The sequence below is a fragment of the Oryx dammah genome, unplaced genomic scaffold (assembly GCF_014754425.2).
Source record: "Oryx dammah isolate SB20612 unplaced genomic scaffold, SCBI_Odam_1.1 HiC_scaffold_7, whole genome shotgun sequence".
NCBI lineage: Eukaryota > Metazoa > Chordata > Mammalia > Artiodactyla > Bovidae > Oryx > Oryx dammah.
The window spans coordinates 8,642,980-8,715,068 of NW_024070191.1; positions in this window are offsets into that span (position 1 = coordinate 8,642,980).

Here is a 72,089-nt window from a genome sequence, read left to right on the forward strand (position 1 = left end):
TGCACTCAATATGCCAGCAAATTTGGACAACTCAGCAGTGGCCACAGGACTGGAAAAGGTCAGTTTTCATTCCAATCCCAAAGAAAGGCAATGCCAAAGAATGCTCAAACTGCTGCACAATTACACTCATCTCACAGGCTAGTAAAGTCATGCTTAAAATTCTCCAAGTCAGGCTTCAGCAATATGTGAACCATGAACTTCCAGATGATCAAGCTGGTTTTAGAAAAAGCAGAGGAACCAGAGATCAAGTTGCCAACATCTGCTGGATCATGGGAAAAGCAAGTGAGTTCCAGAAAAACATCTATTTCTGCTTTATTGACTATGCCAAAGCCTTTGACTGTGTGGATCACAATAAACAGTGGAAAATTCTGAAAGAGATGGGAATACCAGACCACCTGACCTGCCTCTTGAGAAACTTATATGCAGGTCAGGAAGCAACAGTTAGAACTGGACATGGAACAACAGACTGGTTCCAAAGAGGAAAAGGAGTCTGTCAAGGCTGTATATTGTCACCCTGCTTATTTAACTTCTATGCAGAGTACATCATGAGAAACACTGGGCTGGAAGATGCACAAGCTGGAATCAAGATTGCTGGAGAAATATCAATAACATCAGACATGCAGATGACACCACCCTATGGCAGGAAGTGAAGAACTAAAGAGCCTCTTGATGAAAGTGAAAGAGGAGAATGAAAAAGTTGGGTTAAAACTCAATATCCAGAAAACTAAGATCATGGCATCCAGTCCCATCACTTCATGAGAAATAAATGAGGAAACAATGGAAACAGTGACAGACTATTTTTGGGGAATTCAAAAATCACTGCAGATGGTGACTGCAGCCATGAAATTAAAAGACACTTACTCGTTGAAAAGAAAGTTATGACCAACCTAGACAGCATATTAAAAAGCAGAGACATTACTTTGTCAACGAAGGTCCATCTAGTCAGTTCAGTTCAGTTCAGTTGCTCAGTCGTGTACGACTCTTTGCGACCCCATGAATCGCAGCACGCCAGGCCTCCCTATCACCAACTCCTGGAGTTCACTAAGACTCACGTCCATCAGGTCCATGATGCCATCCAGCCATTTCATCCTGGGTCATCCCCTTCTCCTCCTGCCCCCAATCCCTCCAGCATCAGAGTCTTTTCCAATGAGTCAACTCTTTGCATGAGGTGCCCAAAGTACTGGAGCTTCAGCTTTAGCATCATTCCTTCCAAAGAAATCCCAGGGTTGATCTCCTTCAGAATGGACTGGTTGGATCTCCCTGCAGTCCAAGGGACCCTCAAGAGTCTTCTCCAACACCACAGTTCAAAAGTATCAATTCTTTGGTGCTCAAAGATATGGTTTTTCCAGTGGTTACATATGGATGTGAGAGTTGGACTATAAAGAAAGCTGAGTGCCAAAGAATCGATGCTTTTGAGCTGTGCTGTTGGAGAAGACTCTTGAGAGTCCCTTGGACTGCAAGGAGATCCAACCAGTCCATTCTGAAGGAGATCAGTCCTGGGTGTTCACTGGAAGGACTGATGTTGAAGCTGAAGCTCCAATACTGTGGCCACCTGATGCAAAGAACTGACTCATTTGAAAAGACTCTGATGCTAGGAAAGTTGGAGGGCAGGAGGAGAAGGGGACAACAGAGCATGAGATTGTTAGATGGCATCATTAACTCAATGGACATGAGTTTGTGTACACTCTGGGAGCTAGTAATGGACAGGGAGGCCTGGCGTGCTGCAGTTCATGGGATCACAGAGCTGGACATGACTGAGTGACTGAACTGAACTCACAATTCACAGGGAAGATGAGAAATGGAAATGAATTAATCAGGGTTATCATTTTCCAAGCAGGAAAAATAGACGTTCTTTTTTTAGATCCAAAAAGCAGTTATAGGAAAGCTGCCTTAGAGTAAATATATTAATGTAGGCAGCAAGAAGGGCAGAAACGAAAGTATGATCCCAGGTCAGAAAAGACAGGTCACGGTTTTTTTTTTTTTTTTTTAATTTAAATTTATTTATTTTAATTGGAGGCTAATTACTTTACAATATTGTATTGGTTCTGCCACATATCAATGGGGAGGGAGGTGGGAGGGGGGTTCAGGACGGGGAACACATGTACACGTGTGTCGGATTCATGTTGACGTGCGGCAGGTCATGTTCTGTAGTGGAGAAATGTGGATGCACTTTAAGTATAAAGAGGACTGAAACGCATGGAAATAAAATGTTCTTTAGAAGGATGCTAAATGATATTTGGGGGATTACAGACTTTTATTGAGCTCTTCTATCACGTTAAATTTGGGAGTTGATTGACAGCTACTCTTAATTAAAATGATGCTGTTTGGTGAAACAGATAAACCCCCCAAAACTCAGTGAATTGGCATAAGAAGTCTTTTTCTCATTCAGGTAAGATCTTATCCAGTGTGTGTTCACATTTGCGGGTGTCTGCCCACTCAGCAACTTAAGCTGACAGGGAGCTGCCATTTTCACGTTGTTTCCAAGGTGATTCTGGGTGTTAGGGCCACTCAAGTTACCAGGAAAAAATGGATAGATGACTACATGGAAATTTTTTATTATTTTGTGTGCATGCGTGGGGGAAGGCCGTTTACTTAAAAGTGGAACACAGCACATACTTATACTTACCAGAATTCAGTCACAAGGACATTAAAATAAAAATGAAAAATAGCCTGTAGTTGTGTGTCTAAAAAATAAGGACATGAAAACTTGCACCCACATGCTGTCATACCCTGCCTTTCTGTTCACCAAGCAGATATCTATCTTTTTTTTTTTTTTGGTCCTAACCCAGATCCCACTCATCCCCTCTCCCAAACTCCAATTAGCCCCTGACTCAGACCTACTTGCTCTTTGAGCTAAGGAGATCTTTAAATTCAAAAGACAATTTATCTAAAAACAAATATATACTAATAAAAAAGTGTGTGAAACCACCATTACAATGCTATTTCATAAAAGAAACAAACAGGAGAGACAGCTCTCAGAGGCACAGCTTGCGGCCCCACACCTGGGATAATACAAAGCCTTGAGTAGAACATGGATCTGATTTCTGCAGCAAACCTCAGAACAGTGATCTCCTGTCCTGGCTTCACCAGGTGGATGGATTTTACTTATTCATCCACTTCAGAGCCTCCCTGATAGCTCAGTTGGTAATGAATCCACCTGCAATGCAGGAGACCCTGATTTTATTCCTGGGTTGGGAAGACCCTCTGGAGAAGGGATAGGCTACCCACTCCAGTACGCTTGTGGATACTTCCCTGTGGCTTCCCCTGTGGCTCAGCTAATAGAGACTCCACCTGCAATGTGGTAGACCTGGTTTCGATCCCTGGGTTGGGAAGATCCCTTAGAGAAGGAAAGGCTACCCACTCCAGTTTTCTGACCTGGAGAAGTTCATGGACTGTATAGTCTATAGTGTCACAAAGAATTGGACACAACTGAGTGACTTTCACTTCACTCACAACAAAGGTGAAACTGAGAAGGATGCCTACTTGGAGGCTATCATTTTTTTAAATTTATTTTTAATTGGAGGATAATTGCTTTACAATGTTGTGTTGGCTCTGCCATGCATCAACAAGAATCAATCATAGGTATACCCATGCCCCCCCCCCCACACCCTTGAACCTCCTTCCCACCTCCCACACCATCCCACCTCTCTAGGTGGTCACAGAGCCCCGGGGTTGAGCTCCTTGCCTCATACAGCAAATTCCCACTGTCTGCTTTGTACATGGTGACACATATGTTTCAATACTACTCTCTTAATTTGTCCCACCTTCTTCTTCCCTCACTGTGTTCACAAGGCTTTTCTCTATGTCTGCCTCTCCATTGCTGCCCTGCAAATAGGTACATTCAGTTCAGTTCATTTCTCTCTTTCTGATTTATTTCACTCTGTATAATAGGCTCTAGGTTCATCCACCTTTTTAGAACTAACATCATTTTTGAAACTGAAAACAGAGAAACTGAAAACAAAAAAAAAAAGGAGATTGAAAACAAAAGTACATAGGGTAGATTATGGCTGTCATAGGTCTATAAGCCTTTCATTTAATAAAATGAGAATCTTGCATGAGGCATATTAGAAGGAAAGGAAAGAGTTTAGTGGTAAAAGTGAGAAATGGAGTCTAGACACTTCTAATGCATAGTCGTGAAGCCTGGAAAATAAGTTCAACTTGACTATGCAAATATTAGAGGAGGTATTTGGTTTGATTCAGGAAAGTGCTTTGGCCACCTCATGCAAAGAGTCGACTCATTGGAAAAGACTCTGATGCTGGGAGGGATTGGCAGCAGGAGGAAAAGCGGACAACAGAGGATGAGATGGCTGGATGGCATCACTGACTCGATGGACATGAGTCTGAGTGAAGTCTGGGAGTTGGTGATGGACAGGGAGGCCTGGTGTGCTGCGATTCATGGGGTTGCAAAGAGTCGGACACGACTGAGCAACTGAAGTGAACTGGACTGGACTGAACTGAAGAGCTTAAAGCCAAAGCACTCTTTTTGTGAGAAAAAGGAAAAATTCCTATCTCTTGAATTTCATAAGAATATTTAGGTTTTTCATTACTAGACTAATATCTATATTACCTATGGGCTTCCCTGTGGTTCAGTGGTAAAGAATCTGCCTGCAATGCAGGAGAATCAAGTTCGATCACTGGGTCAGGAGGTCCTCTGGAGAGGAAGATGGAAACCCACTCCAGTATTCTTGCCTGGGAAACTCCATGGACAGAGGAGCTAGTATACCACATTATTGGCAGCTTTTTAACACCATGTTATTTCTAATAGAGCCACTGAAGCTGACGCATTTAATATGATGGTTAATGTGTTGACCTGGTTATCACTGCAGAAGATGATGAGTTTCTTCATCAAATATCTCTAAAACTGAAACAGAGAAAAAATATTGATCTCAAATTTCTTACATTTTTTGGAGAAGTATTTGATACACAAAAATGGGAAAGTGTGTATACGCATAGTATGTTAGATCTCTATTATCTATGAAAGTTTTTCTACATGAGAGCATTTTGGTGGTGACCGTCATGGTGGTTGGTTTGGTGGTTTATTTTCCTGGGGCCAAGTCTTGGGCTGAGGTGCCTTTTACATTTTTGATATGTTGGCTGAAGTGAACATTTAACCTGATCCCTATAAGAAAATGTGTACTATTTTTGTTTGTTTGTTTGCTGGATAAATGTCACTATCACATGAATCCTAGTTCATCTTTGGAAATACAGTGTAGTTGATTTTAGAATTATAAACATTAAGACATCAAACAAGATACATGTATTTTGAGCAAGTCTCCATAACACAGAACTGTGTAACTTTGGGACTGGCTGCTCTTTGATAGGATTTATAGAACAAAAATAAGAGAAGTTCAAACAAATTAACCTGGAAGAAGAAAGAAAGGAGTCTGAAAGATTTTTCCATGAAAGAAGTAAAGACAAAAAATCAGTCTTCCTCAAGAACAGTCCCTACAGAGAGAGGATGTATTTAAGTGATGAAAATATCAAATGCAAAGAGGCCACAGAAGAAAACCTGGAGAGAAGTTGGCATATTATCTACTCCTTCTTACAAAGTAAATAAAAGGGAGGTCAGGTAAAATATGGAAGTAAGTTCATGCGGAATTGTGAAGATTTGACACTTCTAAGTGGACTGGGATTTATTAAGTCTACTTTCCCTTGACCAGATTTGGGACTTTGCCTGGAGTTATCAGGCAGCAGCACTTCCTTTACCAATCTGTGTATAATAATAGAAGAATTATATCACCTCTGGGTGATGCACTAAAAGGAATTTAGTGTGAACAATGAAAGGTTCAGGTTATTTTATTTCTAAAGGCATTCAGTCTTTTCTCTGCCTCTACAAAAAACAACAGAAATCCGCGACATTTGCAATGGAATCAATGGTTGTCTGAATTAGGCACTCTATACTAAACCCTTGCTAAAATTCTCTCAACATGTTCTAGAATGTTATAATTTTTTTAAATAAGAGAATGATGATCAATTTTGAATCATATTCTTGGGAAGTAATCTCTTAAAACATGATTTTTCAAGAGTTTAAAGATGAGTTTGTATAATTTATTATGTCATGTCTCTGCTCCCACAAACATTCTTGACTATTTTAGTTAATTTTATAGCAAATTTTATTCTTCTGATTATTAATAAAATAATTTCAATCAGAAGACTCTAGGGTAAAAGTTCTTTAAAGTTAAAATATTCTATAAATTAATATGTAAAGTTATATATTTTATCACCTTATTAGAATACTAATAAAACATATTTCCATTACATTGTAGTTCAGGAAACTTTTTTTTTACCATCCTTTGATATTTTCCTTTTTTATTGGGTAATTTTGTAGCATTTTAGAAATATAACCTCTTTAACCTTGAATACAGAAATGTACTTGTGAGAAGGGTTGATAATCACACCAATAAATTATTAGTTTATCATTACTAGCTACATTATTTAATTTTAATAATGTTTATGTTTCTTATAGCTGAGCTGCATCAAATTTATTGAATGCTTTTAGATACAGGCAATATATAAATCATGTATCTTTAATGAGATGAATTATAGGTATAGAAGTATCTTGTGATCCTTTTTTGAGTCCTTAGTACTGTGCTTAGGGTACAGAGTTATCACAAAGAATCAGTCAGAAAAAGAATACAAAGATCCAAAACAATCATTTATACTTCATCCATTTTCTCTTCCTAATAGATGGAAATTGCTTGTTTTGAACTATTGGCCTTAAGCTTCCTCTAATAATCTCAGAACCCAGAATGTCTGTAGAGGGTAGAGAGGTGAACAAGTAAGGTGGAGTGAAAAATAATGTGACATGCTCAGGCAATTTACTTCTTGAGACTGGGGGCAGAAAAGCAAGTACGATGCTTATGTACCACTCTCATTTATTCCACCAAATGGCTATCACTATCTACTGTGGTCATGGGATGATTCTTGCTGAAATCTTTGGGAATAGATAAGAAGTTCAAAGGACAATCAAAACTTATTTTCACATTTTATTCTTATACAGATTATCCCAACATAAAGGGCAACAGCTGCTGTTTCTCACTTTCTCTCATTATTCCTAACCTTTCTCTTATATTCAGTATGCTAAAAAATCTTTCTGCTCCTTTGGTCATTACTATTGAGTGGCTGGTTGATTATATATACTTTTACAAAAGTTAGAGCTTTACATATCATTTCATTACAATTCTATACTTCTGTAAACAGCTCAGTGGTGGTTTTATGACTTTTACCTTTTCAATTAACTGATGCTTAATGGTTTTCCCTGGTGGCTCAGACGGTAAAGTGTCTGCCTGCAATGCGGGAGACCCGGGTTCGATTCCTGGGACAGGAAGATCCCCTGGAGAAGGAAATGGCAATCCACTCCAGCACTCTTGCCTCGAAAATCCCGTGGACAGAGGAGCCTGATAGGCTACAGTCCATGGGGTCGCAAAGAGTCGGACACGACTGAGCAACTTCACTTTCACTTAATGGTTTTCTGATATTTATCTATAAATAAATACATACAGGGAATACATGAAGAATAAAATAAGTTCTTTAGGATCAAAGACTCCATTCTGATACTGCAAGTTTAACCAGTAAAATATGAGAGGAGATCCCTGAATTTTAGGGATTCTCTGAGAAAAGAGAATTCTAGGTGGCCAAACACACCAGGAAAATCAGAGGTTGCAACCAGCAAATTAGAATGAATCACTTGCATTGGGCCATTATGAGTGAAAGTGAAAGTGTTGGTAGCTCAGTTTTGTCTGACTTTTTGTACACCCATGGACTGTAGCCTGCCAGGCTCCTTTGTCCACAGAATTCTCCAGAAAAGAATACTGGAGTGGGTTGCCATTTCCTTCTCCAGGGGATCTTCTTGACCCAGGGATTGAACCTGGGTCTCCAAAGAGATAGAAAATCAGGGGCTGATGCCAGCCCAGAACCACTGTACTCAGAAGTACAATGAACCTCTGGTCCCTTCTAATGCCCACCACTGGCATGTACCCAGTTCTGTAAGTTCATTCTTCTGGAGGCTGTTTTGGTAGGCCCGTGTTCTTCTGCAGGACACTAATGACAAGAATATCAGGGAATTCTTAAAATGAAGTTTCTAAATTGACTATCATTAATTTATATAATTCGAGAAGACTGTTTAATTGAAAGCCCAAGTGTCTAGATTAAATTCTCTGCCATGAGGCAAAATCAAAGTTAAAAATTAAAGTCAGTTCTAGAAATACAGTTTTAAAATTACATATCTGAATGTGCTTGACCCAAGAAAATTTGCAATATTAAAGTTACTGCACATCAAATACTGTTCCAGTCAAGCTGGCTTCATTAGCAGAACAAATTTTATTTTTTATTTTTATTTTTTTACAAGGAAGAAATTAGAAGACACCATATCATTCAGGAACTGGAAATTAAGTATAGACAGTTCATATTAGGTCTTATTCTTGAGCTGTAAGAACCAAGTCTACTTTATCTTCTGAAAAGTTATGGAGTCGCTCATCACAGCATCTCCTCATGTATCTGATTCATTTTCCTCTATGAACAAATGAGCACCATCTGATTTCAACTCCAGTTGGTCACGTGTCCTTATGGCTTCTCCAAAAGGCACTCTAACTGAAAACTTTAAGACAATAAACACATACACTATCTGGCTTCCGATGTGTGACGGATCTAATCTGCCAATGTGCTCATTCCAAATGTTTTCTCACCATGGGTCAGTCATCCACCATGGTTGCCTCCGCTGTAATCAGTTGAGTTAATCCATTAGGCACACAAATGGTCTACACATGTACCCTTTCTGAGGGACTGTGAATGAGCACAGATTACTTTGGGGGGCATCACAGGGTAGTCACAATTATTATAGAAAGATAAAGTACATGAAAATACTCATTTCATCATTTTAAAAAACCTTTAAACAATTTTCAATAGTTCTTAAAATCCATTCAATATATACACTCATGATACATTTTGATTTCAGAATTGACTGCCTTCATGCTAAATTTGCTCTTTTAAAACAAATGAAAAATCACTTTCCTAAGTTTCATAAATAAAAGCTCATAATTAAGGGATGCATAAGACTGATTTTTAAACAAAATTTTAAAATGTGGTCATTGGGCTTCCAGAATTTAAGGATGAATCCTTTCCCTAACTCATTAAACTATCCACTAATCTTTATTTCAATACATACTGGAAGCTTTTATTCAGTAATTGTATACCAGAATTTGAAAATTGGTATTCATATCACATGGGAACAGTGTTGAACCTTAAATCACATTCTTTCTTCAGGTGACATCTTATAACATTGAATGATGGTATAATTTTCCTATCAGGGTTTCTTCAGTCTTAGGACTCTAAGTTTTTTCTCTTGGTTTAAATGACACAATTACAGCAAGGACAAATTTAGTGTTTTGCTCTTTTGGTAACATGTTCTCTAAATAAGAACATCTGTTTTACAGTCACTTCCTGTTTACAGGGTAAGCTATTGTAGTTAAATTTCAAAATGTCAAACTCAATCAAAAATACTGATCTGTTTCAGTGCACAAGCGAAATGGCTAATGTGTGTAAGAAGCCAATAAAATCTTGTGGCAAGAATACTCTGCTGGGAAAAGGGAGGATTGTATTCTATTCCCAGCTCTCTCATGAATCATTGGCCTTGTCTATGAAGGGGATAAAAAGGTATTCCAAGGACAAACAGGCTCATGCATGCAGGCAAGAACCTGCTATATGAACGGCAGGCTCTGATTGCTCTGAAGAAGTGTTTACATGCTCCCTGAAGGTCATACGTGGCTACACTCCTTTAAACACGGCTGTATTTCCTACTATGTCTTTGAGTGTTCATGACAGACAGGACATTAGCTAAATATGAAAAGGGATTGGCTCAGTAGAATAGAGCAGGTTCTAGTATATATATATAAGCTTCTTATACACATTAGAAGGCTAAGCACTGAATTGACGCTTTTGAACTGTGTTGCTGGAGAAGACTCTTGAGAGTTCCTTGGACTGAAAGATCAAACCAGTCAATCCTAAAGTCAATCAAACTAGTCAATTTGAATATTCATTGAAAGCACTGATGCTTAAGCTGAAGCTCCAATACTTTGGCCTCCTTATAGAAACAGCCAACTCTTTGGAAAATACACTGTTGTTGGAGAAAATTGAAGGCAAAAGAAGAAGGGGGCAACAGAGGATGAGATGGTTAGATAGCATCACTGACTCAATGAACATGAGTTTGAGAGAGTTCTCAATGAACTCTGGGAGATAGTGGAGGTCAGAGGAGCCTGGAGTGATGCAGTCCATGGAGTCACAAAGAGACAGGACTTAGCAACTGAACAACAATGTGTGTGTCTGAGTGTATCCATTCAACTTGAGGGAACCAAGTCCAGGTAGGCTAAGAAACATGCAGGGGGCATACAAAACAACAACAAAAACAACAGCAAAATTCTAATACCTATGGATTTTCTCTGACGATATAAAAAAGCCTCTTTTTCAGCAATAGGAACCTCCTAAAACTGAGAGGCTATGTATTTCCCCTTTTATTACTGTTCATAATTAATGATTCCAGAATCTCTTTGACAGTTATTATAGAGAAATTTAATCATCTGTGTTTTAACTACATGATAAAATGATTCTAGATGACCAAAAAGTGTTAGTTGGCTCATTCTGAACAAATTGCCCTGCCAGATGTGTAATCACAACCTCAATGTGTGTGTGTGTGTGTGTGTGTGTGTCACAGTCAGGAGCAGAGTGTGTGAGCCTGGCTTGACTAACAGCTGTGAATCACAAATGCATATATATTTTGAGTTAAATTTGAGTTAAATGATTACTTAGTATGGCAAAAATATTTTTATTTGTAAGGTTTTAAATAGGAGAGACTTAGAGTAGCAAAGTAAAACAGAAACAGGAATAAAAACAAAACAAAAACTAATATGTAAATAAACCCAGATAAATAAACCCAGAAAAGATGGAGCATTTTCCTCAAAAGAATTTAGGATATTGACATTGATAAATACTATTTTCCTGTCCATTAGGTTTTCCTCATTCCTAACCAGCTGCTATTGGGGATAATCAGTATATTTCAAGTTGATATAAAAGTTGATACAGAGAAAATTAAATCTAAATTCCAGGAAGGATCTGATATGGGATCCTTATTTCTGGTCCAGTCCCAAATCATACAATAACCTCTCATTTTTCAGGTAGCACCCAGACATTCTCCTATATTTACCTCTTCAGATGATTGTCCCTGCTAGATATAGCTTTCCTCTTGTTTTTCACAGAGATCACTCCAGAAAATGACCTTAAACTCACCATGATGATGGCTTTTTCTCATGTAACACCACTTGTGATAAAGTGGACAAAGAAAAGGATTTCACAATCACTAAAGTTAGTGCTTTCTTGTTTCAGAAATTCCTCTGTCTTGGGAGTTAAGGAAAATTGGTTTCCCTTAAAGGGCAAGTCCAGGATAAAGGAAGAATTCCTAATTCGATGAAAGACCCTTTGTGATTACGGGTTATTGCCATTGGATCTGCTTAGATATGGTGGTGCAGGGTTAGAAGTCATCTTTAGAGACCTGGAGAGGGAAAATGGGGGAGAAAAGTTTTACTCAAACCCTATATTTTACATGTTTAAAGGGGACCAAAATAGTCATTTATTTATGAGAGAAAATCTACAAGAAATCTGCATAATAATCCTGGTCTGTCTTGCTGTTGTAAGAAATGACAGTAATGAACAAACCTGCTGGCTGCTGGCAGAGGTGAGAATCCCTGTAACACAGGGGTGCAGCCTCCCCCGACAACAGACTCCATCACTGAATGCTGGTGGGACATTGCAGGCCCACACGACAGCCTCTCCCCAGCACCCTGCTATTGCCCCAACCATCTCCCATCTTCCTCCTTACAGAAACAACTGTCTCCAACTTGCCCACAGCAAGACAGAAAATAAGCAATGCTACTGACTTCCTTCATGTTCAGCGAATGGTGGTCACAGTAAGATGGGATGATGCCAGCTGAACTTCACCAGCTTTGCAGATCCTTACGCACAAGATGGGGCTTCCCTTGTGGCTCGGCTGGTAAAGAATCCGCCTGTAATGCAGGAGACCCGAGTTCAGTTCCTGGGTTGGAAAGATCCCCTGGAGAAGGGGAAGGCTACCCACTAAAGTATTCTGGCCTGGAGAATTCCCTGGACTGTATAGTCCATGGGGTTGCAAAGAGCCAGACATGACTGAACAACTTTCACTCCACTTCATGCACAAGATGAAGAGAGGGTACCAGGCTGCTCCTGTTACCAGTGTTCAGAGAAGGACGGTGTGTCTCAGATTCTACTGGGCATACAAACTACCTGGATGCCTTTTTTTTTTTTCTTTTGAAATTTCTATTTTGTATTGGGGTATAGCCAACCAACAATGTTGTGACAATTTCAGGTGAACAGTGAAGGGACTCAGCCACACATATGCACGTATCCATTCTCCTCCAAACTCTCCTCCCATCCAGACTGCCATATACCATTGAGCAGAGTTCCCGGTGCTCTCCAGTAGGTCCTTGTTGGTTATCCATTTTAAATACATTGATATTTCTGACCAACAATCATATTTTCCTATATTTATTTTTTTGGGTCTTCCAACAGACAGTTATGTCTCATTGTTTTTCTGCTAATTTGAATGAACTAAGTAGTATTTAGTCTAACTGAATAACATGGATAATATAAAAAAAAAAAACATGTATTAAATATTTTCCAAGTAGCATTCTGATAGACTATAACAATGAGAAAAGTGATAATAGAAGTTTTATTATTGTTCTTATATAATAGTATAAGAAATAGGATGCATGCCATCATATAGGGTTTGGGACTTAAAAATATCTTCACTGCATTACCTCTGTCATCTTACTTAACTGAAACTGGTATCCTACACTGTAAATATTACCACCTATCATCCCTGAAAACTTAAGCAACTCTGCTCACTTAAGAAACTAAAATATAAAAATAAAATAAAATTGATCCTTTCTATCTTTACTACCAGAATTTATTTAGATGTAATCACATGTGTTTATAGCATTTATATTTTGTACATGTCCATCCCAAACTCCCTAACTAACCCTTCTTGATAAAATGCGTACTAAAACTCAGGAGATCTGGGTGGAGCCTGAGAGTCTGCTTTTCTAAAAAACAAACAAACAAAACTCCCAGGCAACACCAGGACTACTGGTTCTGTTGAAATCAGTTCAGTTCAGTCACTCAGTCATGTCCGACTCTGCGACTCCATGAATCGCAGCATGTCAGGCCTCCCTGTCCATCACCAACTCCCGGAGTTCACTCAGACTCACGTCCATCGAGTCAGTGATGCCATCCAGCCATCTCATCCTCTGTCGTCCCCTTCTCCTCCTGCCCCCAGTCCCTCCCAGCATCAGAGTCTTTTCCAACGAGTCAACTCTTCGCATGAGGTGGCCAAAATACTGGAGTTTCAGCTTTAGCATCATTCCTTCCAAAGAAATCCCAGGGCTGATCTCCTTCAGAATGGACTGGTTGGATCTCCTTGCAGTCCAAGGGACTCTTAAGAGTCTTCTCCACCAACACAGTTCAAAAGCATCAATTCTTTGGCGCTCAGCCTTCTTCACAGTCCAACTCTCACATCCATACATGACCACAGGAAAAACGATAGCCTTGACTAGACAGACCTTAGTTGGCAAAGTAATATCTCTGCTTTTGAATATGCTATCTAGATTGGTCATAACTTTTCTTCCAAAGAGTAAGCATCTTTTAATTTCACGGCTGCAGTCACCATCTGCAGTGATTTTGGAGCCCAAAAAAATAAAGTCTGACACTGTTTCCACTGTTTCCCCATCTATTTCCCATGAAGTGATGGGACCAGATGCCATAATCTTCATTTTCTGAATGTTGAGCTTTAAGCCAACTTTTTCACTCTCCTCTTTTACTTTCATCAAGAGGCTTTTTAGTTCCTTTTCACTTTCTGCCATAAGGGTGGTGTCATCTGCATATCTGAGGTTATTGATATTTCTCCCGGCAATCTTGATTCCAGCTTGTGTTTCTTCCAGTCCAGCATTTCTCATGATGTACTGACAAGCCTTATTTAGCTTGCTTTTGGGGCCTTAAATAGGGTGTTGATTAATCAAGTCTTTGTGTTATTTTGCAGAGACAGCACTGCCCATGTCTTCAGTTGTTCAGTCGGTCAGTCAAGTCTGACTCTCTGCAACCCGATGGACTGCAGCATGCCAGGCTTCCCTGTCCTTCTCTGTATCCCGGAGTTTGCTCAAACTCATGTTCATTGAGTCAGTGATGCCATCCAACCATCTCATTCTCTGTCGCCTGACCCCTTCTCCTCTTGCCATTAGTCTTTCCCAGCATCAGGGTCTTTTCGTCAGGGTGACTCACAAAACCAAGAATCTCCAGGCAACAGAACTTAAAGAATAGGAATGTTGCCACCTGAGCCCTTCAGAAGCAAGTCCTCCAGTCAGGAAAATCCAGCTTCCAGCAGTGCCAGTGACTTAGAAGGACTGAGTTACAACTAGCCAATCATCCTTCAAGTTAAAATTCCCCCAAACTCTCACATTTAGCTCCAACCCTGAATCAAGGAGATGTATTTGCAGCCTTGTCTCCTATCCCCTTGACTGTCAACCTCCAGAATGAAACTCTTTTCTCAGAAGTTGCCGCCATAGCATTGGCTTCTATGCACATCTGGCAGTGAGCCCTTGCTCAGTAAAATATTCAGTATGAAAACCTAGGAAAAAATACCTCCATACCAATTGATGGAGAATTTAGAGAGATACCCTGATAAAATTATTCTTAATTATCTGACTTAAAATCATAATCAGAGGTTTATTATATTTTAAATCCAAATATTTAAAGAGTTAAAAAGACAACGCTGAGCAGAAAAATCCTCTGCATTAGACAGTGGATTTCAACTCTGTGAAACTCAATGCCCCATTTTTATCAAAACTATTTTTATATGCCATTTCTTACTACGAAATAAAATTTATAGCAAAAATGTATACATACACAGTTTTTAAAGAATCAATATAGTCATGATTATAATATAAATGAAAATAAAAGGAATATATCATAGAATTAGGAGGATTTTAATATGTAAATTTGTAGGCACAATCAGCTATTAGACATTAATCATAGGTGCTGAGAAATCCACTCCTTCAAAATTTCAGCATTTTGAGAAGGGAAAAAAGTTCATAGAAACTTCATAAAGTCTTTTCTCTGTTGCACTTTGTGAAAATGTAAAATTTTTACATTTGATGTTTTTCTCCATATAAAGGATGAGTTGAAGCGAATTATCAACTTGACATTTTCTGTAATTCAAAAGTAAAATAATACAAGGGTGGTTCTAGAAGAAAACTTTTCCTATTTGCAAGAGACCTTAGAATTAGTTCAAAATGAGAATCATCAAAAAGCATTTGATTTTAAATAATTTTTGAGTATATCTATCTTCAGGGAAAGAGAATGTATCTTTTTTTCACAAAATCTATGCGTGGAATATGGATTATGAATCATTTCATTCCAACTATGTCCTATTAAAGAAAAAAAAGATCTAATGGGAAGTGACAATTGCCCAATACAGTAGAGAAAACATGTATCTTGATGAAGGTAAGGGATAAAGTTTTCTATCCACTGGAATGAAGCAAAACACACCAAATTTAAGCTAAAACAGGTAATGATGGTATGAATATGATATACATATTTTTTAAAAAATCAAAACACCATGTAAAATTATTTGGTACTTCTTTATAATTAGAGATAGATTTTAGGGTAGTTCCTTTCCGTGTAGATGAATTACCTCTATGAGTGTAATAACAATAAGTGAGCTGTGTAATAAGCTTGCATGCATAGCAGCAGAACTGGAAGGATATGCTGGTTGATTGTGAGAATATTTCTAGACCTTTTCTCATAATTCTCTGCAGTGGCCACTGGAGCAAACTAAGACCTGCATTTGGCCACCAGGGTCAGTAGCACCGAGAGCAGTGAGTAACAGCTGTGTCAGAAACCCCACTAATGAACCCATACTCATGATACATTTCAGACTGTTTCAATAACTTTTTTTTTTTAATTTTTATTTTTACTTTATACTGTATTGGTTTTGCCATACATTGACATGGATCCACCATGGGTGTACATGCATTCCCAAATATGAATCCCCCTCCCACCTCCCTCCCCATAACATCTCTCTGGGTCATCCCCATGCACCAGCCCCAAGCATCCTGTATCCTGCATCGGACATAGACTGGCGATTCGTTTCTTACGTGATAGTATACATGTTTCAATGCTATTCTCACAAATCATCTCACCCTCTCCCTCTCCCTCTGAGTCCAAAAGTCCACTCTATACATCTGTGTCTCTTTTGCTGTCTCACATACAGGGTCATCATTGCCATCTTTCTAAATTCCATATATGTGTGTTAGTATACTGTATTGATATTTTTCTTTCTGGCTTACTTCACTCTGTATAATCGGCTTCAGTTTCATCCATCTCATTAGAACTGATTCAAATGTGTTCTTTTTCATGGCTGAGTAATACTCCATTGTGTATATGTACCACAGCTTTCTTATCCATTCATCTGCTGATGGACATCTAGGCTGTTTCCATGTCTTGGCTATTATAAACAGTGCTGTGATGAACATTGGGGTACAAGTGTCTCTTTCAATTCTGGTTTCCTTGGTGTGTATGCCCAGCAGTGGGACTGCTGGGTCATAATGCAGTTCTATTTGCAATTTTTTAAGGAATCTCCACACTGTTCTCCACAGTGGCTGTACTAGTTTGCATTCCCACCAACAGTGTAGGAGGGTTCCCTTTTCTCCTCACCCTCTCCAGCATTTATTGCTTGTTGACTTTTGGATCACAGACATTCTGACTGGTGTGAGGTGGTACCTCATTGTGGTTTTGATTTGCATTTCTCTGATAATGAGTGATGTTGAGCATCTTTTCATGTGTTTGTTAGCCATCCGTATGTCTTCTTTGGAGAAATTTCTATTTAGTTCTTTGGCCCATTTTTTGATTGGGTCATTTATTTTCTGGAATTGAGCTGCATACGTTGCTTGTATATTTTTGAGATTAGTTGTTTGTCAGTTGCTTCATTTGCTATTATTTTCTCCCATTCAGAAGGTTGTCTTTGAGAGCAAGTAGTTGATTTAATTAGTAAAGGTCAAACACTGCTTTTAAAATTTTCTCTTCTGGAAAGGGCTACCTCATGAAAATTTATGTCTCAAACTCCCCCAAATAGATCATAAAAGCAACCTGCCATGCTTCGAAACACACAAACACACATGCCACAACACACATACACAGAAAAAGCATTTGCAAATTTTCAACTAATTTTGACTTACTAATGGAGTTGTGCATTTATTCTGGGTAAAATAATCTGTGTGTTGGTCGCTCATTTGCACCTCCGTAGACTGTAGCCCACCAGGCTCCTCTGTCCATGGGATTTCCCAGGCAAAAATATTGGAGTGGGTTGCCATTTCCTTCTCAAGGTGACTTTAGGAGGTAATTATTAGTTGAGGTCATGAAAATAGAGTTCCCATGAAAGGATTAGTATTCTTAGAAGTAAATGATGAGAGAGAACAGAGCTCTCTCTGCACGTGTGCACCAAGTAAAAGCCATGTAAGGATTTATGAGGGTTAAGGCAATGGCAACCCACTCCGGTACTCTTGCCTGGAAAATCCCATGGACAGAGGAGCCTGGTAGGCTGCAGTCCATGGGGTGGCTAAGAGTCAGACACGACTGAGCGACTTCACTTTCACTTTTCACTTTCGTGCATTGGAGAAGGAAATGGCAACCCACTCCAGTGTTCTTGCCTGAAGAATCCCAGGGACGGGGGAGCCTGGTGGGCTGCCGTCTATGGGATAGCACAGAGTCGGACACGACTGAAGTGACTTAGCAGCAGCAGCAGCAGCCATCTACCAGCCAGGAAGAGGGCCCTCACCAGACACAAATCTGCTGGCATCTCAATCTTGGACTTTCCTGTCTCCAGACCTGGGAGAAATCAATGTCTGTTCATTAAGCCATGTTGTCTGCTAAGGCGCTTCAGTCGTGTCCAACTCTGTGCTACCTCATAGACGGCCTCCTACCAGGCTCCTCTGTCCCTGGGATTCTCCAGGCAAGAACACTGGAGTGGGTTGCCATTTCCTTCTCCAGTGCATGAAAGTGAAAAGTCAAAGTGAAGTCGCTCAGTCATGTGCGACTCTTTGCAACCCCTTGGACTGTAGCCCACCAGGCTCCTCCATCCATGGGATTTTCCAGGCAAGAGTACTGGAGTGGGGTACCATCGCCTTCTCCGCATGTAGTCTATAGTATTTTGTTAATATCAGGATGACTAATACACCACAGAACTCTTTATAGTAATGGACTTGTGTTATTGGAGTTAGGGAAATTCATCTTTAAATATGACATTTCAGTACGGTCGTGGTCCTAAGGTTTAAACAATTTTATCTGTGTGGCAAAGTGAACTGGTTTTTACTGAGTTTATGCAGGCAGAAGGAAAAGCAATGGTAAAGCACTCTGTGTTATGTTTATCTATCCACTTGCTCAGCTTTGTGGACAAGATAAATCATTTTTGGTCAGAATTTCCAGTGGGTAATCATAGACTTTCCTGGTGGTAATATCAAAAATATGGTTTGTTTATATATATAAAGTTAGAATTAATACAATTTTTTCCAGTATAACTTATTAATGTTGAGATTTGATCCATGATAACAGATACACTCTGGTTAACCTAGAAGTAAAGATACCTTTCTATTTACTTATATGACCTATTTTTCATAAAACATGTCATTTCTAATATACCTAGTGCTGAGATAGTTTCTACATAACGCTATAGCAGCAGGTACATCCATTCAGAGGGACCAAACATCTGGGCAGGCCAGTGTAATAAATGCGTAGAATATCTAGCCATTCTAGCCAGAGCTCGATAATAAGTAAGACATACTTCCCTTTCCTTTCTTGATGCTGTCAAGTATGTGTAGAATATCGGAAGCATTTGTAAAAATTAGCGGTGGTTATAATGACAAACCTAGATAGCGTATTAAGAAGCAAAGACATCACTTTGCCAACAAAGGTCTGTATAGTCAAAGCTATGCTTTGAACAGTAAAACAGATGTGAAAGTTGGATCACAAAGAAGGCTAAGAGCCAAATAATTGATCCTTTTACATTGTGGTGCTGAAGAGGACTCTTGAGAGTCCCAAGGACAGCAAAGAGATCAGACCAGTAAATCCTAAAGGAAATCAACCCTGAATATTCACTGGAAAGAATGATGCTGAACTGAAGCTCCAATACTTTGGTCACCTGATGCAAAGAGCCAACTCATTGGTCAAGACCCTCATGCTAGGAAAGATTGAGAGCAGGAGGAGAAGGGCATGACAGAGGATACCCTGATATTACTGACTCAACGGACACAAGTTTGAGCAAACTCCAGGAGATAGTGAAGGAAAGGGAAGAATCGTGTGCTGCAGCCCAGGGATTGCAAAGAGTTGGGCACCACTTACCAACTCAACAACAACAGCAAGACAGTTTACAAATGGACCATCCCAGAAGTTAGTGGGAAGCTCCATCTATCCTGTTTTCACTGTTTAAGTGGAACTAATCTGATAAGTCAACTGGACTTTATCAGTGTGACAAAAGAGATTTGTTATAAGGCAACATCTATGAAAAATGTCATTTCCTGGACTTCCCTGGTGGTCCAGTGGGTAAGAATACACTTGCCAAGGCAGGGGACCTGAGTTCAGTTCCTGGTCAGGGAAGATTCCACATGCCATGGAGCAACCAAGCCCTGCCACAACTACTGAGCACTCCTCACACTGTAACTAGTGAAACCCACGTGCCTGAAGCCTACGCTCTGCAACAAGAAAAGCCACAGCAATGAGAAGCCTGTGAACTACAATGAAGGGTAGCCCCTGCGCACTATGACTAGAGAAAGCCTGTGCACAGCAACAAAAATGCAGTGCAACCTGAAATAAAATAAACAAACAAACAAAAACAACAAAAGAAGTTATTTCTGGTAAAGTTAAATTCTAATGAGAAAAATTAAATTAAAATTATTATGTTTACAAAATATGGATGGTATAACACAAGGTTATATCTAATTGAATGCTGGTAGCAAAGATGGAAAGAACTAGTTTCGTATTTTTTTTTGTATTTTTTTATTTTTAATTTATCTTTTAGTTTATCTTGTATCTTTTAGTTTAGCTAATTTAAGATGAGCTTAGTTGCTTAAGTTTTCAGAGATAGTTGAAACTTTTGGTAGGAATATTTACTGGTAGGATACCAGTTTCAGTTAAGTTAAATGTCAGGTAACGTGGTGAAGATATTTTTAAATCCCCCCAATTATTATGATAGTAAATGCCATATTTCTCTATAACTACTATTATTACATTTCCCATTGTTATATTCTATTAAAATGCTGCTTGGAGAAATGTTTGATGTATGTTTATTTGTAGATACTATCCACATTAGTCAGTTAGATTAAATACAACTTATTTCATTCAAATTAGGAGAAAGACAATCATACATAACTGTCTATTGGAAGACCCAGAAAGATAAATCATATGAAAACATGACTGCTTTGGTCAGACATACCAATGTCTCTGGCTTTTATGTTCTCAGAGAAGTGAATAAAAACTCAACTTGCAAGAAAGAAATGGTACATGTCCTGGTGCAAATTGTCACAGGCTCATAACTATGCACGGAATCAATATGAAAGTTCAGTGATGACACCTATTAAAAAAAACAAACTTCAAGTTTTTCTCACTATTGTATATGGGCGGTTCACCATCTGTAATATGTCTTAAAAGGAACATGAATATGGAGTACGTGCAAGATTTGAGTGTGTCCTATTTACAAAACAAACTGGCAGATTGCATTTGGCTTGTTCTGGAAAACCAAAATAAATATGTTCTTTTAACATTTCATTTATTCTGTGTTAATGAACTAAAACAGAACCATATTAAAAATCTGAAAGATGAAATTAAACACAAATATCAAATTTAAAAACTTGGAAGGTGAGTTTTCAAAATGAATTTAATTGCATGTTTTATAATTTTTTCTTCAAAATTATATGTCACTCTTGGAAGAAATTCAGATTAAAAGGACTTGTTCTGTGTACATATATACTATCCAGAAAATGTCACTAATGCCAGCAATGTTTTTTGTTCAAGTTTACTTGTTTTCACTGGTATAACTTGACCAGAAAATGAAATGCTTAGAAGCCAACATGGATTTAAACAAATTGTATAAACATGGACTGTTTTGTTAAAAATGTAGATCTCAAGAAATCAATTAAATCTTCATTGCATTCATTATCTCTGCCTCATTTTGCCATGCACTGAATCACCTTCACTTTTTAATAATTTATTAATGTCTATTCTTTAATATAATTCATCCAGAAATTATATGTATAACAGACATGAAATTTAAATCAATAATTTTATCTTATGAATTACTTGGCAGTTGTATCAAGTGCTGTTTATGAAATAGTACTTCTTAACCATTGAAAAGAAAATTCAAATTTATCAACTAATAAATATATATATTTAAATTTTCCCAAGTTCCCAATTTGTTTGTGCAATTTTGCAATATATATATAGAGTATATGTATCTATGCATGTATATGTATTTTTAATATGTATTTTATTCAAAAATATGTTTTATGTATATGAAGTTGGATTTGGGAACTGTATTCTAAACTGTGGAGCATTCCTGCAAAGAAAATGTATGTAGAACACTATTCTCTGTCTGGCATATAGTAAACTCATAATAACTATTAGCTATTATTATTTGAAAAGTAAAAATGTGATAGAATTTGAGGCTCCTGAAGGCTGTTAGGCAGTGGATACAAAGAGGAAGACACCATGTTCTGAGAAATTTGTGGACATTTGGGACTTGATGGTATTTCCTACAGCTTTTTGAAAGTATAATTGTAATAGAATCAATTGTAATATCTAAAATGTATAATTTGATATCTATTGAAAAATTGATAAATACCTATTATAATACTACCACCACAACTGAGTAAATCAATATATCCATCACTCCCGAAATTTTCCTCATGTCCTTCTCTTATCTCTTTCTCTACTTCCCCCACTCTCAAGGCACCATTAATATGCTTTCTGTTACTGTTGATTAGTTTGCATTTTCTAGAAATGTATGTGAACAGGATTATACAGTATGTCAGAACATACTGTATGGTTTTTGGTGTGGCTTCTTTTGTTCAGTGTAATTGTTTTGAAATTCATTCAGGCTGCTGATTGTATCAAAACTTAGTTCTTTTTTATTGCTATCTAGCATCTTATATACTGATATGCCACAAACTGTTTCTCTCTTCACCTAATGGAGAACTTTTTTTCCTTTCCAGTTTTTGACTTTTACAATAAAGTTTCTATGAACAGTAATATGCAAATTGTAGGGTGGTCATGTGTTTTCATTTCTCTTAATTTTTCCTGCCTCTCAACGAATCACTGACATGCCCTGAACAAATCCTAACAACTGTTTGTTCATATACTTTGTGCTGTTTCTTACTTAAAGCAGAATGGTGGATTTAATTTCAGTTATTCTCTCCTGGCTGAAAGTGGGTCTTTATCCTATATTATTCTAAGGACATATTTTCCATCAATTACCAGTTATGGTTTTTCTTTTGGCAAGAGGTTAAGTTTTCTTAAGGAAGCAATTTTTCTTTCTGCTTTGTTAACTAATATTTCATGTATTTCTACCATTCATGTATTTCTTGAATTAATAATATATGGAGTAACAAAAACATCAAGTAACAGGGGATAAAAAAACATATGGAAATTTATTTTTTAACCACAATCCATGAGTCAAAAAGTGATCTGCACACTCAACAAGAACCTGACTTTTTACATCTTTCTGTTTCACTAGCTTCAATACACTGAACTTTTATCAACAGGCTTATAACCTCATGATTGAAAGAAGGTGCTATAGTTGTACACTTTGGTACTCACTTTATCTCATCTAAAGGGAAAATAGGGTGCAGAGAAAAATAAATAGGGAGACCTTAATTATTGGGCATGCATTTTAATTTTTTGATTGTCCTAAATTGTTTACTGGGGTTCCCTAGTGATTCAGTGGTAAAGAATCCACCTGCCAAGGCAGGAGATGTGGGCTTGATCCCTGGGTCCAGAAGATCTTCTAGAAAAGGAAAGGGCAACCCTCTCCAGTATTTTTGCTGGGGAAATCCCTCGGACAAAAGAGCCTGGCAGGCTACAGTGTATGGGATCGCCAAGAATCAGATATGATTTATTGAGTAATTAGGAGCAGCAGCAAATTGTTTATTAGGTAAGAATTTTAAAGTTTATTTGTGGACATATCTTTAATCTAAGAGAAATACCTTGCTGAAATCCTTCAATATTACTTCTGCTTAGCTTTGTCTCATTGGGCAAACATAGTTCCATGCATACACTTAAGAATGTAGTAGCTAGAAAAGTCCTTACCTTTTTAATCCCGAGACTGATAGTCAGTCAAAGGAAATGAAATCTGGAACCAACTGTTCAACTGTTTCATAGCCACCTATCAGTGTCTGTGAGAGCTTGTTTGCCTTTTTTGTGTATATTATTTTTTAATAACTTGATAATTCTCATATGTTTATTTTTATGTAAACTTAAATAGGAAAAGGAGTACGTCAAGGCTGTATATTGTCACCCTGCTTATTTAACTTCTATGCAGAGTACATCATGAGAAACGCTGGACTGGAAGAAACACAAGCTGGAATCAAGATTGCCGGGAGAAATATCAATAGCCTCAGATATGCAGATGACATCACCCTTATGGCAGAAAATGAAGAGGAACTAAAAACCCTCTTGATGAAAGTGAAAGAGGAGAGTGAAAAAGTTGGCTTAAAGCTCAACATTCAGAAAATAAAGATCATGGCATCCAGTCCCATCACTTCATGGGAAATAGATGGGGAAGCAGTGGAAACAGTGTCAGACTTTATTTTTGTGGGCTCCAAAATCACTGCAGATGGTGACTGCAGCCATGAAATTAGAAGACGCTTACTCCTTGGAAGAAAAGTTATGAGCAACCTAGAAAGCATATTCAAAAGCAGAGACATTACTTTGCCAACTAAGGTCCATCTAGTCAAGGCTATGGTTTTTCCTGTGGTCATGTATGGATGTGAGAGCTGGACTGTGAAGAAGGCTGAGCGCCGAAGAATTGATGTGTTTGAACTGTGGTGTTGGAGAAGACTCTTGAGAGTCCCTTGGACTGCAAGGAGATCCAACCAGTCCATTCTGAAGGAGATCAACCCTGGGATTTCTTTGGAAGGAATGATGCTAAAGCTGAAGCTCCAGTACTTTGGCCACCTCACATGAAGAGCTGACTCATTGGAAAAGACTCTGATACTGGGAGGGATTGGGGGCAGGAGAAGAAGGGGATGACAGAGGATGAGATGGCTGGATGGCATCACTGACTCGATGGACGTGAGTCTGAGTGAACTCCAGGAGTTGGTGATGGACAGGGAGGCCTCACGTGCTGCGATTCATGGGGTCACAAAGAGTCGGACACGACTGAGCGACTGAACTGAACTGAAAAAATCATCTACTTTAAAATTTTAACTTTTATTGTAAATTCACTGAATCTGTGTATTTATACTATAGTGAAAATGAAAGTGTTAGTTGCTCAGTCGTGTCTCTTTGCAACATCATGGGCTATAGCCCACCAGCTTTCTCTGTCCATGGAATTCTCCAGGCAAGAATATTGAGTGGGTAGCCTTTCCTTTCTCCAGGGGATCTTCCCCACCCAGGGATCAAACCCAGGTCTCCTGCATTGCAGGCAGATTCTTTACCATTTGAGCTACATATTATACTATTTGAGCTATGCATATTTATACTATATATTTATCAAATTGCACCTAATTTCTTCACATTTGTTCAAACCTTCTTCCATGCCTTTCATCAAGATTTGATTTTATTTTCAAATTTTAGTGTCCAGGTACATAGTTTTCAAAAAGAACATACAATGATTTATTTTCAGCTTGTATAATTTTACCATATTTTAATTCAAAAGAATTTCATTATAACTTTTTGGGTTTTATTGTTAAATATAATCAAACCATCAATAAAAAGATATAGTTTAATTTTTCTTTCATGAAGCTTCAATTATTTTAAAGTAATTTTATTGTGTATTTCATTGTCCAGAACCTCAAAAAATTGAATAATAATAGTAGGCAAGCATCAAATTCTTTATATAACTGATAAAATTAGTGTTTCACCATTTAAAATGTTGTTTTATCTTGTTATTTGTTTAATAGATTTACCATAGTTAAATACTTAAGTAGTTACTTATTAATCCACTGAGTTCTACTCAATACTGATTTATTGATCTACTCTATTTAAATTCCTCTGTCCCTTCTATCCTTGTGTCACCTTTTCTGTACCACCATGTACTAAGCATTACAGTTCTGTCACGTGTTGGATACTCCTTTTGGATTTTTGTGTTAATTCTGCAACATCAATAAAACAGCATGTGCTACCCTCAATGATAAACCCTTGAAAACACCCCAAGAAAAATCAATACATCCTTCCTCTGAATTATTTCTTGCTTCTTCTAAATTGTTTATTGCTCATCCTTCTTATATCACTGCTTTTATAATAACGCCATGACAGAGTCTCAGTGTTTCAAGTATGACTGGCCTCTCACCATTGCTTAGAGAGAAAATTTAAAGGGCAATGTCAGATATAATTGACTGTATGAGACTCTCCCTTCTTTGTCATTTCTTTTCAATTTTTAGCACAACAGACAACAAGAGGCTTAATATGTCATATTATTCACACACCTAACACATACATAAAGGAATCTCTTAGGAAGTATGCCAGACACCTGTAGAATTAACCTGTGCTTATAAAATATGAGCAAACTACTAGCTTAGAAATGTACTAAAAAAGAGAAATATTTTTTTAAGTTTCATGGTAAAAACATACAGATCAATCCAACAAATATCTGGAAGAAGAATAAAAAGGGATTTGTGACATACCAGATGAAAGAGCAGGTACGGAATGAGATAGAAGAAGAACTTAAATCTATATCAAGAAAGGTGATCAAAGCAATTTTACTCAGCAAGTAATATTTGACTATATTTTGAGGCTGACGAGTATACTAGATAGAGGGTAATATTCCTGTGGCTATCTGCACAAAGATGTACCCAAATGTTGCCAAATGTAGGCATATGTCTCCTGATTAACAGCCACTTACTTTAGCATAAAGGAATATGTTTTACGTAATGAAATCTGCGGAGAAGGCAATGGCACCCCACTCCAGTACTCTTGCCTGGAAAATCCCATGGACGGAGGAGCCTGGTGGGCTGCAGTCCATGGGGTCGCTAAGAGTCGGACACAACTGAGCGACTTCACTTTGACTTTTCACTTTCATGCACTGGAGAAGGAAATGGCAACCCACTCCAGTGTTCTTGCCTGGAGAATCCCAGGGACAGGGGAGCCTGGTGGGCTGCCGTCTATGGGATAGCACAGAGTCGGACATGACTGAAGCGACTTAGCAGCAGCAGCAATGAAATCTGATCTTTCTAGGAGTTTTTATTACCTGCAAACACAATATTTATGTGCTAGGGAACAGGACAGGGATGTAAAAGGATGAGGCTAGAGAAGGGGCCAGTGACTGGTTTATGAAAGTTTGTATATATCATGCTGGGAGCTTCCCAGGTGGCACAGTGGTGAAGAATCCACCTGCCAATGCAGGAGACACATAAGATGCAGGTTCGATCCCTGGGTAAGGAAGATCCCAGTGGGGAAATGGCACCCCACTCCAGTATTCTTGCCCGGAAACCCCTCGGAGAGAGAAGCCTGGTGGTAGACAGTAAATCGGGACGCAAAGAGTCTGACACAACTGAGCACACACACACACATATACCATGCTAAATACCTACAATGGCAATCAGAGTGCAGTAGACGTAGTGATGTGTGGCAGGGTTTCCAGTTTTTGAAAGATGACACGACTATAATTTGGGAAATATGTAAAAGGGAAAGAGTTAATTCGCTCAGCTGTGTCTGACTCTTTGGGATCCCATGAACTGTAGCCCACCAGGTTCCTCTCTCCATGAAATTCTCCAGGCAAGAATACTGAACTGGCTTTCCATTTCCTCCCCCAGAGGATCTTCTCAACCCAGGGATCAAACCCCTGTTCCCTGCACTGGCAGACGTATTCTTTGCCACCGAACTACCGGGGAAGTGCATCCATGCTGCTGCTGCTTAGTTGCTTCAGTAGTGTGCAACTCTATGTGACCCCATAGACGGCAGCCCATCAGGCTCCGCCGTCCCTGGGATTCTCCATAGGTGGTGTCAAATTTAGTAAAGGAGAAAAGTACGTTCAGAATGAATATGGATGAGAAAGCCTCAAATTGTGTTAAATTAATATGAAAAAAAGCAATGGGTTGATAATGTTTGTTGTTATATGCCTAGAAATTGGTATTTAGAAAATTAGCAATTTTGATCATATTTGGTATGGCCATCATTCCGTTGGCCGAGTGGTAGATGGGAGGCAGGAAATACAAGGTACTTTTCCTACTTTCCAAAGTTGGTGAGCTCTTTTTGTCTTTCACGAAAGTTAGCTATTTAGGCTTCTAAACAGCCTTTCTAAGAAAGGGGGGTGGGGAAGAGTCTTTCAAATCCTAAAATGTGCCTATGGAGACCTGTTTTCAGACACTATTGTGGATTCTTTTTACCAAAGAAAGTAATCTTCATAGCAGAACTCCAAGCTTAAAAGTTATTTTGCTTTTAGATTCATCTCTGAATGTTGCTATGCTAAAAGAAACTTACAAAACAAGAATAAAGCATTTAAACTTCACACATAGCCACAGGGAAGCCTTCCTCATGCATAGCCATGGGGATACCCAGGGCTTTAATGCTAAGAAAAAACGAGCAAATCCCTCAACCCATCACACCATCTGGAGGACATTTACTACACTCTACACACACACGCGTGCACACACACACACACGCCCGCACACACTCACACACCTGGATAACAATCGATGATTAGGGTTTGCTGAGGAATAACTTGGAAATACTTTTTTTGTGTCTTGTTGGAAAGTGTAACTCCAATTCTAGCTATGACATACATTTCGGAAAGCTTTGGAATCTACCTTATGGTTTTTCAAATTTTAGGAATTTATTCATTGAATCAATGCAATTTTAAAATAATCACAGAAAATTGAAATTTACAGAGAGTCTCTAATTGTATAGGCTATTTAAAACCCATAGCCAGCAGCAGTTACTAAGTGAAGCCACTCATTTACCTAGCTGTAAATTAAAATTTAAGCATTTGCCAGCTAGTTTGTATATTCACATCTAGGGAAATCAGTGACTGAAGAACATTTTGTGCAGATAAAAACCACTGATTTTCACAAGAGGATGGATCATTGGAAGGACTTAAGAAGTTCAATGTGGAAGCACTGCAAGTTTGAGTGAGAATAGACAAAAATAGAAAAATAAACAGGATCCAAATTAGGAAGGATCTTCAAGTCAGATGACAGGGATTTAAATGTATCCTAAAGTCAGGGGAGCACCTGAAAAGCTTTAATAAGAAGAACCAGTCTGATTGCTTATTAGCTAGCATGACATGAGAAAACCAATCAGACATTTCCTCCTGGAGAAACTTGTGGAGTGAGATATGAAGGGGCATCTAGAAAACTTTCAAAAATCTGTGAAAAGAAGCCCAGAAATAAGCAAAGACAGTCAGAGATATAAGCAGAAGCATTCACAATCACCTCCTTCTTATCTTGAACTCATAAACGGATTTTAAAGAATTAATATACTGCCACCATCACTGTTATTCTGGTACTGCATTCAGGTACATGAGCTCTTAGCGACTACATATCATGACTTTTCAGAGCCTGAGAATACTGGAATACAATCCAGTTCTCACCCTGACCACCCCCAGACCCCACAAGATATGTGACACAGTCTCCCACAAGAATACCCTTATTTCAGACTCCAGTTGTACTTTGGGAGTACTTAGGCCATTGGCATTTCTGAACAGTTGGCTATAAATTTGGGGTACTTGTGACCATCTTAGCTTTTATAATTCACTAGAATTAGCCACAAAATAAGATTTTCATTATAAAGAAACAACATAAGGAGAGAACATCTGACAATATCAACTATTGGCAGAAATACTGAATAGTTTGGACTTTCAACCACTGATAAGAATGTACACTGAAACAATTACAATAAAAACAGTATAGCATCACTACAGAGTTTAAGACTTATATTCCTACAAATGCAATATTTCCAGTTCTAGAAATATCTTCAGGAGTAGTGACTGCTTATGAGCATAAAACTAGAGCAAAAAAATAAAAGCCCTCACCACTGTTTTTATTAGCCATAAACAGAGAATTGCTCAGTGACTGAATCCATTCATTTTTTCCCCTTTCTATTCTACTCTATTCTAGTCCATCCTATTCTCTATGTTTATAATACAAATGAATACTATATAGCAATGGAAAAAAATCTAGATTTATGCACTAAAGCAAAAATGAATTGAAACATCATGATGGGTGAGAGCAATCACAAAAAATTTCCCAATAGATGACTTTATGTACATACAGTAAAATAGCAGTAAATCTATTCTCTACAATGTAAGTATATCCAGGAGGTACCATCCTCAATAAGCAGAATGTGATTACTGTAAACATCATGATGGTGGTTGCCTAAGGGTTAAAAGAGTGTAGGTAATTGGGAAAGGTTGTTCTAAGTGACTCTGGCATATTGACAATGTATTATTTCTTGACTATAATGATGGTTTCAAGGATGTTTGTTTTTTAATTTATTATACTGTTCATTTACAGTAAGTGTATGACAATATATATATCATATTTCACAATTAAAAAATTGAAAGTCACATCATCACATCCATAACGTCAGCCCTTCATATCCACGCATTCTGTCTCAGCAGATTCAACTAACTGCAGGTAAAACATATTCCAAAAAATTGCAGAAGTTCCAAAAACCATACTTGAATTTTCCACACATAGGCAACTATTAACATAACATTTACATTATATTAGATATTATAAATAATCTAGAGATGACTTAAAGTATACAGGAGGAGGTATTAAAGTTATATTGCAAATACCAACCCATTTTATAAAAGGAAATTGAGCATCTTGGGGTTTTGGCATTTCATGCAGGACTACCAGGAGCTGACTGTACTTTGAAACACAAATTTAAATAACATATTATCTATTTTTAGACAGCAAATTGAACAGGTATAGGAGAATAATTTGAAATGTTTGTCAATGTCCCATGCTTTAGTAAAAGCACCATATATTGTAATTAGCATTTATTGTTACTAAGTAAATATATTGTGGAGTCTAATAATGAGAAGTGAAGTGAAGTCATTCAGTCGTGTTTGACTCTTTGCGACCCCATGGACTATAGCTTACTGGGATCCTCCGTCCATGGGATTTTCCAGGCAAGAATACTGGAGTGGGTTGCCATTTCCTTCTCCAGGGGAACTTCCGGACCCAGGGATCGAACCCGGGTCTCCCACATTATAGGCAGATGCTTGAAGAGCAACACAATTTTTATTGGCTATTTTGCTTCATGTATATATGCAGTATCATTACTAGTAGCACTCTTTTCTAGGCATTATTATAGGTAAAACTTTGCTTAAAATGAAACAAACCCACTTTTTACAAAATGAAATAAACTGGCTTTTATGAAATTTGGAGTTTTACCAATGAACTCTTATTCGAATCTTCTATCTTTCCATGAATTATTTAAGAAGTAAATTTATTTTGATTAGAAAGCAAGTTTTTTTTTTAATATCAAGCAGCTGTTCATCATTTTCATCCTGGTAAAATTTCCATTATTGGCAGATTTTATTTGTGTGTTTTACTTCAACAAAGCTACAATGAATGCCACAGTAAAATGTCAGAAATACCTGGTCTAATTTTAACCAATTAAAAAAGGAAATCAGCTAGAATTGATTTACATTCAATATAATTTGGAATGGTGCTTTTTTTTTTTTTTTTTGCAAAATAGTATTCCTGAAATAATTTTATTCTAGAAGGGGAATCACCTGTACCCTGGTTTCATTCTCCCCTATGGAGAGGATTCCATTGGAAGAACACTGTTGGCCCGAGATCCAGCTGATCTGTTCCTGCCTAGGAGTAGGGCATGCAATGGGCACAGAAGGCATTGGGAAGCAGCTGCAAATATTCAGATCTGAAGTAACTGGAGCATCAAAATGAACAAAGATAGTATGATCACCTAAAGAATAAAATAAATTATTTTTACTTAACTCTATACGATATAAATGAGTAAGGAAGGAGGGAAAAAAGGAAAAGATAAATCCAAGTAATTGATGTAGATAATTTGCACCACAACTCTGGAATGTTCTGCACCAGAAGGTGAAGCTCAGTCCCCTTTGTGTGTGTTTGTCCGGGATCCTACTGTATATTCCCTCACCAGTCTTAGAATTAGCCATTTCTTCAAGGACCCCCGTCCCTTTCACTGGGGACTTGCATTTAGAAACCAAGATGTAGGTGACTGCTCTTTTTATGCAGGTGCTGGAGGGTCCTCCCAGGAGACAGAGCCAGGAACTCTATGTCCGTGTGTTAACTCATGTACATACACGTGTCTGTAATTGATTCAGCTAAACATGAATTCTGCTGATATCTCCGACTCTAAATCAGTTTTACTCAAAATCTAAGCCAAACTAACTTCAAGATTCAGTTCAGTTCAGTTCATTTCAGTTCAGTCGCTCAGTCGTGTCCGACTCTTTGTGACCCCATGAATCGTAGCATGCCAGGCCTAGCTGTCCATCACCAACTCCCGGAGTTCACTCAGACTCATGTACATTGAGTCACTGATGCCATCCAGCCATCACATCCTCTGTTGTCCCCTTCTCCTCCTGCCCCCAATCCCTCCAAGCATCAGAGTCTTTTCCAATGAGTCAACTCTTCGCATGAGGTGGCCAAAGTACTGGAGTTTCAGCTTTAGCATCATTCCCTCCAAAGAAATCCCAGGGCTGATCTCCTTCAGAATGGACTGGGTGGATCTCCTTGCAGTCCAAGCGACTCTCAAGAGTCTTCTCCAACACAGTTCAAAAGCATCAATTCTCCGGTGCTCAGCCTTCTTCACAGTCCAACTCTCACATCCATACATGGCCACTGGAAAAACCATAGCCTTGACTAGACGGACCTTAGTCGGCAAAGTAATGTCTCTGCTTTTGAATATGCTGTCTAGGTTGGTCATAACTTTTCTTCCTAGGAGTAAGCATCTTTTAATTTCATGGCTGCAGTCACCATCTGCAGTGATTTTGGAGCCCAAAAATGTGAAGTCCGACACTGTCTCGAATGTTTCCCCATGTATTTACCATGCAGTGATGGGACCAGATGCCATGATCTTTGTTTTTTGAATGTTGAGCTTTAAGCCAACTTTTTCACTCTCCTCTTTCACATTCATCAAGAGGGTTTTTAGTTCCTCTTCACTTTCTGCCATAAGGGTGGTATCATCTGCATATCTGAGGTTATTGATATTTGATTCCAGCTTGTGCTTCTTCCAGTCCAGCGTTTCCCATGATGTACTCTGCATATAATTTACATAAGCAGGGTGAAAATATACAGCCTTGATGTACTCCTTTCCTATTTGGAACTATTATGTTCCATGATCAGTTCTAACTGTTGCTTACTGAACTGCATATAGATTTCTCAAGAGGCAGGTCAAGTGGTCTGGTATCCCCATCTCTTTCAGAATTTTCCACAGTTTATTGTGATCCACACAGTCAAAGGCTTTGGCATAGTCAATAAAGCAGGAGTAGATGTTTTTCTGGAACTCTCTTGCTTTTTCCATGATCCAGCAGATGTTGGCAATTTGATCTCTGGTTCCTCTGCCTTTTCTAAAACCAGCTTGAACATCTGGAAGTTCATGGTTCATGTAGAGCTGAAGCCTGGCTTAGAGAATTTTGAGCATTACTTTACTAGCGTGTGAGATGAGTGCAATTGTGCGGTAGTTTGAGCACTCTTTGGCATTGCTTTTCTTTGGGATTGGAATGAAAACTGACCTTTTCCAGTCCTGTGGCCACTGTTAAGTTTTCCATATTTGCTGGCATATTGAGTGCAGCACTTTCACAGCATCATCTTTCAGGATTTGAAATAGCTCCACTGGAATTCCATCACCTCCACTCGTTTTGTTCGTAGTGATGCTTTCTAAGGCCCACTTGACTTCACATTCCAGGATGTCTGGCTCTAGGAGAATGATCACAACATCATGATTATCTTGGTGGTGAAGATCTTTTTTGTACAGTTCTTCTGTGTATTCTTGCCACCTCTTCTTAATATCTTCTGCTTCTGTTAAGTCCATACCATTTCTGTCCTTTACGAGTGCATCTTTGCATGAAATGTTCCTTTGGTATCTCTAAATTTCTTGAAGAGATCTCTAGTCTTTTCCATTCTGTCGTTTGCCTCTATTTCTTTGTGTTGATCACTGAGGAAGGCTTTCTTATCTCTTCTTGCTAGTCTTTGGAACTCTGCATTCAGATGCTATATCTTTCCTTTTCTCCTTTGCTTTTTGCTTCTCTTATTTTCACAGCTGTTTGTAAGGCCTACTCAGACAGCCATTTTGCTTTTTTTGCATTTCTTTTCCATGGGGATGGTCTTGATCCCTGTCTCCTGTACAATGTCACGAACCTCATTCCATAGTTCATCAGGCACTCTATCTATCAGATCTAGGCCCTTAAATCTATTTCTCACTTCCACTGTATAATCATAAGGGATTTGATTTAGGTCATACCTAGATCTAGTGGTTTTCCCTACTTTTTCAATTTAAGTCTGAATTTGGCAATAAGGAGTTCATGATCTGAGCCACAGTCAGCTCCTGGTCTTGTTTTTGTTGACTGTATAGAGCTTCTCAATCTTTGGCTGCAAAGAATATAATCAATCTGATTTCGGTGTTGACCATCTGGTAATGTCCATGTGTAGAGTCTTCTCTTGTGTTGTTGGAAGAGGGTGTTTGCTATGACCAGTGCATTTTCTTGGCAAAACTCTATTAGTCTTTGCCCCGCTTCATTCCGCATTCCAAGGCCAAATTTGCCTGTTATTCCAGGTGTTTCTTGACTTCCTATTTTTACCTTCCAGTCCCCTATAATGAAAAGGACATCTTTTTTGGATGTTAGTTCTAAAATGTCTTGGAGGTCTTCATAGAACCATTCAACTTCAGCTTCTTCAGCATTACTGTTTGGCATATAGACTTGGATTACTATGATATTGAATGGTTTGCCTTGGAAATGAACAGAGATCATTCTGTTGTTTTTGAGATTGCATCTAAGTACTGAATTTTGGACTCTTTTGTTCGGACCCAAGATGGGCGGGTCATGGTGGGGAGTCTGACAGAATGTGGTCCACTGGAGAAGGGAATGGCAAACCACTTCAACATTCTTGCCTTGAGCACCCCATGAACAGTATAAAAAGGCAAAATGATAGGATACTGAAAGAAGAACTCCCCAGGTCAGTAGGTGCTCAATATGATACTGGAGATCAGTGGAGAAATAACTCCAGAAAGAATGAAGGGATGGAGCCAAAGCAAAAACAATGCCCAGCTGTGGATGTGACTGGTGATAGAAGCAAGGTCCAGTGCTGTAAAGAGCAATATTGCATAGGAACCTGGGATGTCAGGTCCATGAATCAAGGCAAATTGGAAGTGGTCAAACAAGAGATGGTAAGAGTGAATGTCGACATTCTAGGAATCAGTGAACTAAAATGGACTGGATGAATGGGTGCATTTAACTCAGATGACCATTAGATCTACTACTGCAGGCAGGAATCCCTTAGAAGAAATGGAGTAGCCATCATGGTCAATTCCCAGATTGGTTAAATAATTAAAAGTAAATAATATTATCATTAAAAAGCCAGAGTAAAAAACATAGGCCAATAATGACTTGTTGTCAACTGGGGGAAATGTTTTAAGCAGAAGACCCCAAAATTAGGGAAAGAAAAACAAAGGAAAGGAAACACACACTTACAGAAATTCTGAATAACAAAAGTATAAGTCTGTATATTCAGAAGAGTAGGATAATGACTAACTTTCAAAGATGATAAACTCACGTTTAACCATTTAAATCAAAATAGCCCCTGCGAATAAATCATGTGATAATACTCTAATAAAATAATAAACAAAATTAGTCACAGATTATTCAACATATAACTGGTCAACAGAAAAAATACTTCTATCAAATTATAAAGCAATTTACTGTTATAATAAGTCACATTGTTGAGAGTAGAGTGAGATATTGTTTTGTGAAGTGAAAGTGAAAGTCGCATAGTCATGTCTGACTCTTTGTGATAACCCAGGTCTCCTGCATTGCAGATGAATTCTTCATTAGTTGAGCCATAAGGGAAACCCAAGAATACTGGAGTGCGTAGCCCATCCCTCCTTCAGTGGCTCTTCCTTAACCAGGAATTGAACTGGGGTCTCCTGCATTGCTATAGATTCTTCACCAACTGAGCCATCAAGAGGACTTCCCTAGTGGCTCAGTTGTTAAAGAATCTGCCTGTAATGCAGGAGACTTGGGTTTGATCCCTGGGTTGGGAAGATCCCCTGGAGAAGGAAATGGCAACCACTCCAGTACTCTTGCCTAGAGGCTTCCATGGACAGAGGAGCTTTGCGGGTTACAGTCCATGGACTTGCACTGTCTATATAAATCACTTCTGACTTAGTCACAAAGATATTACTTTAATAAATCAAATATGCAAACTGAACATCCTTTTCTGAAGGCAATATGGTCTTTCCAGTGGTCATGCATAGATGTGAGAGTTGGATTGTGAAGAAAGCTGAATGCCGAAGAATTGATGCTTTTGAACTGTGGTGTTGGAGAAGACTCTTGAGAGTCCCTTGGACTGCAAGGAAATCCAACCAGTCCATTTTAAAGGAGATCAAGCCTATTATACAGAGTGAAGCAAGCCAGAAAGAAAAACACCAATACAGTATACTAACGCATATATATGGAATTTAGAAAGATGGTAATGATAACCCTGCATGCGAGACAGCAAAAGAGACACAGATGTATAGAACAGTCTTTTGGATTCTGTGGGAGAGAGAGAGAGGGTGGGATGATTTGGCAGAAGGGCATTGAAACATCTATAATATCATATATGAAACAAATCGCCAGTCCAGGTTCAATGCATGATACTGGATGCTTGGGGCTGGTGCACTTAGACGACCCAGAGGGATGGTACGAGGAGGGAGGAGGGAGGGGGGTTCAGGATGGGGAACACGTGTATACCCGTGGTGGATTCATGTAGATGTATGGCAAAACCAATACAATATTGTAAATAATTAACCTTCAATTAAAATAAATAAATTTATATTTTAAAAAAAATAAATAAAGGAGAGCAGCCCTGGGTGTTCTTTGGAAGGAATGATGCTAAAGCTGAAACTCCAGTACTTTGGCTACCTCATGCAAGGAGTTGACTCATTGGAAAAGACCTGGATGTTCAGAGCGATTGGGGCAGGAGGAGAAAGGGACGACAGAGGATGAGATGGCTGGATGGCATCATGGACTCGATGAACGGGAGTCTGAGTGAACTCCGGGAGTTGGTGATGGACAGGGAGGCCTGGCGTGCTGCGATTCATGGGATCGCAAAGAGTTGGACACGACTGAGTGACTGAACTGAACTGAACTGAACTGAAGAAAATATTTTGCAATGTTCACATATTTAAACTCTAGAAATATATATTAAGGAAGTAATTAGCTGTGAGGTTATATATTAGATTCAAATATATTGTTGTTTAGTTGCTAAGTAATATATGACTCTTTTGTGACCGCTATGGGCTGTAGCCTGCCAGACCCATGGGCTTTCCTAGACAAGAATAACTGCAGTGGGTTGCCGTTTCCTTCTCCAGAGGATCTTTCCAACCGAGGGATCAAGCACTTCAGTATGTCTCATTAGTAAGAGGAAAGGTTCTTTTACAACAAAATTAACAGCAACAATTACACCAATGTTTAAAGAGACTGAACCCAAACTGGCGAATCAAGTATATACAGATAAATATTATTTAACTTTTGTGCACCCAGATCAAATTATAAGCTATAGCATATTTTATTTTATGTGTTAATTATCAGATTTTCTTTCCAAAGGAAGAATAAAGAAGTTTAACTAAATGTAGTCTTGAGAAACAAGACTTTGTCCTGGACTTTTCAAAATCCTTTTTGTGCAAGATTTTCCTACCAGAGTTTTGTTCCTTTCCTGTGTCCCACCTCAGTAAAAGACTTGCTGATCAATCCAAACCACTTCTACGCTGGATGGGTCACTTCTGTGTCAGGACTGATTGAAACTAATTGCAGAGAAGCATCTGTCTTTGTCTGCTCTTTTTTTTTTTTTCTTTAGTTAAGACTTTAAAGAACAGAGAACATCCATTGAATCACTTCAGTCTGCATTGTTTCTGTTTTTATTTATTGGCGCATGGATCCCTGAGAATGTAGGAACACGGAGATATGAAGTTGTTCTCTAATAGGCAAAATGACTGCTTTGAAAGTCCCTTCTCTCCCTCCGAATTGCTGCACTGGGAGGAGTTTTATCAATTTTTCTGAGATTTGAAGGAAAATAAAAAACTTCTGATCAGAGTTCTACAGAAAGTGTCTCTTCAAATCTTGCAATGACCTTTAAACTACAATTACTTCCTTTGTGATTCTTTCAAATGTCTCCTAATAGCAGCAGGGCTGGTTGAAACTGTCCACTTTTGACTCACTAGGTTTTGCTTTTTAACTGAAAATGTGGTACAAAAGCAAAAGACAGCAGATTGTGCATTGATTGCAGTTACCAAAAAATGTTTGTTTGGGCCTCTTGTGGCATCTGGCTAGCACTGTGTGATATAACTTACTCAAATGCCAACTGAAATAGATACAAAGTGAAAATAACTAAAAATGTTGAAAATTTTTAAATAGCTAAATGCAATGACCTTTGGGGAAACAAATAATATTAAGAGTAACCTATCTGGGATTTCTGCCAGGTTTCCTTTCATGAAGTAGAGATTTCTAAAGTGGAAAAAAAGAGCAAGATGTTAATTCTTGCATTTCTCAGAATATGTCTGCTGACTCCAAATGGGTTTCATACTTGTTAGAAATGGTTACATGTATATTAAAGAGAAATATACACACAGGGTAAACAAACCATATATCATATTATTTCATCTTTATGAAATGTTCAGAATAGACAAGTTTGTAGAAACAAAATTAGATTAGTAGATTGCTTAGGGCTGGATGAGAGACGGAAGTAGGTGGGTGATAGCTAAGGGTATGGACTTTTTTGAGATGAAAAGTTCTAAAATTGACTGATGATGGTTCCACATATATGTCAATATACTAAAAACCATTGTTTTATACACTGTAAATGTGTGAACTGTACAGTATATGAAGTATATCTCAATAAAGCTGTTGAAAGGAAGGAAGGAAGGAAAGGGCAAAGGAGTGAGGGAGAGAGAAAGAGAGGAAGAAAGAAAGACAGGAAAGTGGGCTCAAAACTCTGACAGAAAGAGCATGGAGCCTCTAGTGCAGTCACGCAGTTCACAGAGAAGACCCAAGGTCAGGGAGCTGAGACTGATCTGCTTTCAAACAATGTTTCAAAATATTAAAAAGTGAATTTCAAAGATTCATTCAACATGACGTTCAAAACATTCATATGTATTTCAAAAAGGCTCACAGCTAGTTGTATCAATGGCATCAGAATCTGATGCTAGGAGGACAGACCCAGGCAGAGCAGTGAGGCAGCATGTTGAAGTTCTCACACACAGTGAGGGACAGAGAAGCCGCAAGAGCTCAAGCACCCCAAGTGTCATTTAGGGAGCCCCCAAATAAACAAGTAAGCACAGCACCTACTTCTGTGCCTCTCTTCTCTGACCCTCCTGGGAAACTCAGGTCAATGTTCTGGATCTCTGATACATACTAATTGCTCTATTCTCCCTCCAGTGTAGATAGAGTTGCATTCTAAGCCCTGGAAAATGTGAGTTCTTCGTGTCCTTCCACTTGTTGATGCAAAATGATATTTTTACTTATTTTAACATATTTCTTTATATATCCTATCCATGATTAAACTGATACACATGCATAAAATTCTAAAACTTTAGAGGGGACATTTTAAATGACATATTCTAATTCATTCCCCATACCTGGAATAATTTCACTAGTGGATGAAGAATACCTATAAAACTGCCATTCCATTTATGAATGGCTCTTTTGGGAAATTCTTTCTTGGAGAAGACTAAAAAAATAACTTCTTGGTATTTCATACCTGTGTATTCCAGTTCTGCTTTCCAGAAAAAATAATAAATGCATTATCTTTGGCAAAGTGTAGCTGTCAGAGATTTGAAGAGAACTATTACAAATGTCTGTGTCTTCTAATTGCTGTATTAAATACATGGGCTACTTTAGTGTCCCTTATGTTACTTTCTTTTCCAGCTCTTTAGTCTTCTGGGAAACCTTTTATGGCCCTACTTCAGATTGTCAGCTTCCTTTCTCATAACATTTAAAGAGCACAAAGTTCAATGTGACTATTATCTTATTTGAGAATGACACTGTATTTGGAATTAAAAATGATACAGCATCCTTCATTTAAAACTAATTTTTAATCAACTAAAATCTCCATATCAAAGTGTATTATATAAATTACAGTTAATCTATTGTTTCCAAGGTATATTTAGGCAATTAAGATTTTTAAATAAATCCAGATTCTCAATTTTTGCAAGTGATTTATAAACATCAATGTCTGAAATATGCTTGTGTGAATTATAATGAAATTTTAAAAGATCATTTTAAATTTGGCATCATAGTGACTCTAACTTTAGGTCAATAATGTAGACAAAAAGGACAACATACTTAAGGCTATATTTTTTTGGTTTGAATTAGAAAACATTGATATTATCTCATTGATGGTGCAAAGGGTGAGAAACAAGTTTGTGGGAGAATTGAGTTGAGTTCCAAACATACTGAGCTTGAGTGGCTAGAGAGATTTCCAAGTGAAGAGGTGGAACAAACAGTTGAAGAAAATATCAAGCAGAAAATGGAGTAAAGATAAGATGGAAACTCAAAAGTAGATATAAGAGATGAATGAGATATCAGATTTGGGAGAGATTTCACTTATCTGGACACACAAATTTTAAGTTATCTATACAAAGTGAATTGTTAATGTACTTTGTCTTATTTAAGTGTGTACAGAGTAAATGTGTAAATACACTAATTTTAGTAGAGTGAATTGTTAATTTAGTAGTACATATAGTACTCCCCCCATCATGGAACACTCCCTCTTCATCCTGAAGGGGCTTGTGTAACTCAATGGAGCTATGAGCCATGCCATGCAGGGCCACCCAAGATGCATGGGTCATAGCAGAGAGTACTGATAAAATGTGATCCCCTGGAGAGAAAGGCAAACCACCCCAGTATACTTGCCATGAGAACCTCATGAACTGTATAAAAGGCCCAAAAGATATGACACTGAAAGATGAGTCCCCTAGGTTTGAAGGTGCCCAATATGCTACTGGGGAAGAGCAGAGAATTACCAATAGTACCAGAATGAATGAAACAGCTGAACCAAAGTGGGCATGATGCTCAGTTGTTGATGTGTCTAGGGAAGCTTCCCTGGTGGCTCAGATGGTAAAGCGTCTGCCTGCAATGCGAGAGACCTGGGTTCAATCCCCGGGTTGGGAAGATCCTCTGGAGAAGGAAATAGCAGCCCACTCCAGTATTCTTGCCTGGAAAATCCCATGGACAGAGGAACCTGGTAGGTTACAGTCCATGAGTTTGCAAAGAGTCAGACACGACTGAGCAACTTCACTTTCTTTTTTTACTTTGCTGATGTGTCTGGTGATGAAAGTAAAATTCAGTGCTGCAGGGAACAGTATTGTATAGGAACCTGGAATGTTAGGTCCATGAATCAAGGAAAACTGGACATGGTCAAGCAGGAGACAGTAAGAATAAACATCAACATCCTAGGAATCAGAGAACTAAAATGGACAGGAATGGGTGAATTTAATTCAGATGACCATTGTGTCTACTACTGTGGACAAGAATCCCATAGAAGAAGTGGAGTAGCCCTCATAATCAACAAGAGTCCAAACTACAATACTTGGGTGCAATCTCAAAAATGACAGAATGATCTTGGTTCATTTCCAAGGTAAGCCACTCAATATCACAGTACTCCAAATCTATGCCCCTAATACCAATGCTGAAGAAGCTGAATTTGATTAGTTCTATAAAGACCTAGAAGACTGCCTAGAACTAACATCTAAAAAGATGTCCTATTAATCATCGGGGGTTGCAATGCAAGGATAAGAAGCCAAGAGATACCTGGAGTAACAGGCAAGTTTATACTTGGAGAACAAAATGAAGCAGGGCAAAGGCAAAGTGAATTCTGCCAAGAAAACTCACTAGACATAGCAAATACTCTTTTTCAACAACACAAGGGACAACTTTACTTGGACATTGCCAAATGGTCAATAAATAAATCAAACTGATTACATTCTTTGTAGCCGAAGATGAAAAAGCTGTATACAGTCAGCAAAAACAAGACCTGGAGCTGACTGTATCTCAGATCATCAGCTTCTCATGGCAAAATTCAGTCTTATATTAAAGAAAACCAGGAAAACCACTAGACCATCCAGGTAAGACTTAAATAAGATCCTCTATGAATTCATGGTAGAGGTAATAAATAGATGCAAGGGACTAGATCTAAATAACAATGTGCCTGAAGAACTATGGACAGAGGTCTGCAATATTGTACAGGAGGTGGTGAACAAAAGCATCCCAAAGAAAATTTAAAGCAAGAAGGCAAAGTGGTTTTCTGAGCAGGCTTTACAAATAATGAAAAAATGAAGAGAAGTGAAAAGCAAGGGAGAGAGGGAAATGTACATCCAATTAAATGCAGAGTTTCAATAAATGGCTAGAAGAGACAAGAAGGTCTTCAAGGAACAGTGCTCAATAACAGAAGAAAACAACAAAAGGGGAAAGACTAGAGATCTCTTCAGGAAAACTGGAAACATCAAGGGAACACTCAGCCCAAAGATGGGCACAATAAAAGATAAAAATGGTAGAGATATAGTAGATGCTGAAGAAATCAAGAAGAGTTAGAAAGAATACATGGAACAACTGTATAAAAATGATTATAATGAGCCAGATTACTACGATAGTATGGTTAGTCACCCAGAGCCAGACGTTCTGGAGTGTAAGTCAAGTGGGCCTTAAGAAGCACTGCTGTTAATAAAGCCAGTGGATGCAATGAAATTCCACAGAACTATTCAAATCTGTAGAGGATGATGCCATCAAGGTTTTGCATTCATTATGTCAGCAATTCTGGAAGACCCAGCAGTGGCCACAGGACTTTAAAAGGTCAGTCCTCATCCCAGTTCCAAAGAAGGGCAGTACCAGAGAATGTGGTAACAATTGGACAATTGCACTCATCTCCCAGGCTAGTAAGGTCATGCTTAAAAACTTGCATGCTAATGTTCATCGCAGCACTGTTTATAATAGCCAGGACATGGAAACAACCTAGATGTCCATCAGTAGATGAATGGATAAGAAAGCTGTGGTACATATACACAATGGAGTATTACTCAGCCATTAAAAAGAATACATTTGAATCAGTTCTGATGAGATGGATGAAACTGGAGCCGATTATACAGAGTGAAGTGAGCCAGAAAGAAAAACACCAATACAGTATACTAACACATATATATGGAATTTAGGAAGATGGCAATGATGACCCTGTATGCAGGACAGCAAAAAAGACACAGATGTGTATAGCGGACTTTTGGACTCAGAGGGAGAGGGAGAGGGTGTGATGATTTGGGAGAATGACATTGAAACATGTATAATATCATGTAAGAATCGAATTGCCAGTCTATGTCTGATGCAGGATATGGCACGCTTGGGGCTGATGCACGGGGATGACCCAGAGAGATGTTGTGGGGAGGGTGGTGGGAGGGGGGTTCATGTTTGGGAACGCATGTACACCTGTGGTGGATTCATGTCAATCTATGCCAAAACCAATACAGAATTGTAAAGTAAAAATTAAAAATAAATAAATAAATTAATTAATTAAAAAAATAAAAATATACCAACTATATTACTATTTTTATAGCCTACTTTATCTTTTATCATTAATATCCAATGTCTTTTTACTCTTTTTGAAGATCAAATTTATCTTGAAAGACTCACTACCTGATACCACTGAAAATAATTTCAAAATATACTTAGGGCTTAAAAGGACAATTTCCTTACAAATGTAAAACTGTTTATGAAAGTCCATCAAAGTAAATAATTAAGCTTCTGAGATGCTAATATAAAGCTGCTATTCAAAGAAAAAAAAAAAAAAAACTTGCATGCTAGGCTTCAACATTTTGTGAACCAAGAGCTTCCAGATGTCCAAGCTGGGTTTAGAAAAGGAAGAGGAACTAGAGATCAAATTGCCAACATTCAATTTGGATTACAGAGAAAGCAAAGAAATTTCAGAAAAACATCTATTTCCATTTCATTGACTATGCTAATGCCTTTGACTGTGTAGATGATAACAAACTGTGGAAAGCTCTTAAAGAGATAGGAATACCAAACAATCTTACCTGTCTCCTGAGAAACCTGTATGTGGATCAAGAAGTGACAATTAGAACCCTGTATGGAACAACTGATTGGCTCAAGATCAAGAAGGGAGTACAACAGGGCTGTCTGCTGTCACCCTGCTTGTTTAACCTATATGCTGAGCACATGATGAGACATGTCAGACTGGATGAGTTACAAGCTGGAATCAGGATAGGCGGGAGAAACATCAACAACCTCAGATATGCGGATGATACCATTCTAATGGCAAAAAAATGAAGAGGAAATAGAGAGCCTCTCGGTGAGGAAGAAGGAGGAGAGTGAAAGAGCCAGTTTAAAAGTAAATATCGAAAAACAAGAAAAAAAAAACTAAGATAATGTCATCTGGTCCCATTTCTGCATGGCAAATGGAAGAGGAAAATGTAGAAGTAGTGAGATTTCATCATCTTCTTGGGCTCCAAAATCACTGCAGATTGTGACTGCAGCCATGAAATTAGAAGACGATTGCCTCTGGTTAGGAAAGTTAAGACAAACCTAGTCAGCGTGTTGAAAAGTGGAGACATTACTCTATCAACAAAGGTGCATATATTCAAGGCTATGGTCTTTGAATTGGTCACATATGGTTGTGAGAGCTGGATTGTAAAGAAGTTCAGTTCAGTTCAGTTCAGTCAATCAGTCATGTCCAACTCTTTGTGACCCCATGGACTGCAGCACACCAGGCTTTCCTGTCCATTAACAAATCCAGGAGCTTGATCAAACCCATGTCCATCAAGTCATTGATGCCATCCAACCATCTCATTTTCTATCATCCCCTTCTACTCCTGCCTTCAATGTTTCCCAGCATCAAGGTCTTTTCCAATGAATCAGTTCTCCACATCAGAGGGCAAAGTATTGGAGTTTCAGTTTCAGCATCAGTCCTTCTAATGAATATTCAGGACTGATTTTCTTTAGGATTGAATGGTTGGATCTCCTTGTAGTCCAAGGGACTCTCAAGAGTCTTCTCCAGCACCATAGTTCAAAATCATCAATTCTTCGGCACTCAGCTTTCTTTATAGTCCAACACTCACATCCATACATGACTACTGGAAAAATCATAGGTTTGACTAGATGGAAGTTCATCAGCCAAGTATTGTCTCTGCTTTTTAATATTCTGTCTAGGTTAATCATAGCTTTTCTTCCAAGGAGCAAGATTCTTTTAATTTCATGGCTGCAGTCACCATGTACAGTGATTTAGGAGCCCCCTCCCCCCCAAAATAAAGTCTTTCACTGTTTCCATTGTTTTCCCATCTATTTGCCAGGAAGTGATGGGATTGGATGCCATGATCTTAGTTTTTGAATGTTGAGTTTTAAGCCAAATTTTTCACTCTTCTCTTTCACTTTCATCAAGAAGCTCTTTAGTTCTTTGCTTTCTGCCATAAGGGTGCTGTTTTCTGCATATCTGATGTTATTGATATTTCTCCTGGAAATCTTGATTCCAGCTCATGCTTCATTTAGCCCAGCATTTCACATGATGTACTCTGCATATAATTTAAATAAGCAGGTGATGATATACAGCCTTGATGTATTCCTTTCTCAATTTAAAACTAGTCTGTTGTTCCATGTCCAGTTCTAAGTGTTGCTTCTTGATCTGCATACAGATTTCTCAGGATGCAGGTCAGGTGGTCTGGTATTCCTATCTCTTTAAGAATATCTCACAGTTTGTTGTGATCCACACAGTCAAAGGCTTTGGCGTAGTCAATAAAGCAAAAGTAGATTTTTTTATGTAATTATCTTGCTTTCTTGATGATCCATTAATCTCTGGTTTCTCTGCCTTTTCTAAATCCAGCTTGAACATCTGAAAGTTCACAGTTCACATCTTGTTAAAATCTGGCTTGGAGAACTTTGAGCACTACTTTGCCAGCATGTGAAACAACTGCAATAGTGTGGTAGTTTGAATATTCTTTGGTATTGCCTTTCTTTGGGATTGGAATGAAAACTGACCTTTTCAAGTCCCGTGGTCACTGCTGAGTTTTCCAAATTTGCTGGCATATTGAGTGCAGTACTTTTACAGCAACATCTTTTAGGATTTGAAATAGCTCACCTGGAATTCTATCACCTCTACTAGCTTTGTTCATAGTGATGCTTCGTAAGGCCCAGCTGACTTCTCATTCCAAGTTGTTTGACTATGGTAAGTGATTATACTCTCATGATTATCTGGGTCATGAAGATCTTTTTTGTATAGTTCTTCTCTGTATTCTTGCCACCTCTTCTTAAAATCTGCTTCTGTTAGGTCCATACCATTTCTGTCCCTTGTGCACGTCCTTCTGTGAAATGTTCCCTTGGTATCTCTTATTTTCTTGAAGAGATCTCTAAGCTTTTGAATTCTAATGTTTTCCTCTATTTCTTTGCATTGATCACTGAGGAAATCTTTCTTATCTCTCCTTGCTACTCTTTGGAACTCTGCATTCAAATGGGTATATCTTTCCTTTTCTCCTTTGCCTTTAGCTTCTCTTCTTTTCTCAGCTATTTGTAAGACTTCCTCAGACAATCATTTCACCTTTTTTCATTTCTTTTTCTTGGGGATGATCTTGATCAGTGTATCCTGTACAATGTCACAAACCTCTGTCTATAGGTTTTCAGGCACCCTGTCTATGAGATCTAATCCCTTGAATCTATTTCTCACTTCCACTGTATAATCATTAAGGGATTTGATTTAGGTCATATCTGAATGGTCTAGTGGTTTTCCCTACTTTCTTCAATTTAAATTTGAATTTGGCAATAAAGAGTTCATGATCTGAGTCACAGTCAGTTCCCAGTCTTGTTTTTGCTGACTGTATAGAGCTTTTCCATCTTTGGCTGCAAAGAATATAATCAATCTGATTTCAGTGTTGTCCATCTGGTGATGTCCATGTGTAGAGTCTTCTGTCTGTTGTTGGAAGAGGGTTTTTGCCATGACCATTGTGTTCTTTTGGCAAAACTCTGTTAGTCTTTTACTTGTTTCATTTTGTACTCCAAGGTGATATTTGCCTGTTACTCCAGGTATCTCTTGACTTCCTTCTTTTGCATTCCAGTCCCCTATAATGAAAAGGACATCTTTTGGGGGTGTTAGTTCTAGAAGGTCTTATAGGTCTTCATAGGACCATTCAACTTCAGCTTCTTCAGCATTACTGGTTGGGGCATAGACTTGGATTACTGTAGTATTGAATGGTTTGCCTTAGAAAGAAATAGAGATCATTCTGTCATTTTTGAGATTGCACCCAAGTACTGCATTTTGGAGTCTTTTGTTAATTGTGAGGGCTATTCCATTTCTTCGAAGGGATTTCTTGCCCACAGTAGTAGATATAATAGTCATCTGAGTTAAATTCACTCATTTCAGTCCATTTTAGTTCAATGATTCTTAAAATGTCAATGTTCACTCTTGCCATCTCCTGTTTCACCACTTCCAATTAACCTTGATTCCTGGACATAACATTCCTGGTTCCTATGCAATTGTTCTTTACAATATTGGACTTTACTTGCATTACCAGTCACATCCACAACTGGATGCTGTTTTTGCTTTGGCTCCATCTCTTCATTCTTTCTGGAGTTATTACTCCATCCTTCTTCAGTAGCATATTGGGCACCGGCAGACCTGGGGAGTTCATCTTTTAGTGTCCTATCTTTTTGCCTTTTCATACTGTTCATGTGGTTCTCAAGGCAAGAATACTGAAGTGGTTTGCTGCTATTCCCTTCTCCAGTGGACCATGTTTTGTCAGAACTCTCCACCATGATCTGTCCATCTTGCATGGCCTTATGTGACATGGGTCATACTGTCATTGAGTTAGACAATTCTGTGGTCCATTTGGCCCGTTCGATTAGTTGTCTGTGATTGTGATTTTCATTGTAAAGAAGGCAGAGCACCAAAGAAGTGATGCCTTCACACTGTGGTGCTGGAGAAGACTCCTGAAAGTTCCTTGTACAACAAGATCAAACCAGTAACTCTTAAAGGAAATCAATCCTGAAAGTACTGATGCTAAATGTCAAGCTCCAGTATTTTGGTTATCAGATGTGGAAATTACTCATTGTAAAATTCCCTGACACTGGGGAATATCAAGGGGAGAAGAGAGCATCAGAGGATGAGATGGCTGGACATCATCACTGATACAATGAACATGAACTTGGGTAAACTCCAGGAGATGGTGAGAGACAGGGAGGCCTGGCATACTGTAGTGCATGGAGTGGCAGAGAGTCAGATACGACTGGGTGACTAAACAACAATATGTACTACCCTCCAGGCTTCCCTAGTGGCTCAGATGTTAAAGAATCTCTCTGCAATGTGGGAGATCCAGTTTCGATCACTGGGTTGGGAATATCCTGGGAGAAGGGAATCACTATCCACTCCAATATTCTTGCCCAGAGAATTGCATGGACAGGGCAGCCAGGCAGGCTATAGTCCATGTGGTCACAAAGATATGACAGTCAGATATGACTGAATGGCTAACACTTTTCGCTTTTACTCTCCCCATTTTTCTGTGTCAGTTCAAAATTATCCAGTGTGTATATTTTTAAAAATATGTTATTTATATAGGCTAGTTATTTAGAGACATAAATTGGGATGATATTTCTTAGAAAGAGTGCAAAGGGAGAAGAAAAGAGTCTTAGACAATGAGTTAAGGAAAGCTGTTTATGTTTAATTAAAAGAAAATGAGCCAAGGGAGAAGGTGGAGAGTGTGGCAGGGATTAGCAAGATGCTCAACAAGCCTAACTATCTTCCTGGACACTCCACTAAAGTACATTTTCCCAACTTCTCTGTAGTTACAGTTGTTCATGTTCCTGACTTCTGGGCAATGGGGAGTTTCAGGGAAATGACAGAAGTCAGTATATGGTTCCACATATGATCCTCACACCTCCACTTTTCTCATTTCTAGGGAAGACGCTGTAGTAGACCTTGGGATCACTGAATATCCTCCTCGGGGAGGTGCTCAGCAGAGTGGTTTAATCAAGAGCACCTACAAGAATGAGGAATGTACATTCATGTTGTGTTATTATTTCATTAGACCTATGCATGGGAGAAAATTCTTTCTAAAATTCTCATCAGAGTCATTTGGTTTTGTTTCTACTGACTGCATTTTTTTTCTCAACTTTGGATCATATTTTACCATTGATCTGTATGTCTATTGGTTATTGATTGAGTTTTAGTATTCAGTTCAGCTCAGTTCAGTTCAGTTGCTCAGTCGTGTCCAACTCTTTGTGACCCCGTGAATCGCAGCACGCCAGGCCTCCCTGTCCATCACCAACTCCCGGAGTTCACTCAGACTCACGTCCATCAAATCAGTTATGCCATCCAACCATTTCATCCTCTGTCTTCCCCTTCTCCTCCTGCCCCCAATCCCTCTGAGCATCAGAGTATTATGGATATTATATCATAGAGATTCTGGCTGGAAGCAGACTGCAAGGGCCTGAAGAGCTTTGAGTAGTAAAAATAATACTGTATGGCAAAACCAATACAGTATTGTAAGTAAAAAAATAATAATAATAAAGAACACAAAAAAAAAAAGAAAAAGAAAAAATGCATAATATCCTTAAGAAAACTTTAAAACCTAATGGATTGAGAGAGATATAGCATGCTACCTGCAGACAGCATGATTTTTGAAATATAATTATTAATACTTATTTAATTTAAACAAAGCTTGACTACAGGAAAAAAAATCTAGACATAACATATATTGAAAGCAGAAGAAAGTGGAGACAATCTATACTTTGGGGAAAGCCAGAAAAACATCTGCAATATGAATATAAGTAATAAATTTACACTTTGGTTGCTTAGGATCAAAGGCAGAACTATGTGGTTTGCCCATAAATGACACACTGAAAGTCATCACATTTGAACATAGTTGATGTAAAATTATAAATATGCTCAGTCACTCAGTCATGTCCAACTCTTTTCAGCCCCATGAATTGTAGCCTGCCAGGTTTCTCTGTCCATGTGATTTTCCAGGCAAGAATAGTGGAGTGGGTTGCCATCTCCTTCTTAAGCAAAAATTATAAATATACCTGGCCAGAGTATATATGTACCATGTGTGCGTGCTTGTGTGTTCACTCATGCAGTTGTATCAGACTCTTTGTGACCCCATTGAATATAGCCCACCAGGCTCCTCTGTCCATAGAGTTTTCTAGGCAAGAATACTGGAGTGGATTGCCATCTGCTACTCCAGGGAATATTCCCAACCCAGGGATTGAACCCATGTCTCTTGTGTCTCCTGTGTTGGCCAGTGAATTCTTTACCACTGTGCCACCTAGAAAGTCCATATGTATCATATGATTCCAGTATTATCTATAATGACATTATAGAGCATTTAAAAAATTTTACTAAAACCGACCTACAGTATGATAGTAGTACCTGAAAGTTGTCAGTCTGGTGTGACCAGTGTAGTGACCGTGAATTGACTCATTATTCTTTCTGAATTTATTTCCGGCCTCTCAAACTTAAACAAATATATCCCTTTTATGAAATATTGTCATTGAGATCTAGATATCTATCCATTAATCTATTTATCTGTCAGTGTGTGCATTTGAACTTCCTGAAATCTGCACATTTAAAATCTGTCAAAAATCTGTGGTCAACATCTTATTTATTTGCTATTATTAAGTTAAACATGGTATTTGAAAATAGGAAGAAAAATAAGAGAGGCAAAATTTCCAGTTGAGAGGCATACAGAACTGTGGAATTTGTAAGATAGGATAATAATATGTTACTTGTGGAAAACACTTGGTTTAATTAATTGAGGGGGAATATGGGCATTATAGAAAAGAAGAGATAAGAGACACAAATTCCACCTGTTTAAATAGTTGCTGCTATGCAGTCTGATTGCTGTTATACACACTATCATTATTTAAATTTCTACCAGTGTTTTTCAAGCCTCCAGACAGATGATGATGCATGTGAAATCATTATAATAACCTGTATTGAAGAAAATTATTTAAGGAGAAATATCAGAGTGCCACAAATATGGCTTAAAAAAAATTCTACTCTCCTTTTCTTCCTTTTAAATTCAATCTGTATTTTTACCTATTTTCCTACCATCCTGCATAGGGAAAAATAAAATGAAAATACTTTTTTGTAAAAATAAAATTAGTGGTTTCTCAATTGTGAAACAAGCAATTTCCTAACAGAAATCTATTTTAATTTTTTCAAATGCACAGAAAAATTATAAAGCATTCTAGCAGTGTGCTGCTATCATGCACATGATTGAAAGTTATATTTTTTCCATGTGTAATCCGGGAGCTTCTGGTCCCAGATGTCCCAGAAACTTGACCAATCAGAGAAGATCCCAAACAGCATTTTATATCAATTATGTACAAAACCCTGCCAATTATCTTCTCATATAATCCACATCAATAACTGAGAAGCACAAAAGATATAAACTCAAACCATCTGCTCTCACTACAGTAAGCTACTGAGAGCTTACACAATAACTCACATAGTAACATACTCTGATACATTTATCTGGGATCATGCTATTTACGTGAGATTTGTGATTAAAAATATTACCACTTTGGCCTCCCCGCATTAGAAAATATGTTTTCCCCTTTTAGAGAAAGCACTGTCATTTCTGTTTTATTACAATGGTAAATTAAGAGCGCCACTGCCAGCTACATACACAGAACAAAAACTGCACTTCTACTTTATGTTACACCGTAATTCCTTTTCCTGTTGATGCTAACAATACCAAGCTCTTAAAAGAGAAAAAGAAAAAAAAAAAAAAGCCTCCAGAAATTCATTGTTTTGACACCTGCACAATTTTTGAACCAAGTTAAGTGCCAGAATAAAGCTATATCAACATATAAAATGTTAACCCACAGTGCCTATATGACCCAAGAGAAGGAAGTAAAGACCACAATCACATAAGATGGCTGATATTTAATATGTGACTGTTCTAAGTGTTAGTGACACAGAACTGGCACTTGCCAAAAATAGATCTGATTTTAAACAACATTCCAAAGGAAGAAGAGAAGACAGACAGTTCCCTCCCATTCCCATCAGAATCCCTATCTTACATTATAGCTTATCAGACTTGTCAAGATATCTATATTTCTCATGTTAACAACAAAAATATGTAAATGAAAATATTAGACTGTCAATTTCCCTAAACAGCCCTGTGTTTCATTTACAGATTCTCAAATCAATTGGGGGATACATTAACATTTATAATTCTCATACATCTTAAAGAAACCAGATTCCACTTGTTCCCAGACTTCAATAAATATAATTTTGCAATCATAGTTTGGGAATTATCCTGCTTGACACAGTCTTTCAAACGGTGATACATTACACAGAATGGAGTGGATATTCTTCACCCTGTTTCCAATGACATTTACATTTTAATTATAACCAAAAAATTATGCCCTTGATGATAAATAAAAGAGGGTAAAGAAATGTAACAGCTTATATTCAGAGAAGATGTATATCACACCATTTCAAAATAAGACATTCACAAGTGTTTGAAGAGCAAGACAATATTTTTATGGTTTGTGCATTAACATTATCTTATTTGGTTATGAGTATGTATATGTATTCATGATATACAGTTCAGGATTCTTGTTTATACATGTAGAAGTTGGCAAAAAAAAAAAAATAAGAAAGAGGGTGTCCTTGGATCAGACAGACACACTAACCGATACAGAATTGTAAAGTAAAATAAAAAATAAATTAATTAATTAATTTTAAAAAAAGAAAAATTACAAAAATCTTTATGCTGTAAGGTATTATGAACCATGGAGAAATTCTGTCAAAAAATTCAGTATACTCAAACTGAGATTTCTGAAATTTGAGGTTGGAAATAAACGAAGATGCAATTTTTCTGATCACTACTTCTAAAGTGGTTTAGTACTTTTCTTTAATGGTCAGAAAACTTGCCTACACTATTTGGAAAAGCCTAAGGTAACCCACTCCAGTACTCTTGCCTGGAAAATCCCATGGACAGAGGATCCTGGTAGGCTGCAGTCCATGGGGTTGCGAAGGTCGGACGTGACTGAGTAACTTCACTTTCACTTTTCACTTTCATGCATTGGAGAAGGAAATGGCAACCCATTCCAGTGTTCTTGCCTGGAGAATCCCAGGGATGGTGGAGCCTGGTGGGCTTCCGTCTCTGGGGTCGCACAGAGTCGGACACGACTGAAGCCACTTAGCAGCAGCAGCAGCAGCAATTGTACAAAAATATCTTGAACAACAAGGAAGATAATGGCTATGTTATGGCAGAGTTGACTTCACAAAAGGGAGATTATCCTAAGTGGACAGACCTGAACAGGTCATCCTTAAATCTACCTGGGTTTATTCTTGTGAACTATATACAAGGTCCTGGAAGACTTGTGCTTAGTTGCTTAGTCGTGTCCGACTCTTTGCGAACCCATGGAGTGTAGCCCACTAGGCTTCTCTGTCCATGAGGACTCCCCAGGCAGGAAAACTGGAGTGGATTTCCATGCCCTCCTCCAGGGCATCTTCCCAACCCAGAGACCTAACCCAAGTCACCTGCATTGCAGCTGGATTCTTTACCATCTGAGCCACCAGGGAAGCCCCTGGGAGATTTGACACACCTGAAATTCTCCACTATTGGCTTTAGGCCAAAAAGATAGTTATGGGAATCAACCAACATCTCTAAAACAAAGGAGTCTGGGGTGGGGTAGGGGAGGAAGAAATGTTGAGGTCTGGCTCTTTATCTAGTCCTGTGACTGGCACTGTGTTTAGTCAAGATAGACATCTTTGAAGTGGATGCCTTCGCTATCAAAGCTTAAGTCAGGCACTTCCATTATTAAAATAGAAAATACAAACAAACAAACATCAGACTTATATTACAGAGGACCCTGTAATCACAAGTATTCTTATAGGAAGGAGGTAGGAGGGCCAGAGTCAGGAAAGAAATGTGAGTATGAGTATGAGTGGGGGAAATGTGAAAACAGAAGTAGAGTCAGGAAGAAAGGGAGAGAGAGAGACAGCGGAGTTGGGACACAGCTGGCTCTGAAAAGAGAAGGAGCCGTCAGGCAAGGACTGCAGGCGACCTCTAGAAGCTGGAAAAGGCAACAGAACAGGTCCTTTCAAAAACCTCCAGAAGGAACATGGGCCTGCCTGCCCACTATAGAATTTCAACACTTTCAACTATAAAATAATATATTCTATGGTTTTGAGCCATCATGGTTATGGTTATTTGCAATAGCAGCAAGAAACTAACACACAGTCTAAAATAAATTGCCATGGTATTTGTGATGGTGGCATGAATGTTTGATAACTAAAAATTCAATTATACACACACACACACACACACACGCAGAATCTGGTTAAATATGTTTACTAGATGTCAACTACCAACTGGCTCTTGCCATGGGCACCTGCCATCCACCTCCCCAAGGATTAAATCACGTACTACTGCCCCTGCTGATTTTCAACACCTCCTGAAAGGAGTTCGGGTTGGAGAGCAGAAATGAGGCACTCTGTGATGGGGGAAAACTAGCAGGACAGGTCTTCAGATAGTTAGATATTTTCAGGGGTTAGATATTTTCAGGGGTTGATTTTATGAACTCAATTCTTGGGTGTCCTCATATCTAGAAAGGTGCTAAAATCCTTTATGATGACGACTGTTCCTTGAGACTAGCAGGAACTTCACAAGACTAGCAAAAACCTTCTGGAAAAATATGTGCCTGATTGCATGTATTCCCCCTTCATTAAAATCACATGTATACTAACCTTCCCTCCTGCCTCTTTGGAGCTGTTTCTCCGAGCTATCTGAAGTGCTGTCTACCAGGCTGCAGTCCTCATTTTGCTCAAACAAAACTTAATTTACAACTCTCAGGCTGTGCATTTTTTTCAAAGTCAACATAGACTTTTGAAGAACATTTTACAGAATGGTTTATATAATAATAAGCTGTGCATTTATATGGAAATTTACAAGATATTATAAAAATACTTGAGAGTACATTCTGTTGTTGTCTTTCAGTCTCCCAGTCATGTCTGACTCTGTGTGACCCATGGACTGCAGCATGCCAGACCTCTCTGTCCCTCTCCATCTCCTGAAGTTTGCCCAAGTTCATGTCCATCGAATCAGTGATGCCATCCATTCATCTCATCCTCTTCCCCTTCTGCCCTCAATCTTTCCCAGCATCAGGGTCTTTTCCAGTGAGTCAGCTGTTCACATCAGATGACTAAAATACTGGAGTTTTAGCTTCAGCATCAGTCCTTCTAACAGGTATTCAGGGTTGATTTCCCTTAACATTGACTGGTCTGATCTCCTTACTGTCCAAGGGACTCTTGAGAGTCTTCTCCAGCACCACAGTTTGAAGGCATCAATTCTTCAGTGCCCCGCCTTCTTTCTAGTCCAGTTCTCCAACTGTATGTGACCATTGGGAAGACCATAACCTTCACTATACAGACCTTTGTCAGCAGAGTAATGTCTCTGCCTTTCAACACCCTGTCTAGGTTTGTCATAGCTTTCCTGCCAAGAAGCAAATGTCTTCTGATTTCATGGTCGCAGTCACCGTCTGCAGTGATTTTGGAGCCCAAGAAGAGGAAATCTGTCACTACTTCCACCTTTTCCCCTTCTGTTTGCCATGCAGTAATGGGGCAAATGCCATGATCTTGGATTTTTTAATATTTGGTGGTAAGCTGGCTCTTCACTCTCCTCCTTCACCCTCATCAAAAGGCTCTTTAGTTCTCCTTCACTTTTTGCCAATAGAGTGGTATCATCCATGTATGTGCAGTTGTTGATGTTTCTCCCGCCTATCTTGATTCCATCTTGTGACCCATCCAGGCCAACATTTCTCACGATGAGCTCAGCATATAGATTAAACAAACAGGTTGACAGCAGACAGCCCTGTTGTACCAATCAGTTCTCAATCTTGAACCAATTAGTTGCTCCATAAAGGGTTCTAACTTGCTTCTTAACCTACACACAGGTTTCTCAGGAGACAGGTAAGATGGTCTAGTATTCCCACCTCTTTAAGAGCTTTCCAAAGTTAATTATGATCCACACAAAGGCTGTAGCATAGTCGATGAAACAGAATTAGATGTTTTTGTGGAATTCCCTAGCTTTCTCTATGATCCAGCAAATGTTGGCAATTTGATCTTTGGTTCCACTTCCTTTTCTAAGCCTAGCTTGGACATCTGGAAGTTCTTTATTCACATAATACTGAAGCCTAGCATGCAACATTCTAGGCATGACCTTTCTAGCTTGGGAGGTGAGTGCAACTGTCTGAAGGTTAGCAAACTCTTTAGCACTACCCTTCTTGAGGACTGGGATGAGGATTGACCTTTTCCAGTCCTGTGGCCACTGCTGGGTCTTCCTGATTTGCTGACATATTGAATGCAAAACCTTGATGGCCTCATCCTTTAGGATGATTACCTTTACGGCACATTACTTCCATAAAATAGCAATTACTGAGCACCCACAAGGTACATCACTGCTGTAAGGAATTGTTTTAAATGAGACACAAATCAACTTTTAAGCAACTTATAAGCTACTGACTGTTAGACAGCTGGCAAGGTATGAGCAGAGAAAGGGGGTATAGGCCAGATGGCACAAAACCACACATTCTATAAAAGTAAGGGTCCATGGCAGACAAAAAAAAAGCAGGACCCTTCTGACTGACTGAAAGCCACACATTTTGGGGTGCTATGTGTCCTGGAGGTAAAGAAGGTGGGAAAAGGCAGGAATCTCCTGAGTTCAAATGTAATTTGCTGCTCCTTGTACTCCCATCACGATAAAATTAGCCTTGTAGATAAAAAACTCCCTCATGTACAAATGCCATGACACTTCCAATCAAAGCTGCTGCTGCCAAGTCGCTTCCAGTCGTGTCCGACTCTGTGAGACCCCATAGACGGCAGTCCACCAGGCTCCCCCATCCCTGGGATTCTCCAGGCAAGAACACTGGCCTGGGTTGCCATTTCCTTCTCCAATGCATGAAAGTGAAAGTGAAAGGGAAGTCCCTCAGTCGTGTCTGACTCTTCAAAACCCCATGGACTGCAATCTACCAGGCTCCTCCGTCCATGGGATTTACCAGGCAAGAGTACTGGAGATGGATGCCATTCCCTTCTCTGCCAATCAAAGCTAAATAAGAAAAAAAATCTTTCCTCCCCTCTGGAAAGTGGTGCTGGGATGAAAATCAGGGAATACAGCCCTTAAACCCCTCCCTCCCCATGGAATATTCCACCTCTGCATTTGTTTACGCCACTTAACCTACTTGCCAAAGAAACTCAGGGCAACTATTTATCTGAAACTGCTTGCTCTCATCTATCAAGAGCCTACTATTGCTTAAGTAAATCCTCACTTTGCTGTATGAAACTTCCTGTCTTGTCTCTGAATTCTTTCTGCAATAAGACAAGGATATTTCACTGGGAACAACTCTAAACTAAGATCTCCAATTCAGCGAGAGTTGGGAATAAAATAAAATACATAAGTGCGTCAGTCCTAATTCCACTGGAAAATAAAATGTGACTCATTATCTTCCAATTTATTGAAACTTACTGAGCACTCAAAATACTTTAAGGACCTAAAAACCAAAACACTGTCTAATTAAAAGTTGTCCAGAGATTCATATTTCTCCATAAACTTAACTTAGTTTACATTTTCAGGTTTATGTGGAAGAGAGCTTATAAGCATATACTCTGTATATTAGAAATGTAATGACATTTCTAAATTAATTTAAATACGATTGGAATTATAAGAATCACCAAAGTATTGAAATAGTAATGGTCTATGCACACACACACACACACACACACACACACACACATATATATATATGTACACATTTTTGTGTAAGGTGGTGTATGAAAAGGGTTTGTGTAATCAATACTTTTAGAGATCAGAAGTTATCAGGGTCTATTTCAAAGTGTTCTTGCAGTTGAATAACCAGGGCTGGAACTGTGCGACATGGAATCTGGTTCTTAGCTGGAAACCTAGGATTCCTGTGATGAGGAGTCCCTCTAGTATTACATATGCGGCATAATTCTTAAACAATGGCACTGTGTGTATTCCATTTCATTATTATTTAAATAAGCTCATAAATATTTTATGAAGAATTCAAGAATGGAAGCTTTGCATCTGGACACTCTGACAGTATGGCTTCCATCTGATTTGTTTTTCTATCAGATGTAGTTATCATATTATCATAAAATATGGTAATAGCAGAACATTATCCTGGAAAAAATGCTGAGACTAATAATATAATGTATAAAACATACCATCTCAACATATTTCCAAATCTTTGTATGCAGTTTTATAATAATCCATGGAAGAAGAAAAAGGGCAAAAAAATTCAAGCACAGGGTGACTATAACTGTATATTGAAGTTTTCTAAAATTGATAGTAAGATGTTATTAATTTAAGACATATTAATGCAAAACCAGATAAATTAAGGTTCTCCTAGGTAGGCTGCAGTCCATGGGGTTGCTAAGAGTTGGACATGACTGAGCGACTTCACTTTCACTTTTCACTTTCATGCATTGGAGAAGGAAAAAATGGCAACCCACTCCAGTGTTCTTGCCTGGAGAATCCCAGGGACCGGGGAGCCTGGTGGGCTGCTGTCTATGGGGTTGCACAGAGTCGGACATGACTGAAGCAACTAGGCAGCAGCAGCAGGGATGTTAACTTATCCTCATTTAATATATATTACATGTGTTATTTTAAATTACCAGTTAAGTTTCTAAATACATATTTTATTGTGCAGGCTCTATAATGTTGATAATATAATGCTACCATGAGAACTGTAACTTTTCTGTAATGACATATATGTTTAGATTTGTAACCTTGTTGTTACATTAGCATTGAATTGTTTTTCCTACATATTTCTTATGGTTTTGAAAGAGAAAGTGTAGAAAAGAGAAAGTGTAGAAAAAGTAATTTTAAAAAGCACCCTTAATTGTGGAAATACACATACTAAATATATACTGTAATATTGCTGAATTATAAAAAAATCTATAATCAATATCATTCCAGTGTAGAACAATGGTATTTTGTGAAAATAAAATAATATGTCACTTAATATAAGTATTTCATTATCTTTATCTTTTTAATGAATTTACACAGAAATTAATATTTTGAGTCTATGCCGTTTTTCCCATTTATGTTTTAATTACTTAACTTTTAATTTCTCTCAGCATATCTGTAAACTATTGTTTACCATCTGTGAGATTTTCAAAATTAAGATTTGAAACTCTAGATTTCTTTATTGTACATTAACATTAACTGCTTTCCTTGAACAATTTATTTTAAATAAATATGATGTAGCAATACTCATGAAAACATTTCATAAACAATTGCTTCAATATATACACATTTTAAATATATAGTACGAGAAATGAGAGGTTAGACTTCAATATGTTCTGATTTCTTTTAAAAATTAGAATAACTTCAACATTAAATGCATTTATGATTAATTTATTTCCTTTGAGGGCTGATAATGAAAAAAATTTGGATTTTTGATCCTTTATGAGTTAAAAATCTCAGCTGTGCACTTCTGTGTAAAATATTATTTTGTGTACATTTACAACATATTTGCATATTTAAAATTTATAATACCTCAGTTACATTCTCCTAAGCAAAGTTATCTATTCTCCAGTTGTGCTAAATCTTAAAAAAAATGAATATCAAACAAATAGATATTAAACAAGAGAATTGTGGCTCATTGCGACTTTGTTTCACAAGATTTGACGCGTTCATTGAAATTATATGTAACGTTTGTGTGTGTATGTCCGTGGTTGAGAGGGGCAAACTGTCCCAGTTGATCACCAAACACTTGATTTGTGTTTATTTAACAAAATACATCACATCATTAAAACAATAGTCATCTTGGCTAGTGCCGCACCGTATGCCAAGTTACAATGAATGACAGAAAAGCCTTCTGAGGACTTGGGTTGGTTAGACCTAGTTGAGTCTGACTGGAAACAATAGACACCAAGTCTCTCTGAGAAGGTGTCTAGAGCATTTCTGGAAAATTCAATATGAAGTCTCTATGTCTCAAAAGATTCAAAGAACAGTATTCTTGAGGACTGGCATATCACCTATGTGAGCTCTCAATGAAGGGCATACTTCAGTGAAAATTTTTAGCTAAAATACTGGAGTGTAATATATAGGCTATAAACAGGACGGGTGATTTTAATTCAGGAAATTACATAAATTTGAAATTAGACGATATAATAGGTTGCAGGAGAGAGTAAAATCCACTATCTTCATTCTATGCATAATATTCATTGCAGCAAAATCACTTCAGTCGTGTCCGACTCTGTGCGACCCCATAGACGGCAGCCCACCAGGCTCCCCAGGTCCTGGGATTCTCCAGGCAAGAACACTGGAGAGGGTTGCCATTTCCTTCTCCAATGCATGAAACCATTTCCTTCTCCAATGCATGATAGTGAAAAGTGAAAGTGAAGTTGCTCAGTTGTGTCCGACCCTTAGCGACCCCATGGACTGCAGCCCACCAGGCTCCTCTGTCCATGGGATTTTCCAGGCAAGAGTACTGGAGTGGGGTGCCATTGCCTTCTCCATATGTAAGTACTATCACCCCTCTCTTTTAATCAGTCAAGTGTGGGAGACCTACCTGTCCACAGGTCTATGACAATGTGACAAGAGTGCATGAATGCTCAGTTCCTCAGTTGTGTCTGACTTTTTGCGACCACATAGACTTTGGCCCACCAGGCTCTTCTGACCATGGAATTTTCCAGACAAGAATCCTGGAGTGGATTGCCATTTCCTTCTCCAGGGAATTTTCCCGACTCAGGGATTGAACCTGAATCTTCTGCATCTCCTGCATTGCAGGTGGATTCTTTACCCACTGAGCCACCTGGGAGTCCCAGAGACAGCATATCTGGGACAAGTCCAGCAATAAATAAAATTTGAATAAATTTTACTATAATTATCACTTCTGCTGTTACATTTTTCTACTTTATTATTTATCATTGAAGTGTATTACTGATAGTTATGGAATAATGGAAGAAGATTACTGAGGAGGTTGGTAGAATTCATTTAGAAATTAAAATTTTTCATCAATTATATAAATTTCCTTAAGTGACTATTTGGTTATGCAATGTGGTATGCAATAGGAGATAGGCTTGAATTGGAGGAATACAAGAAAAAGATAATGAGTTTGTTCTTATTCCAAAAGTAGATGGGTTTTAGTTGTTTTTGGACTGCACAAATTAAAGAGTGTAAGAAGGATTAGAGGAAAAACGTAGGATAATAAAGAAATAGAGTGAGCCAAAGAAAATGGTAACTATGAAAAATATTTCACTGAATGGTATCGTCTATACAATTATATTTACTGCCTGCTGTAGAATCTGAAATGGGATAACGCTATTAAAGTAAACTTGCTAATAAACTGGTTGTATTCTCCAGGGGATCTTGCCAGCCTAGGAATAGGACCCAGAATGGCAGGTAGATTCTTTACTGAATGAGCCACCAGGGAAGCCCCATTAAATACAAACGCAACTCAAAGTATTACTAGTTAATAATATCTTTCATTTGGTGGCTCAGATGGTAAAGCATCTGCCTGCAATGTGGGAGACCCGGGTTTGATTCCTGGGTCGGGAAGATCCCCTGGAGAAGGAAATGGCAATCCACTCCAGCACTCTTGCCTGGAAAATCCCATGGACAGAGGAGCCTGATAGGCTACAGTCCATAGGGTTGCAAAGAGTCGGACGCGACTGAGAGACTTCACTTTCACTTTCATTTGTATAGCTTTATCTATTCCTAATATTTCATAGATATTTCTTTATTTTTTATCTAAAATGAGTACTTTTTTTTTTTCAAGGAAACTTGCATTTTTAAGGCCAATATATAACACTTCTTTCTGTGTCTGTATGCAGTCACTCAGTAGTGTCTGACTCTGTGACCCCTTGGACTGTAGCCACCAGGCTCCTCTGTCCATGAGGATTCTCCAGGGAAGAACACTGGGGTGGGGTTGCCATGTCCTCCTCCAGGGGAGCTTCCCAGCCCAGGGAATGAACCCAGGTCTCTTGCATTGCAGGCAGATCTTTTACCATCTGAGCTACTAGGGAAAGCTTTGTCAAATTCTTAGCCTTATAATTATCATTATTCAAGAAAGATAGAATTGCATCTGGGTAGAAGTTAGATTTTACAAGAAACCTAATGCAGTTAGTGAAATTTGCTTACAGTAAAAATTAAAAAAAAATGAAGAAGCACTTGAATCACCCATTAAGTTCAGCCTACTTATATATACTTGCATATATATGTATGTATGTATACTTACATATATAACCCTGTAATGAAATACATAAATGTACACACATGAGAAGCAGTGATATGAAAATGGATACTACATGATACATATATATTTTTTACCTAGCCTGACAAAATTAATTGAAAAGTTCTTTTTCAGAATGCAGAATTTGTGCTTTCACAATATAAAGAGAATATGACCCAATTTCTAACAGTAGCGTTTAATTTAAACATTGGCTTCTCTGTTTCTAATATCTAAGCTTGCATGAGAAGTATTTTTTGATAAATACTAATTAAGTAAACAAGTATTACATATTAGCAAGTTTAAGAACAAAATAAATTACATAGTTTTCTCTATTGTTCCAAAATAATTATGCATTTGTAATGATCTAACCCACAATTGAAACAGTAATGCATAGTTTGACTCTAAGTATTGATAGAACTAAAGTATAAATGCAGGCTACCATCCATATTTAAATAGATTCAGTAGAGTGGAAGTGACAATCAGTTAATTCGTTATTCACTTATTTAATGAAGATATTTACTATTGCTTGTGCATGCATGTTAAGTTGCTTCAGTCATGTCTGACTTTTTTCGACTCTATGAACTATAGCCTGCCAGGCTCCTCTGTCCATGGGGATTCTCAGGAAAGAATGCTGGAGTGGTTGCCATGCCCTACTCCAAAGCATCTTCCTGACTCAGGGACTGAACCGTTTCTCTTATGTCTCTTGTGTTGGCAGGTGAGCTCCTTACCACCAGCACCACCTAGGAAGCTCTTACTGTTGCCTACTGTATGCCAAACTTGGGGATATAATAGAAAATGAGAGAAAAATTCTCTGTGTTCAGAGAGCTTGCATTCTAGTGACTGAGTTAGCAATGAATAAGCAAGGATATGACACATTTTCAACTAGTAAATATTATTGTAAATAATGTGCCAAAAATAAATTGTACTCGATGGTGAAAATGACTGTGGGAAAGGCAATATATTAGAGAAGGTAAAGTTAGGACAGAAAGAATTGCTATTTCTATAAAGGTTTGGGGATGGTTAGAAACAATTGTTTTGTGTCAACAAAGGACTCCAATGAGTCACACAATCATTAACGCAGTCTTATTTCCTAGATAAGTAAACTGGAACAACAGAAGAATTCATGGGGAATAAGATGTTTGAAATTGAAATATTGGGGGTAGTAAAATAATGGATAGTGTCAAGTTCTAAAATATCATTATATGCTCAGCAGTGGGGTTCTAGAGGAAAATATTTTGAAGTGCAGATATGAAATAACTGAGAGGCAAGTGTGGTAGGTGGATCACCTGCACGGTGTTCAACCTGTTGCTAAGGACAACTCTGGGAAAGATAACTGGAAACTTCTGACTGGGTAGGGCTGACCTGAAGATTCCTAGATGACCACAGTAAAGACGCTTCGCACAGAGAGTGATAATCTGGAAATAGCTGTAAAGAGCAAATAGGATAATACCCACTAACAATTCTGTGCTATTTAGGGTACAGTTAGGTAAAAAAAATCAAACAAAGTCCAATCAAATAAAAACCTTTTCTTGGAAGGGCAACAAAATAAGCAATGAAAGCTATAGAAAACCAGATACTATTAAATGAAAAAAGCAAAGGGTCTCTTCAAAGCAAAATATGATGGCGATTTTCTGATGTTAGACCATGGAAAGTCTATGTTAGAGCAGATGATAGAAAATTTGGGGAAATTGGAGAGGGTGGAATGGTGGATGGGATGAAGGGAGGCATAAAATCATGTGGGATAAAATCCTAGAAGACAACACACAACCTCAGATCTCCGGTACTTTTTTTCCCCTTACTCCACATATTTCCTATTATAAAAAGCTACAGAATATTTACCCACACACATTTATTTTTCCTTTGTGCATGTTAATGTGTCCCTAGTCTCATTTTAGGTAATCCCTTGTTACGATCAATTCCATCACTTTCTATTTCATGAAAGTTTAGTATTCCCATTCTCTGATTTTATTCACTCTTTATTTCAGTATTGGATCTTTCCAGTGAGATTTTATATGTTTATAGTTCTCCCATCTTAAACAAAATCCGTCCTTGAGAGTCTATATTTAGAGCTCAACTTTAGTCCAGTTGATGACCTTCTTTCTCAGGAGAGGTGTTCTTTTAGCTCCCTGAACTGAATTTCATCATGTGGAGGGGAGGTTCTCACCCACCAAAAGGCAATCCTTAGACACCAGCTGGGTGTCCTACAGTCCCACTCCTTTCTGACCCTGTCTAGCGTGTGCAAGTTCAGTTGTGTCCGACTCTGCAGCCCCGTGGACTGTAGCCCCTAGGATCCTCTGTCCATGAGATTTCCCAGGTAAGACTACTGGAGCAGGTCGCCTTTCCGTCCTCCAGGGGATCTTCCCCTCTCAAGGATGGAATCCACGACGCCCGCTTCCCCTGGACTGGCAGGCAGATTCTTTGCCACTGGGCCACCTGCGAAGTCCATCTGACCGTATTTACCCAGTGATAATGTCCAATCCCACAGGCTAAGGATGCAAGATCGCTCCCCCTTCACCCCACTGCAGATATCAATTCAAGCCCGGGTTGTTGCCTATACTTCTGACTGTCTATAAATCAAACATTTCCATGACCCACTCCTTGGGTTCAACTAGGTGGCTGGAATGACTCACAGAACTCAAGAAAGCTTTTTACTCAGGAGATCACTGATCTATTACCAAAAATCTTAAAGGACAGGAATCAACAGCCAGATGATGAAATACAGAGGGCCAGGTCCCGACCAAAGGCGCTTTTGTCCTTACGGAGCCTGGGGTTTGGCATGATTGTACATGGGTGGGGGCTCCTCAACCTGGAAGCTGTTATAATTCTGTTCTTCTGGGGTTTTATGAAGGCTCATTAGACTGATTAAATCATTGACTGCAACCTACAGTCTTATTGGTTGTCTTATTAACATAACAAAAGACACCTTTGTTGCTCTCAACACTTAGGAAATATAAGGATTTTAGTAAATGTGGACAAAGACCTAATACATATTCCTTTCTACAATTCACAATATCACAGGTATGGATACCTTTTTTTTACATTAATTAACTTCCAACAGACAGGAAACTTTTCTAAGCATTTTAAAGTTATTTTTCTATAAGAATAAAAATGTATATATGTTTGTGCTTGTATCTACACAGAAAATATTTTGCATAGAAAAACATGTATTTATTTTACATTATTTTAAATAAATAAACAGAAAGTGCTGTCACCACACTTACAGCTCTCTTTGGTCCTAACATCAAACTATACTCTAAATTATATGCTTTCCATACTTTAAAATAATTCTTAGACAAAGACTAAGAAAAATGCACTGCAAGACCACTGGAGTGACAAGGTAAGAGTAACAGTAGAGTCTAAGTGCTTTATTATGCTAAATGCAGGCACTTTTACTAAAAGATTTTCTTGTGGATAAATACTTTTAAACCCACATAGTAGACTCATCATTATATATATACTGAAAGACTTTCATGAAGGTCTTACTGTAAAATTTTAATGTCAACTTCAAGTATGTGCTACCTATAAATATGCTGAAAATATTACTTGCATTCTTTAATCCATTATGACTAACTCTTTTAACCTCTGCTGTTTATAAAGCACTCAAATTACTGATAAAATTATAAGAGGCTGCAGAAAAGAAAGTGAAGTTTAGCTCTCACTTCACATTAAGTAGAATACTGTCTGAACCACAATAACCAATATAAGAGTTTTCAGGAGCTTTTGGGAGATAAAAGACAGAGATGATCATCCGAAGATGTATTTGATGTCACAAATTATTATTCAACACTTCACTTTTAAGACAAAAGCATCCCCTTTCAAAGTGCTTTATGAATAGGTATATATGAAGGAAATATTTCTATCTAATAATTGGTAACAGGCCAAACCTTTTTTTTTCTTTTTTAAGTTCTGAATTACTGCTCTACAGAATGGAGAAGGCACTGAATGCTGGTGGGAATCAGGCTGACGGGTAAAGAAGGTCCCTTTTTTCTTTTCTATAGCAAAATCCTATATAGAATTAGAAAGAAACTGAAAAAAGTAATCTAAAATCAGGCTTGCCTGTAACATAGGAAAAAGGAGAAATGTATTACTGGCTTCTTATTTTGTTATGTAGGTGAAAAGAGAATGATAAAATTTAGCATTAGTACTTTCAGAAAAATCAAAAATATATACATTGCTCCATGAAATTATATTTCCCATATGTAAATTATACTATGTATATGGATATACACAGGCTTCCCAGGTGGCACAGTGGTAAAGAATCTGCCTGCCAATGCAGGAGATGCAAGGGATGCAGGTTCAATCCCTGAGTCAGAAAGATCCCCTGGAGGAGGAAATGGCAACCTCCTCCTGTGTTCTTGCCTGGAAAACCCCATGGACAGAGGACCCTGGTGGCCTACAGTCCATGGGGTCACAAAGACACAACTGAGCAACTGAGCACACACATACGATTCTCTTTGTAAAAATCCCCTTGCAGAGTCCAAAGTATAATTACTATCTTTCTCCATACATTGTTTCTCATTTGCTTTATGCTGAATTTTTCTGACAGTTATTTACCTGTTCCCATTCCTCTCTCCTTCACACACATCTTTTTGTTCAACATATTATGAGAATTCAAGGAAAAAACAGACATGCAAACTTCTTTGCCTCTTATATTCCTCTGATTCAAAATGCATCAATAGTTGCCTTAGAAAATGCCTAAGGCCTGTATGAATATAAATGAGTTTCAAACTTGTTTGTAGAATGATCTAGATAAGAGCAAGGCGATAACACTTCAATTGATTTCCTTTTCCATAAAATGAGTATTCTATTAGAAAGACATTTCATGTAAGACAGAATGAATATTGTCCTCTAACACTTGCACAAAGACTTCGATTGAAAATATCAACTCGATGCATACCGAAGTCAGAAATCCCTTCTCTCCTCCCTAAAATGTCTCCCACTCTTAGGATTTTTAGAAGATGCCTTCGGATGTTCTGTGGTCTGTTGATGTCAGTAGCATGACAATCCCACATATAATAGGAAAGGAACTTGTCAATGAGAAGAAATGATTTCCATTAGATACCCAGACTAGGGTATCACTAGTCTGTAGTATTTCATAAGCATGAATTAGTTTATTTGGGCAAAGGAAACATTGTTTTTTCCATTTCTAGACTATGATTTAAATAAAGACAGGAGTTAGAATTGAAAGTTATCTAACAGGAATGTGATTTTTGTCTACACAAAGGGCAATCTTGAGAGAACTTTAGGGAGTCTGATGAATAATATCATCAGGCATATATGTGAATCACTGAAATTTCCATTATTTGCTGCTTATTATTTTAATAAATATGCTGAAGTTATATACTAGCATCACAACCTTTTCAAGATATCTTAGTTTTGCTACTCACCCTGCTTGGTCCATTTATTCACAAAATCACCACTGGAACTGAGCTTGATTTGCCTGTCATGAATACTCCAAAAAAAGGCAGTATTGGATATGATTACTTCTGTCTCACAATCGCAGGAGTAGGAAAACACAAGTGATAAAATAGAGGTACCTTTGAAGAGAAATCAGAACAGAATGACACCACTGTTGATTCAAAGGGGGATCAAAAAACAGCAGCTTAGTATTAAAGCAGATGTTGCTGTTTAATTGCTAAGTCATACCTCACTCTTTGTGACCCCATGGACTGCAGTAGACCAGTCTCCTGTGTCCACGGAATTTCCCAGACAATAACACTGGAGTGGGTTGCCATTTCCTTTTCCAGGGGGTCTTCCTGACCCAGGGAATGAACTTGCATTTTAAGCTTGTCAGGTGGATTCTTTATCTCTGAACCACCTGGTAAGCCCCAGTAGAGCAGATACTTTTGCATTAAAGCACTGTCACTGGCCATTACCACTATTCCCTACTCCCCCAACAAAAGAAACCAGTCTGTCCTTAAATGAACACCTACTGGGACTAAGGATTTGATGATGTTAACAGTGACATTGATAATAGTTACCTTTATTCATTTAGCATTAGCTGTGCTGGTTAATATCTAAACTTTGTACATACACTAAGACAGTTCTAGTGAAGCAGATACAACTATTTCAACAGATAAATATGAAGCATAAGGAAGGCTAAGAAAAAATCCAAAGTCACAAGTCACAGGAGTTTAGGAAAGCCTGGGACATGTCACTTGTGATTAAACCTGATTTAATCATAAACTTTGAAGCAACTCTTCCAAAACACTGCTAAAGTCTGAAGGTTTTGAGAAACTCCATGAAAGACTTCAATTTACTTTGTATTATTTCATATAACCAGAAAATGTCTGGAAAGATAACTTTTATATCAGATATCTTGCCAGAAGCCTAATATACACTGATGGGCACACAGGCAGAACCCTGGGCTTTCGGAACATCGTGTCTAGTAGGTTAGCTCAGTATTTCTCAGGTCCCAGTCACATGCTGTTGCTTTATTTTTCAATGTATCCCCATATCCTAGTTGAGTTCATGTACTCCAATTATTCAAGTTGGAGGGCTTATACTACCTGATTTTAAAAGTCATTATTAAGCTAGAGTAAACAAAGCAGTGTGATTTAGGCATAATGTGACAGGTTTATAAATAAATTGAATATAATAGTGAATCTGGGAATAGACCTACACAGTTAAGGTCTATTTTTTTTAAACAAAGGAGCCAAAGTAATTCAATGGAGATTGATGACCTTAAAAATATAGGACTTGAATATTTAAATATTCATACAAAAAAACTCTAGATCTAAATGCAAAACCATAAAACTATAAAGGAAAATAGAAGAATATATTCATGACCTCAGATTAGGCAAAAATTCTTAGATCAAAAAAGTGTAAATTATAAAATAGAATTAATAAATAAGTTATAACCTATCAAAATTTAAAATATGTGCTGTTCAAAGAAACTAAAAAGATAAGCCACTGATTAAGAATAAATGTGGGCAAAATATATATCTGACTAAAGGCTTCTATTGAGAATATATATAACTGCTAAAACACAATAAGAAGACAAACTAATTTAAAGATGGGCAAATTATTTGAAGACATTTCCCGAAAGAGTATATATCAGAGGCACATAAGTTTGTGAAATGATATTCAAAATCATTCCTCATTAGCAAAATGCAAATAAAAGCCATAAGGAGATGTTGCTTTATACTTATTACAGTGAGAAGGAGAAGGAGGAAGAAAAAGAAGAAAGGAGGATAAACAGAAGAAGCAAAAAGGAGAAGGAGAAGAAAGGAAATAAGAATTTCAGAAATGCTGGTGATGAAAATGAAGAGTAATGAGAATGTGTGTGCACTGTGAGTGAGAATGCAAAATGGTTGCTGTTGGTTAGTCACTCACTGGTGTCCACCTCTTTGTGACCCCAGGGACTGTAGCCCACTAGGCTCCTCTGTCCATGGGATTCTCCAGGCAAGAAGACTCGACTGGGTTGCCATTTACAGTTCCTATGTAAAACAGGATGGCAGGTTTCTTACAACATTAAGTATAGACAAATGGAATTTGTTAACTCAATAAATATCCTTTACTTATGGAGTGAAAAACTCAAGATTTCTTCTGGCACATATGATTTTGGAGTCTGTTCCTAAAGATCACAGCTACAGAAGACATGTTGGAAGGAAAATAATTTCACCTTGGTTGGACGTGGAGAAACCTTCCATGGTCTTCTCCATATAAACTCTTCTGTGCTTGTTAGTGAAAGTGAAAGTGGCTCAGTTGTGTCCAACTCTTTGCGACCCCATGGAGTACACAGTCCCTGGAATTCTCCAGGACAGAACACTGGAGTGGATGGCCATTCTCTTCCTGCATTGCAGGCCGACTCTTTACCAGGTGAGCCACAAGGGAAGAATGTTCAAACTACTGTACAATTGCACTCATCTCACACGCTAGCAAAACAATGCTCCAAGCCAAACTTCAAAAGTACATGAACCACGAATGACCAGATGGTCAAGCTGGATTTTAAAAAGGCAGAGGAACCAGAGGTCAAATTACCAGCATCTGCTGGATCAAAGAAAAAGCAAGAGAGTTCCAGAAAAATATCTACTTCTGCTTTGTTGACTACATCAAAGCTTTTGATGGTGTGGATCACAATAAATTTTGGAAAATTCTTACAGAGATGGGAATATCAGATCACTTTACCTGCCTCCTATGAAATTTGTATGCAGGTCAAGAAGCAACAGTAAGAATGGCACATGTAACAACAGACTGGTTCTAAACTGGGAAAGGAGTACGTCAAGACTGTGTTTTGTTACTCTGCTTATTTAAATTATGTGCAGATTACATCATGCAAAATGCAGGCTGGATGAAGCACAAGCTAGAATCAAGATTGACAGGAGAAATATCAATAACCTCAGATATGTAGATGACACCACCCTTATGGCAGAAAGCAAAGAAGAACTAAAGAGACTCTTGATGAAACTGAAAGAGGAGAGTGAAAAGGTTGGGTTAAAACTCAGCATTCAAAAAACTAAGATCGTGGCATCTGGTCCCATCACTTCATGGCAAATAGATGAGAAAACAGTGGAAACAGTGACAGACTTTATTTGGGAGGGCTCCAAAATCACTGCAGATGGTGACTGAAGCCATGAAATTAAAAGACGCTTGATCCTTGGAAGAAAAGCTATGACCAATGTAGACAGCATATTAAAAAGCAGAGACATTACTTTGCAAACAAAGGTCCATCTAGTCAAAGCTATGTTTCTTCCAGTAGTCATGTACAGATGTGAGAGTTGGACTATAAAGAAAGCTGATCGCCGAAGATTGATGCTTTTGAACTGTGGTGTTGGAGAAGACTCTTGAGAGTCCCCTGGACTTCATGGAGATCAAACCAGTCAGTTCTAAAGGAAATCAGTCCTGAATTTTCATTGGAAGTACTGATGCTGAAGCTGAAACTCTGTTACCTTGGCCACTTGATGGGAAGAGCTGACTCATTGGAAAAGATCCTGAGCTGGAAAGATTGAAGTTGGGAGAAAAAGGGGATGATAGAGGATAAGATGATCAGATGGCATCACTGACTTGATGAACATGAGACCGAGCAAGCTCCAGGAATTGATGATGGACAGGGAAGCCTGGCATGCTGCAGTCCGTGGGTTGCAAAGAGCCAGACACCACTGAATGGCTGAACTGACTAACTGCTTGCTAGTGCTAAGTAGCGTCAGTCGCCTGCCAGGCTCCTCTGTCTAAGAGATTCTGTAGGCAAGACTACGGGAATGGGTTGCCATTTCTTCCTCAAGGTATCTACCTGGCCCAGTGATCAAACCCATATCTCTTGCATTGCAGGAAGATTCTTTACTGTCTGAGACACCAGGGAAGCCTGCTTCTAATATTTCAGTCACATATAAAAAGGGGTGTATCTTTTTCTAATGCTAACAGATGTTGGCAGTCGACTATAAATGATACATGATTTTGTTATTGTGGGAATATTCTGAAGACTATCCAAAACTATCTTTAGTATTCATTTCCAAAGTACCTCAACTTAAAATTAAATACCAGAAGAACTGGAATATCTCTTCCATAGTAGGAAATTTGTATTCCTGTCTAAACTCTCCTAATCATAATTCTTCACTCTCTTTCTCCCTTCAGCCAGCTGTATATGGCATAATATATATCAGCCTCTTGAATCTCCAGTACCATTCTCTTCTTTCTGATAAAGTAGCATTTGGAAGCACTAACGTATTAGCATTCTAGTCAAGGGAACATCTGTACCATTTCTGGGGCTCTTTCATTTTCATTTTGCTCTCTCAGCATGCACTGGAGGAAGGCGAGTGTGTAGGTTGTCATTTTATTATTTAATGAATAATGAAAACATAAATTTGATGAATATTGAATATGTATTCCTCACTAAAATTAATACAAATGAATATTTGAAATTATAGGAGCAAGGTGATTCTAACAGTAATTGTGATAGCATAGATTAAACATTTGGATTAAAATATACAAGGTACTGTCATATATTCTGACTATAATAACAAGCCTCTAAAATAATCTTGCTTGAATGTGTTATTTGCAGTTTGTGTTTTGTGTAAGCCTTTCTGTAGTCCTTTTCTCACTTTTGTTAAAGGCAGCAAGTAGACATCACTTTTGAACAAACATGCCAATATATGTAAATAAAATTCAGTTTTTGTGGGAAAACTTGCATTTTTTTGTTGACTTCCTAGAAAACTTTCAGTTATCCAAAGGTTTCTCTTACGAGGTAATCAAAGGTGTATGCATGCTATCTTTTATTTCCTGGATAAAGAGAACTGTCACTTAGACATTTCTGTACAACCTCCTTCTTTTTCTAGGGGTTCTACCTTCACATGCTTCCTCAGAGTTTTCAGAAAACCTGAAGGAGACTATCTTGGGGTGAACACCACTCACTAGTGAAAAAGAAATC